This window comes from Benincasa hispida, chromosome 6, assembly GCF_027475165.1.
Source record: "Benincasa hispida cultivar pf3 chromosome 6, pf3_genome.v1.1, whole genome shotgun sequence".
Lineage (NCBI taxonomy): Eukaryota > Viridiplantae > Streptophyta > Magnoliopsida > Cucurbitales > Cucurbitaceae > Benincasa > Benincasa hispida.
This window is the reverse complement of record NC_143483.1, coordinates 38508159-38580247: the sequence shown is the minus strand read 5'-3', so window position 1 is coordinate 38580247 and position 72089 is coordinate 38508159. Positions and strand designations below refer to the sequence as shown.

The 72089-nt window shown below is 35.5% G+C and overlaps 1 pseudogene; it reads right to left on the bottom strand.

Annotated features, from left to right (window-relative positions):
- Positions 1-24750: 24750 nt before the first annotated feature.
- On the bottom strand, positions 24751-29316 carry LOC150035643 (uncharacterized; annotated as a pseudogene).
- Between the last annotated feature and the right edge of the window lie 42773 nt (positions 29317-72089).

The following is a 72089-nucleotide window of genomic DNA, read 5'->3' as shown; positions in this document are numbered from 1 at the left end:
TGGATTATACTAGACCACAATCACTACATAAAGTTCCAGAAGCACCGTCGTTCAGTTTTCCCTTAAAGGACGTTGGGTGTTTTGAATTGAATAAGCACATCCTTGATTTACAGTTGTGCTACCAACCAAAGTTGTTATTTCATCGATCTTTACTGACTCATAAAACTTGACTATCTACTTCACTTCTAAAAAATTTGCTAATAATAAACAACACACACTATTTATAATATCGTAACTCGTTTTATTGATCGATATCATGTTTGTTTGATATGAAAATCAAGTAATGTTGCAAAGATTATGTAAGTGAATTTTTAAGAAACAATTTTAGGATCAAATCAAAATTAGAATAAGATTTAAAAAATGATCGACGGTGCAATGGACTACTTCACGAACTGCTAGGGTTTCAAAAATGTCTGATATTTTATTTGAAAAATATTATTAGGCAGTTTTTTTTATTTTACTTGATACGACAAAAATGTTAAGTAAGAGTTTCGTATACTTGGCACGTGAAACGTGTTAAGTAAGACTTTATATTACTTGACATGAAAACCGTATCAAGTAAAGGTTCGCGTGAAAATATTCGAAATCTCCGCTTTTTTAACCCTTTTACTTGACATTTTCTTGTCCAAAATCACATTACTTGATGGTTTTTTTCAAAGAAATGTCAAGTAATTAAAATCTACAAGTATCAAGTAATGTCCATTTTCTAGTAGTGTATACTCTCATTTTAAATTTCAAAATTTTATTTTCCTATTTGTTAAACTTTTTATTTATCGATCTAACCTCTCTTTACCTAATTAACTTTATCTTTTCTTAATTTTAAGCATATAAATCCTTTCTTGGCAATATTTTTCAGCTGCTGCAGATTGTCATTTAACAATTGAGCTTCTATCAGGGTTTCCAAGTTCTCAAGAGAAGTTGGACCAGTTTGATTTCTTCTTATTCTCTTTAAAGGTTCAGTTAAAATTTTGTTTGGAATTGAAAAACGAAGACATTGAGGGAAAAAATTAGCGATTCACCTTTGGCATGGAACAAATGTGTGGGACTTGTTGGAGATTTAGTTTGGAGGAAGTTCGATTGTTTTATATTTATTTAAGTTGTAATTGTTTCATCTTTATCTTTGAATCAAAATTTCCAAAATTCACAATCAGAGAATGTTTGTAAATTTATTGTTATTTTTTTAGGGTTGTTTTCAAATATTGAAAAATGATGTGACAAAATGCCAATTGATGATAGATGTTGATCGACTTTGATAGGTATCTATTAGTGTCCATTACTGATGTTGATAGATATTTATCAATGTGTATCATTTTTTATCATTGATAGACAGTAATATTTTGTTATATTTATAAATATTTTTCAACAGATTTTTCATTTAAAATAATTAGACATTTTGTTAGGGTTGCAATTTTCTACCAACAAGGAAGCTTTTTTTTTGCCTAAAGTATGTTCTAAGTGAAAGAAGGGTTATACAATATGGATTGTCACAAGTCACATACAATGTTACAAATAAAAAAGAATGGAATAGATAGTAAAGATAGTAGAAAGTGACACAGTTGAGTGCAATATCAATTACACCTATGAACAGTGTGTCCTAAAGAAAGGTAATTTCGTTAATATTAACTTAAGCAATTACGATATTGTACTTATTTCTTAAAAAAAGATATCTATGGGGATAAACGAACATAAACTAACTTTAGGGAATAATAACTTATGCTTCCTCTAAGTGTGAGACATTGCTTCATTGCAAGATAGTTTTGAGAATATCTCTTAACTATTAGATACACAAACCTCTCAAAAGACTTAAAACACAAATGTGAACATAATAACTTCCTCAACACACCCTCATATGAGTAACAATCTCTCGCTTAGATCGAGCACGTTGAAAACAACAACCCTAAAGCATTGAGAACATTCCTCTATATACTTCCAATTTTAGGAAGGGGTAACAAATACAAACCAACACCAATGCACTAACATCTGTAATATCATCCTCTCTAATTTAATTTGGTTTAAGTAGATAAAGATTTTAATTATGTTTTAGTATAATTGAGAGTAGGAAGATTTGAACCACAAACGTGATTTCGATCTTGGCCGATTTTGTCTAGTTTTAATATAATGTATTTATAAGATTAATAGTCATTTTGAATACAAGATATTTATTTAGTCGTGTCACCTCTAAATTTTGAGATATTACAATTAAATATTTTTGGTGTTTTGTTGTGTTGTTGCACTTTTTTCGTAGAGAAGTTAAGGTGTGGAGCTCCACCACTTTGCTAATTTCATGTTCAAAACATATTTTTATAAAAATTCTTATTTTCAAAAGTACAAAGATGAGGAAATTTTGTTTTTAAATTTATATAGCAAATTAGATTGATTTTCAAATATATGATAAGACTTAAAAATATTCGATTTTTTAATAGTTAATAGAATCTTCGTCGTTATGATTTGAGTTGTAGATTTATTTTTTTAACTATTTCCTTAAGATTTAACAATATATTTCTTTTTTAATAGTTAACAAATTGGACTGATTTTAAATATAGAAAAATAAACAAAAATATTTACAAAATTTAGCAACTTTTATAATTATCCATGATAAACGTTGATAGACATCAAAAGAATTTATATTCATAGACATTGATAGAAGTTTATCAGCATCTATCATTGAGTTCTAAAATTTTGCTATGTAAATATTTTCAACAGTTTTATCATTTGAATTAATTTTCCTACCAAAATCTTGATTTTTATAATTTGAATTTTAGTTTTTTTTGTCAATTATTAAATATGGGAAATTTGAGGTGGATACTTTTGGTCAATTGTTAACTATTAGTTAATAATTTTTTTAAAAAATTATTTTGCCATTTATGCAATTTCAAACACTTTTTTGTATTTTTCAAAATAGAACTTCTTATTAGCTATTCTTCTTTTTGTTAAACTAAGGCTAACAAGAGAATATTTTTCAAACTTTCATTTTGGAAAACAGAAGGATGGATTTAGATTAGGAGAAATAACAAAATGAATTTGAATTTAATTAATTACTAATTATTAGATTACAAAAATACCCCAAATAATATCTACAATTAGTGTATTTTAAAAATACATATTTATAAAATCATAACAATCTAGATTTTATTGGTATTTAAAATATATTTACTTTAAAGAAAATAAGATTTGATTCAATATTTTAAAAACTAAGATACAATCCAACTTCCTTAAAACTAAAATGTGATCCAAACATTTAAAATGAATAGTTGGCCGATTCTTCAAAATTAAAACACAAAACCCCTATTCGAACTCCAAAACTAAAGAAACCCTCCATTGCAAATTAAGATTGATTGGCAAAAAAAAATTAATTATAGTGTAGACCTTAGGGATCTCTTAGGGATCTTCTTTTCCTCTATCATGCCTAAGATTGAGCTCTGCAACATAACGAAAGTTGGTGAGAAGGTGAGATCTGCTACTAGAGTAGGAGAATGGGATGGTTATGAGAGAAGAATGGGATGGTTATGAGAGAGAAGCGACAGGGGAAAAGAAACTCAGACAATCAATAGTAGTTCAACAATGGCGTGAAGGTTGAGCTAGAAACATAGATTGGAAGACATTTTAAAATCGAAGGTACTACTGCTCAGATACCTTCTCAAGTCCTTCAGTATCGAGCTTTAACTTATTCAAACATGTATGTTTGGAAACATAGTAACAAAAATATGGCTAAAATAATCATAATCATTAAAACATAACTTCTGACGCAAGCTTTATGTAATTAAGTACCTCAATACTTTAATCGTGTTTTAACAATTTCCTTTAAAAAGAACTAGCATGCGTTAATCGTTCTTCTAAACTTGATTTGCTTAGGCAACTTACATTCAAATAAGCTAGCATGAGAATAACTTCCAAGTAAAATATGAATTTAGTAAAGCATTTAAAAGTGATCATAGTCACTCACAGCTTTGGGCAATCCTCCTAAGGTTGATAAGCTTCTCCTGTTGGTGTTCAATGGTCTCCCTTTTGAGACTAACTTGCATAATTAAGATCACATTTTCCTTAACACATTGATCTTACCTCTCAACTCCTACGTCACTATGCATTGAACACTTAGAAATTTCTTTAGGTTTCAAACCTTGAGTATGCGACAATCATACACCACCATCGCCCATGACACATACGCTCATCGCATGTCTAGATAGTAACAACTCATCGCACAGCCTTGGCTTTCTGTGTCCAAGCCTTCCATGCTCGCATACTTAGCCACACGCTTAGCTCAATCACATTGGCGCTCACTTCTGCCCTTGCACGTGCGTCAACATTTAGCTGCCTACTTATTCAACATTTCAAGTTTCAACTTATAATTCAAATAACTTATTTTCCAAACCTTTTCTCAGAAGAGTTACTTCTACAAACTTGTTCAAAACATGCTTACCATAAAATTTGAGATTAGAATTCCTCGTGGTTTGGCCACAAACTTCAAATATTCATCACTGGCCTAGATTCACCTAATAACTCAACCTTCTTGCAATTTCATCCATTTTCAGCTCAAATTCCTTTGAAGTTTCCTTTCAGCAGCCCTACCACATCAACTAGACTCACCAAGCCTTCAGATGGTTTTGAAACCACATCAATAGCATGCAGACTTGAGTATAAAAGGAAGGTTGAATTCAGATGCACAGTTTGAGCATAGCAACTTGTAACACACCCTCCTAGATTATCCTCTTAATCTGAAAGGGAATGTGATGTGGCAGTTACCAATCTTCTTATTTGCACTTACTGCCGACTAACCTATTTAATTTGTCTTAGAAACCTTGAATTATACAAACATACATTTACTGATGTAACCAACATTCAACAGACTTAAATCAATAGGGTTTCATAACAACCATTCATATACATGACATATGTACATATAAGATCCTGTGGGCCCTAACTTACTAAACTAGTCCCTAGAACAAAACATGTGTACAAATATCTATAAAATAAACACCTAATCTCTTCCGAAGTTGAAGACTTTAAATGGCAGAGTGGTAACAGAGTTATCTTCTAGGGAGTTGACTACTATCTGGGAAGAGAAAATATTTTTAAAAAATGGGGTGAGCTACTAGTTTAGTGAGTGACTTAATAAAAATATAGTTCTCATGCTTAAAACTGAAAGTTAGAAAACCGAATACTAAAAACTTATCAAGCAAACATGTATATAAAACCTTTAATCATATCAAACATGAAACATAAGTAAGTTGATCCTGAGTTGAGAGAGAACCTTTTTGCTCAATCTCTCAACGTCAAACCTCAGTCAAGAGAGAGCCCTTTTGCTCAATCCCTTGATGTCAAATCTACCTACGTGCACGTGGTAATAGCTAAGTATCGTCATACCTTAGGTACTACCACTCAGATGCCTTCTCTAAGTCCTTCAGTATTGGGCTTAACATAACTTTCATTAAACAAGCTTACTATACATGGAATCATAAAACATAGCTTTTAGTGAAACATGACTTTCAAATACATGCTTATATACATTACTGAAACATGCTCATAAACTTTGTAAACTAACATGCATTCATAACTTAGAAAATTTGTTTGCTTGAAAACTTATTGTAAATTAACTAGAATGAGAATAGATTTCCATTAAAACATGGATTCCTAAACATTTAGAAAATGATCATTGTCACTCATGGCTCTGGGCAATCCTTCTAGGGTTGATAAGCTTCTCCTACTGATGTCAACCCTGTGAACATGACAACATACTTTATCTACTAGCAATCATCTCCCTTTTTAGGCTAACTTGTATAATTAACCTCACATTTTCCTTAACCAATTGGTCTTACCTCTCAACGCCTACCTTACTATGCGTTGAACACTTAGAAATTTCTTTAAGTTTTAAACTTTGGCTATGCAGCGGTCACACACCACCATCGCCCACCACACTTGTGTTCATCGCATGACTAGCTGCCCAATGGCCACAACTCAATGCATGCCCCTACTCTTATGCTTCTAAGCCTTCCACGCACGCGTACATAGCCTAACGCTCAGCTCAATGTATGCTGGGACTCACTTCTGCCTTTGCACGTGCGTCAACAATGAGCTGCCTGCTTGTTCAAAATTTCCATATTCAAGTTACAATTAAAATAACTCATTTTTCAGGCCTTTGCTTCGAAAATTTTCTTCAACAAATTTGTTCAAAATTATCTTAACATACTTACCTTAAAATGTGAGATCAGAATTCATTGTGGTTTGGCAAGAAACTTCAAATATTCATCACTGGATCAAATTCACCTAAGAACTCGACCTTCTTGGAATTTCTTTAGTTTCCAGATCAGTTGCTTTGAAGTTCCCTTCTAGAGAACTTATCTCATTAACTAGACTCACTAAGCTTTCGGATGGCTTTGAAATCAGCTCAATAGCATGAGTAGATTGCTCAAATCATGCATATGAATTCAGCCTTCCTTTTTATACTAGAGTCTGCATACTTTACTTTAACTATTAAGTTGTCACCTCATCCTTAAGTGGGATTAATTTATCTGATCACGATAGCTAGCCACTTAAAATGGCGTTTAAGCTGATTATTTTTTCATAATTCCAAACGCAGGACTACTGGAAGGAAACTCCAAATAAACTAAGCTTGAAACTAAGGAAATTGCAAGAAGGTCGAGTTCTTGGGTGAATTTGAGTGACAAATATTTGAAGTTTTTTAGGTAAGTATGTTAAGACAATTTTGAACAAGTATGTAGAAGAAACTTTTCTGATAAAAGGTTTAGAAAAAGAGTTATTTGAATTATAATTTGAATTTTGAAATTTTGAACCCTAGGAGGATTGTCCAAAGCTGTGAGTGACTATGAGTACTTTCTAAATGTTTTAGTAAATTCATGTTTTATTTGGAAGTTATTCTCCTTTTAGCTTATTTCAAAGTAAGTTTTCCAAACAAATCAAATTTAAAAGAATGATTAACGCTTGCTAGTTGTTTTAAAAGGAAATTGTTAACGCATGATTAAAGTATTGAGGTACTTAATTACATAAAGCATGTGTCAGAAGTTATGTTCTAATGGTTATGATTATCTTAGCCATATTTATGTTACCATGTTTCCAAACATACATGTTTGATTAATTTATGCTTGATACTGAAGGACATCAAAAGGTATCTGGACAATAGTATCTAAGGTATGACGATACTTAGTTATTACCACATGCACATAGGTAGAGTTTGAAGGAACTCGTATGATGAAAACCTTGAGAGAAGATCGACAAAATTTCAAAAATTATTGAATACAAAGTTTACAGTAAATATACAAATAGATATAGATTTAAATTAAATTACAGCATTCTTTTACAAGAAAAAAGTTCAAGAAATATTACCTTTGAAGAACATTTTCTTCATGAATTTCCCTCGAATAGTCATGAACCTTTTGAAGACCTTCTTCAATAATTAATCTCGAATAAAAACTAGGACACAACCACAATAAAAGCTCTGCATTCTCAGGGTTAGAACCAAGGAATGGTGGGTTCTGACTATTTTGGTTAGGAGGAAAACTTTAAGGTGGAGGAAGAAGAAGAAGACCCATAACTCTTTTGTCTTTTCTTTTTCTCTATCAACACAATGGCAAAACAGAGGAAGAAGAAAAACCATTTTTCTTTTATTCATCTTGCCATAAAAGATAACCACCACCCACTAATGTGGGTAGAGAGAAAAGATGGGCAACTCCCTTCCATATTATTCAAATAATAATAATAATAATATAAATATAAATATGATAACTAACTTATCATATTATATATATATATATATATATATATATATATATATATTAAACTATATGTTATATCAAATATAATATTTAACCTATAGTTTTAATATTGTATCACATACAATATAAATCATAGTTTCTTTTCTTTTTAATATGAAATTTAATATAAATCTTATTTATATTAGATTTAACAACTATGAATCTCATTCATAGAAATTATATTTGAATCTCATTCAAATATTTATTTCCTCCCATTAATCTCATTCAAATATCAAATACATTATGACAATTATATCACATATAATTGAAACAATTTAATTATATCATATATAATTAAATCTCTCTATTAATTTAAACAATTCAAATTAATCCAAAAAGTGATTCTCAACTAAATCCTATTGAGCTACCAAGGGGACCTCATAGATCTGTAGTTTGAAGGTCCAACGTTTTGTGAATAATTAATTAAACTCTTTAATTACATTAATCATCATCCATTAACTGTCGGGCACTCCACTAAAGATCGACAGTTGCACTCTCCGTACTACATATATATTTCTTGAAAGGATATACTAGCATGCAACGGAAGCAAACAGAATTAATAAGCACTCAATTTACATTTAATTTGAGTTCTAAAAGCATGCTTTTGCATTAAAATGTAAGTGGCTTTCACATAAACATACCTTTGACGAATTCTTCCGAATCCAAGCTGCTCTTCACTCGAATTCAGCTCTAAATCGATAGTGAACCACCAAGTGATCTTCTCTACTATTTTCAGTCTTGAATTTGAGATTTTGTTGAAGCTGAAAATACTCTCAATGTCAATTATTATCCTTCTTCAACATACAAGCACTTGTTTTGTGAGGAAGAAGATGAGTTGTAGAAAATCATATTTTCGGCTTCAACACACTCTTAATGTCAATTATTATCCATCTTCAACATGCAAGCACTTCAGATCAACCACCATGCCAGCACCTACTTGAAGAATTGATGGGATTTGTATGTTAACCAAAAACGAACACCTTCTACTAAGTTCAATTCTGGGAAAAACCCACTTAGAACCTTTTTTTTATGTTTCTAACTTAATAAATTCACTCAAATTCGAGTTCCACCACTCAAATTGATTGACATTGAGAGTATTCTTGCATCTGAAATGCTTGCATGTTGAAGAAGGATAATAATTGACATTGAGAGTATTCCTGCGAGGAAGAAGATGAGTTGCATAAAATCATATTTTCAGCTTCAACACACTCTCATCTTCTTCCTCACAAAACCCACAATTTTTCTTGTCAAGAATGCCCATATTCTTGACATTTAAAAAATGTCAAGTGTTTCTGTTTCTTGACATTTTTTAAATGTCAATTCACAAAATTTCTTGATGTTTTTTCCTTATCAAGAATGCATATATTCTTGACATTTCAAACATGTCAAGTGCCTATGTTTCTTGACTTTTTTAAATGTCAAGTATCACTTTTCATGATGTTTTTAAAACGTCAAGAAAATTGACATTCTGGGCACTGGCTTCCTTGATGTTTTTAAAAACATCAAGAAAAGTCATTCTTGACATTTAAATAACCTCAAGAAATACTCTTTTTGTAGTAGTGCATAAGATGCCCCCACTCACATGTCTCTACATGAATGAATTTTGGATCACATCATTTGTATCAATATACAAAATAGGCCGCATCCAATAGTGTCACCAGGATGAGATACCCAATCTCATCCGTATACTTATAGACCATTTATGCTACCCACTAAAACATGATCCATTTTTATGTCACCACATAAAGTTAAAGTATTCATATTGTAGCCACGGATTCGTTTATTGGATTTTCACAGAAGGATGCAATATCAATAGTAATATATTAAATAAAAACCCAACAACATTTTTACTGATAAATAGAATATGTTAACAACATTTACAAAGTGCGATTTTAGGCCATTCCCAACAATCTCCCACTTGGACTAACACTCCACTGAGATAAACAAATAAAAAGAGTAAACTAGAGCATCCAAAATACACTTTGATATTCTCCCACTTGCCCTAGGTTATGCTCGTAATCCTAGTCCAACAAGATGGCCCTCGAACACTTTAGCTGAGAGGGCGTTCGTAAACAGATTAGCAAAATTGTCTTTTGAGACTATCTGCGTGACTATCACGTCTCCTCAATGTACAATCTCTCTGATCAGATGGTACTTTCTTTCGATATGTTTTCAACGTTTGTGACTTCTAGGTTCCTTGGAATTAGCAACTGCACCACTATTGTCACAATATAGAGTAATAGGCATGTGCATATTTGGAACGACTTCCAAATCTGTCAGGAAATATTGGAGCCACACTGCTTCTTTAGCTTGCTTCGCATGTAGCTACATATTCCACATCCATCGGGAGTCGGCTATACAACTTTCTTTAATGCTTCTTCATACTATAGCTCCTCTATTAAGAGTGAAAACTGATCCTGAGGTAGATTTCCTAGAATCTATGGCAGTCTGAAAATCAGAATCAGTGTATCCTGTAAGGATCAAATCCTTAGGTCCAGACACAAGCATACAGTTCCTCGCTCTCCTAGTTGGGATTGGTGTCCTAATTCTCCCAGAGTCTTGCAGTTTGTAAACTATACACATTGTTATGAATAAAATAAGAGTTATTTTTGGTATTTACTCATATTCAATAAACAAAGCCCTATGGTTATTGTATGTAAAATTATGAGATATACAAGTGGATCATGCCTTAAGTGATAATCTAAAAAGGTCTGTAGTATAAGGATTAAGGAGGGATACATGATCCTCGTGATACTACGGATATGGCCCACTTTGTAGAGGTTTACAAGTGTTGTGAACTACTACAGATGGTTGATCCTGATCATTCATGTGGAGACATGCGAGCGGGGGTGTCCTACATAAAGAGTTTATATAAGACCGGGCCACGAGACGACTAGTCTCTTTATATAACGCCGTTGATACTTGAGACTTACATCCCACCTAAACGACCATAGGTGACATGACCTTAATGTTGAGTGTTTTGGGAACTTCTGCCTTTGAGGGCGGTCCTTTGATGAGTATGGGTGAGAGCGACCAGATTGCCAACTCAACATGCCTATCTTTTTAGGGATTTGTCTGATTTGGGAGCTGGAAACTCAGCTACATAAGATGGAATTCACTCCTTCCCCGAAGCAGAGGTAAGTAGATAGATTGCTCCCTTAAGGGCTGATTTTGGATCTTTAACATAGTGGCCACAGCTTCTCTTTGGAAGAGATGACTCAGTCATAGTAGGACTATGACTTATGTTCATTAGAAGCATCAGTGGTACTTAAGGAGTTCAATGTAACCACAGGGGCATAACGATTATTGGCCGAACTGTACTTATGAGCGATTTGTGACGGGTTATCGTACTGTTGATTAGTTGATATGGACACAAAATATATCTGTAGTAAGGAGGGTGCAGCTGTCGATCTTTAGTGGAGTGACTGGTAGTTAACGGATTAGTTGATTCTCAATGGATTCAAGTTAAGAATCAGTTCTTGGAGTTTATTTGAAAGGTTCAAGTTGACAAGAGGTAATTCGATTATTTATGATATGATCGGTGTGATGTATGAGATACATAAAGTGGAGGATTAATGTAAATGAGATATACATTAAGTACCATAAAATAGAAAAAGAGCTATGATTTATGTGTTTCATGAGATAAAATATTAAAACTATAGGTTATAAATATAGTATGGTAAATTGGTTATCATAGATATTTATAATAATATTAATTATTGGATAATTATTTCTTTTCTCTAATAACCAATTGAGTAGGAGGTTATTGGTGGTTTTCATGGTAACTGTGAGATAAAAAGAAAAAGGTTTTCCTAAATTTAGTAAGATTTTACAAGAGTTGCTATTCTCGGAAAAACTCACGGAATTGTTGTCAAGTGAATTGAATTCACTAAACGATAGATGAAAGAGAGACTAAACGATCGGGGAGTGACACTATACAATAGTTCACTCAACTAGTTATAGCTAAACGATCGTTGGCCTTTTGCTATACGATAGTTTGCCTTCTTCTAAACGATTGAGAATTCGTCTATACGATAGACTTATCTAATCTCCCACTTGCCCAATGGTCTATACGATTGTAACTCCTCTAGTCTCTTCCTCTAACCAAGTCCACCAGAGCCCACACTTTGGGATTCTCACATCGAGAATACCAAGGTAGCCATTGTGGTGGTGTCCTCACCCAACTCGACTGAGTTTGAGGTTTTGGAGGTCATTTGTTGGGTTCATGATGTTGGAGATCATTGAGTTCGTGCTCGTTATTGATCGTGTTATGTTACGATCGTAGTGTTCGAGCATCTGTGTGGTGTTGTCTTGCAGACTGATCGAGCATTCATGATCAAGGGAGTTTGAAGCATGAGTTTTCAAAGGTATGTATAATATTTCCTTTGTTCTATTCTGAAAGCATATTGTAATTTCGTATTGTGCATGATCTGTAAGTTTCCATTTCTTGACTATGATTATTTATGTTCAATTTCGAATGGAATTTAGAACGATCATTCCACTGCTCATGGAAATCCTCATGTTGATTTCCTTCACTCTTGAGATACTTGAGGATGTTTTTAACAGTCGTCTAGTAACTATGCTCCGGGTTAGATTGGAACCTATTGACGATTCCAATTGCAAAGCATATGTCAGGACATGTACACAATATAGCGTACATCAAGCTCCCAACTGCTGATGCATATCGAATTATTTTCATTTCCTCAACTTCTTGAGATGTCTTAGAAGTGAAAACTTAGTGTATTTTTTGCACCCTTCATATAATGGTTTTTCAACATCATTAAGCAACTACTCAAATCCATTCGGATCTCTTGAATATTCCTCATGAGCAACTTCAACCATTTCTTTAAACTTCCAACATCAATCTCCTCATACATATGGGTGTCAAACTTAGAAGATTCTCCATAAAATAATGAGTTAGGAAGTTTTTCTTTCATCAATCCCATTGACATATAAACGATCTCTAATATCCTTACTACTATGCTTTTCACAATTCCCACATTTCAAACAAGAACAACGAATATAGGAGCTATTTTTATTAGAAAATCCAAATTTTATGAAGTTTTCCACACCCAATTCATAATCTTTGGATAATCTAATCTTGTGCATCCATGATTGTAAATCTAGTAAGAAAAGATGATAAATAATTATCAACTTGTTGGAACGTATCATCAAGCAATGGAAGCGAAGAGGATCCATAAGCACTCTAATTCATTAATTTTGGCAGAAACAGAAGCATGCTTTAGCATAAATAATTGGGTTTCAAGTCATACCTTTGTAGAACTTCTTAAAAGCTTGAATCCAGCTACAAATCTCTCTGAATTTTGTTGTAGACCATTTCAAGATCTTCCCTACTATCCTTTTGGTGCTCTAGATTGAGTTGTGGGACTCAAAATGAGCTAGAATCAAGGGAACTTGGAGAGGTACTCACAACAGCAACCCACTTGTAGAACTCCTTCTTCAACCCGAATTTTCAGTAAAATGCTATTGGTTGCATTGCCTCAAATTTACTCCAATCTCTTCAATATATTGCATACCATCATGCAATGAGATTGGTTGCATGAGATGCAACTCATGCTTGGAGTAATTGAAGACTAAGATGGTGGGTTATGGGTGAGCTACTTGAAGATGATGATGGAAAATGCCAAATTCCCTTTTGTGTTTTTCTTTTTTCTTTTTCTTTTTTTTTAAATTTTTCAAAATCGATTTCGAAAATCAATTTTGTTATAAAATTGAAAATATCATTAATTTTACAAAATTAATTTAATAAATTAATTTTCTTAATAAAATTAATAAGTAATTATTTAAACAATTTAAATAATTTTAGTTAATTTAATATCAAATATTAAATTAATTTTACACAATTCCATCTTCATTTATTTAAATCATATTTAAGTTTTGATTTTCCAATTTCATTTAATTCTAATTTGAACATTTCAAATTAATTTATCCCGCTACTTTAAAGCTAATCCATTTACGAGCTAGTAGGGGGACCTTGCGGACCTACAGATCATGGGCTCTAACGATCCGAGATTAATTGGCTAAACTCATTAGACCGAATTAACTCCCATTCGTTAACTAATGAGTCACTCCACTAAAACCCATAGTTGAACTCCCCTCACTATAGATATATAATGTCCACTCGATATAACCAGGATTAGTAAGTTAATCCTTCACAGGTTGTTCGTAATAATGGCTGGGTTGAATCTCTGTTTTACCCCCGAAATTACCTCTTATTCTTTAAGTCTCACTGATCCTCTAATGAACTATTGATTTGTGATTCAATCAATAAATCAAATCCATCTCGGGCCAACGAGAGGGTGAGACCTTTTGTTCAAGATCCAGAATCAGAACTTAAAGGGAACAACCTCTCTACTAACCCTAATTAGGTAAGAGTGAATTCCATCTTGTAGAGCTATGTCCCTAGCTATTCATCCAGTCTTATCCCCAAAATGGAAGGCTTATTGAGCATTGTTCTTGGACTACTCTCATCATTTGCAGATCAAAGGGTAATCCCGAACAAACAGGAGTTCATAGTTAGCTCAGGATTAAGGTCAAGTTATCTAGGTCATCGCTTTGAAATAGTCAATCTTAAATAGTAAACAGCGTTATAAAGTTAGAGTGACTGATTTCGTGGTTTGATCTTATACAAAACTCATTTGCACAGGACGCCCCCACTCCTCATGTCATAACATGTACAAATTAGGATTGCTTCATTTGTAACACTTTACAACTCTTTGTAACAACTATAGAGTAGGCCACATCCAATAGTGTTACCGGGATAAGGCACCCAAACTTATTGATATAGTATAGATCATTTTTTTAGGTTTATTGCATTTCTAATAAGCAATCCACATGCTATTCTTTACAAACCATGAGTTTTAGGACATAAAACCCAACAAACTCTCACTTGGACTAAAACTCCAGTGGTAACTTATATATCCAATATATAAGACTAGGTTTCTAAAGTTTATAGAGAATACAATAAACTAGGGCATCTCATACCCATGGTTTACCATTCGGTATCCCATACCTTATATTTTTCCCACTTGCCCTAGGTTATTAACCTGGTATTCCTAGTATTACTAGGTGATTCTCAGACACTTTAGTCGTGAGAATCATTGTAAACATGTTAGTGTATAATAGGCTTTTTATTAAACTATATGGGAATACATCTTATTCTCAATAATGACCAGGAAGCACACTTTCCTCCTACTACATTGAGGTACTCTCAACTCTTTGAGTAAGACGCGTCTGACCTGTCTTAACAACTCTTGTTAACAATCAGATCTAGAAATCATTTAAACTTATTATACTTTGATCTTAGTCGTTTAAATATCTGAATATTTGCATATGGCTTTTAACAATTTGATTCTTAACAGAAGTTGCTATGAGATAGAACGAACATATTTTTTGATAATGAAGATTTCATTTACAACAAAAAAAATATATACATTATGTTCTTTACATGATAACACAAGCAAGTAATATTATCATCAAGTAGCAACATCTCCCACTGGTCAAGATGAGTAAGCTGTCCTCAGGAACTAAGTTGCCTATTTAGCTTTCTACTCTCTCTTCTCGGCAAGATACTGAGGGCAATTTCTCTTCCAGTGCCCTATTTCGTTGTAGTGGAAACGCTTCCCTTTGTCTGCAGCGTTTTTCTTGCTTTTCTTGCCAGCAGGTTTCTTCTTCCCTTTCCCGTTGTCCTTCTTCGTAGGAATACTCTTACTATGTTAAGTGGAAGAACCATGAGGCTTGGAGGACGTTCCACTATTTTCAGCAGTTGTAATATTTACTTCTGATTCCAGACCCTTAGTTCTCAACATAGTCTTGTAAGCTTGTAGCTCATTCAGCAAAGTAGTCAAGTTGTATTCAATTTTATTCATCAATGCATTTGTATAGAATTACATAAAACTCTTCAGAAGAGATTCTAGAATAAAACTAACTTGACTTCTCTCGTCTACAACGGCGTCATTTACTTTTGTCACATTAAAGTGGACCATCATGTCTAAGACATGTTCACGAACAAAGGTCCCCTCTTTCATGCGACTATTGTAAACATACCTGATGGCATCATGCCTCAGTATGAAGGATGGTTGTCCAAACATCCCTTGTAGAGATTCCCTAATCTCTTTGGCAGTACTTATATCCTCATGTTTTTTCACCGAAACATCAGATAAGCTGGTGATGATATAAGCACGGGTTCTATAATTCACCCTAATCCATCTATCAAACGCTTCCCGAACTGTTCGGGTTGTATTAGAGCTTGGAATGAGAGGACATTCCTCTGTTAAGACAAACCGTAAATCGTCTATCACAAGTATTGTGTTCAAATTTGATTTCCAGGTCACATAATTATCCCCGATCAATTTATCTGATGCCAACAATTGTATTATTGAACTCATCATTATGAAATTATAAACAAATTCTATAAGTGAATTGTTTTTATATCCAATCAAGTTTTAGCAAAGTAATAATAATGTACCCATAGCCATTATTTATTTGCAACAATAATTTAGTGATTTAGAACAATTGCTACCGAGGGGTCAAGAATTCCTTCAACAAAGTAAGACAATTCTTGACCAAATACTATCTCCATAATAACTCATATTTCGATAGTCATTTATTTATCATTTTAGGTCAAGATCTTTACTAACAATTAGTAATTCTTGTAAGTGTAGACCCGCCATTTTGAGATCTTGTAGAACAGTATGAATATGCCTCCGAAATAGAAGACAATACCTATGATGGAACTAAAAGACCCTATTCATTTTATTGAAGCCTGGGTTGTTTCGAATCTTATGTTATAACCTTTCGAGGTGATCGTCGTGGTTAATGACTAGTTAATGCCGCCTAGAAATGATAGCAGGCTCAACATAGGACTCTTAAGGTTCAAACTAATGAAGGAGACCATAGGACAATGTTGACATATTTCCTTCACCCACTTACATGAACTACTTCATTCATTCACCTTGTTATTGACCCATGCAAACACTTTCCGAATGGGGAAGTCACGGTAAAAGCGACACGAAGCCGAGCATGGATCTCACGGTGTGAACTCTTAAGGACATGAGAGCTAATAACCTTTAATCTCCCACTAAAGTGTTCTATATGTTTGGGTAAATTTATACTTAGGTTTTTTACAGCTAATTGAAACAACGCTAAGTCTAGGTGGTTTTTCCAAGTATAACAGTTATAAATCGATTTAAACCTACGATGTTTAGGTGATAAACCATTTTATTACCTCACACCACTCATATCTGCTCATAAAATCGGTTACCAACGCTCAATAATTCAGCCATAATCCCTAGGTAGGAGGTGTTCCATAGACTGTCAACTTAAGTACCCCCAGCCTTCGATACGATTATCTACCAGTTGAGTTTGTAACCCGAGTTTTACATGTTTAACAACTTATTTTAACTATTAAAATGAGTAGTTAACCTAAGTGAGTATGCAGCTGTTCTTCGTTATGGATTTTAAATATCTAACCCAATTTTATAACAGCTTACAAAATTTTAGACATGCTAAACATCCATAACAAACAACAAAGGCATTCAATATCTAATATAACTATTATATTAAATAAAGAAACCTAACACGCATACTATATATTATAACATTTTATAACATACTTTATACGCATGTAACATGCTTCCTACGGTGGGAAATCTACATGGCATACTGTATGCACAAACAAGATTTATTTAATTATTACATACATCACATGCATAGATGATTAAACACTAACTGATACGGTTTTAGTTTTGGCATAAACAAGCAAACAAAAACCTAATAATTATAAAATAGCTTTTGAACCACTTCTGGACCGCTTGTACCACTCCAAAAAAAACCCAAATAGCTTGAACCGGACCCAAACTGTTTGAACAGACCAGCCAAAAACCATTTGAGGTTGAATAAGACCGGACCTCAAGAGAACCAATTGAACCGACAGCTCTCACTCCATGCTCAATATTTTGCTAAGGCTCATCGTTTAGCATTGACGACCATCATCATACGTTTGCCTGATCGTTTCGTGTTTGCTTCATCATGTAGCAGCAATGCATGGTGCCTGACCAAGTTACACGACCGTGTAGTGTCTTCCTTCTATCGAATAGTGTCATCGTCTAGTGTTGGAGAACGTTATATTATCGCTTAGTGTCTAACACTATCGTGCATCTCCATCGTTTAGCCTCAAACAAATATTATACGATCGCTTAGTGCAATCGTCAAACGCCTGAAGTTAGTCGTTGAGCGCGCGTACAAAGGTAAGCAATCGTATAGTGCTTTTACATAGCACCTCGCCGCATCGCTTAGCGGCCGTACAAAGGTAAACGATTGTGTAGTGCTATCGCATAACTCTTCAATGCATCGTTTAGCTCCCACACGAAGCTACACAATTGTGTAGTGCCATCATATAGCAATACAACGCATTGTTAAGATCCTACAGGCACACGATCGTCTAGCGCACAACACTTCAACACTCAATGCCAGAAGCTACACGATCGTCTTGATTTTCTTCACATCGTTTAATGCCTGAAGCTAAACGATCGTCTATCTCTAAACCTCAACGACGATATGAAGAAAGGCTGATAAACTGGAATCTGCAACTCAGCCTTTTTCACCTGTTTCTTCAATTACAACTTAATTTCAACTCTAATGACTCCAAATAAATTACAGAATCTTGGGAACACATATAAGCTCATCAAGCAAGAGCCAATTACAAATTTAATTAAAAAATCAAAGAGAAGTTAAAAGCAAAAACTCAAAAAACCATATTAGTGCAACAGTTCCATATAACTCAAGTAAAACACCCACAACACCAAAATTAAACCGAATTGAATTCTTATATGATACTCTAATGCCAATTGTTGGACTGTATCATCATGCAGTAGAAGCGACGAGGATCCATAAGCACTCTAATTCATTAATTTTGGTAGAAACAAAAGCATGTTTTAACAGAAATAACTGGGATTCAAGTCATACCTTTGTAGAAATTCTTCAAAGCTTGAATCCACCTGCAAATCTCTTTGAATCTTGTTGTAGACCACCTCAAGATATTCCCTACTATCCTCTTGCTACTCTAGATTGAGTTTCGAAATCAAAATAAGCTAGAATCAAAGGAACTTAGAGATGTACTCACATTAGTAACCCACTTGAAGAACTTCTTCTTTAACCTGAATTTTTAGCAAAATTCTATAGGTTACATTGCCTCAAATTTACTCCAACCTCTTCAATATATTGTAGAAAACCATGCAATGAGAATGGTTGTACGAGATACAACTCACGCTTGGAGTAATTGAAGACTAAGATGGTGGGTTATGGGTGATCTACTTGAAGATGATGACGGAAAATGCCAAATTCCATTTTGTGTTTTTCTTCTTCTTATTTTTTTTTTAATTTTTCAAAATCGATTCAAAAATCAATTTGTTTTATAAAATTGAAAATATCATTAATTTTACAAAATTAATTTCATAAATTAATTTTCTTAATAAAATTAATAAGTAATTATTTAAATAATTTAAATAATTTTAATTAATTTAATATCAAATATTAAATTAATTTTACACAATTCCATTTTCATATATTTAAATCATATTTAAATATTAATTTTTCAATTCCATTTAATTGTAATTCGAACATTTCAATTTAACTTATCGCGCTACTCTAAAGCTAATTCATTTACGAGCAAGTAGGGGGACCTCGCGGATCTACAGATCATGAGCTCCAACGATCCGAAATTAATTGGCTAAACTCATTAGACCAAATTAACCTCGATTTGTAAACTGATGCGTCACTCCACTAAAGCCCATAGTTGAACTCCCCTCACTATAGATATATAATGTCCACTCGATATAACCAGGGTTAGTAAGTTAACCTTCACAGGTATTTTGTAATAATTGTTGGGTTGAATCTCTGTTTTACCCTCGAAATTACCTCTTGTAACTTAAGTCTCACTGATCCTAAAAAAAAAACAATTTATTTTTTATCCAATCAACAAATCAAATCCCTCTCACGCCAACGAGAGGGTGAGGCTTCTTGTTCAAGAACCAGAATCAACACTTAAAGGGAACAATCTCTCTACTAACCCTAATCGGGTAGGAACAAATTCCATTTTGTAGGGTTATGTCCCCAGCTATTCATCCGGTCTTAACCCCAAAATGGGAGGCTTATTGAGCAGTGCTATTGGACTATCACCGTTTGCAGATCAAAGGATAATCTTGAACAAATAGAGTTCATAGTTAGCTCAGGATTAAGGTCAAGTTACCAATGTCACCACTTTGAAATAGTCATTCTTAAAAGGTAAACAACATTATAAAGTAAGAGTGAATGATTTCGTGGTCCGATCTTGTACAAAACTCATTTGCACAGAACACCCCTACTTCTCATGTCATAACATGTACGAATTAGGATCACTTCATTTGTAGCACTTTACAACTTTTTCAAACAACTAAAGAGTAGGCCGCATCCAATAGTATTATCAGAATAAGACACCCAACCTTATTCATATACTATAGATCATTTTTTACTACTTACTTGAACCTGATCTACTTTTATGTCTCCAAATAAAGTTCAAGTACTTATGTAATAGTCAAGGGACTTATTGAATTTTCAAAATAAGTTCTACTTTTTATAAACCATGAGTTTTAGGACATAAAACCCAACACAACTTCATAAAACAAGTTGTGAAAAACAGAGAACAAAGACAGACACATAAAAAAAACTTGAACCCAAGGTGTATGCGAACCACAAAAAATTGAACCCAAGGTGTGCACGTGCTCTAATGTGCTAAACATATATTAATTCTAATAACTAAAAATTGAACCCAAGTTTGGCAAAGCATTACATAGTTCATAAAGCCCTAACAAATTAGACACATTGACATATCTAATTTTGGCAAGCATTTAATTAAAGAAAAGTGGCAAGTTCTTACAAGTTCTCTAAAATTAAATTCTTAACTTTGGCAAAGTGGCAATCCCAACATTTGCAAATTCTCTAAAATTCAATCTCATTCAAGAACAATATGAAACAAGTGTTTATTATGAGATTCAAGAATATACATGAGAGATTAAACCCTAACTTTGGAAGTTCAAGCTTCAAACCAAAAAAATCAAGCCTTAACTTTGAAAGTTCATGTCTCAAACCAAGAAGATCAAGCCCTAACTTTGAAAATTCATGCCTCAAACCAAGAAAATCAAGAATTAAACCTAATCTAAAACGAATTAAGCATAATCTAAACCAGAATATCAAGATTAAGCCTAATCAAACCAAGAAAATCAAGGCTTAAACCCAATCTAAACAAGAAAATAAAGATTAAGCCCTAACTTTGAAAGTTCATGCCTCAAATCTACTTACTTGCATGTAGAATCACTTAAAGATTGATGGAATAACAAAGATGCATCCAAGGGAAGAGAAAAACCAAGAAGATTTCGAGTGTATTGCGCAAAAAATCGACTAAAATCATTGAATTTCTTTTAAATATGTTTGATAGCATCGTGACGCTACTAAAAGAGTGTTGCAATGCTGTTAAAGAGGCATGCAATTTTTTCGTCAAAACTTGTAGCATTGCAATGCTAATGAGAGCATTGAAACGTTGCCTACGTGAGGCGCACGAGTTTTTCATTGTTCTGAAAAAATACGTAGCGTTACAAGGCTATTTTTTAGCATTGCAATTCTACCCTATATATTCTACCATTCTTGAAATTTTTTAAAACGTCAAGAATCTATTAATTCAACTTGACATTTTTAAAACGTCAAGTACTGTATTTTCTAGGAAAAATGCACAACCCCCACTTTTTAAAATCAATTCTTGATGTGTTTTCTTTAAAATCACCTATTTCTTGACACTTTTTTCATAAGGTTTTTTTTCTTGGAGTGAAAGGATGATTTTGTTTATTTATTGAAGGTGAGTTGCATTGGGAAAGCTTATTATCATGTGGTTATTATTTGCAACAACCACTTGTGTGGCATTTGGGCGAACTCAATAGCTAAGACACTCTAAGTAAGCCTTAAAGAGGTTTAAATTATGCTACAGCACAAGAAAAATTTAAAGCGACGAGGAAAGAGTAAGCACAAGAGTTTGGGAGGATGGATATTGTATTGCTTGAGCTTACAACCGATGATTGTATGAATGGGGCCTTTGGCTATTTATAATGGTGCCCCCATCAACCTAGGGCCTTAAATCAATCTAGGGAGGTTGGTTGTGGCTCTTTCTAGAGCCTTCGTAACATGTCTTAAGCCATATTAGGTCTTTCTACAAGTGTCTAAGTACATACTAAGCCCTTCAAGAAAGTTCCAGACATTTCTAGACTGTCTCAGTACCTTCCCATCCTTGTTGTCACCGTCTTGTCCAAGCTCATCTTGAAGGAATTCTTATCAAAGAGCACCTCTGAGCGGAAGCAAGATCATTCCAAATTCATTGTGATAGAAATACCACATTCACAATCCAACATACTAGTTATGCATTGAACAACAAATTACGGCATGCTTTGAACTTTTAAACAATAAAGGGACGAGAGACATACCAGTCAAAGAACTCTTATTCGCTTTAAATCTCGCTCTCGTCAATTCAGAAACTCTCGCTGTTCTTGCTGAGATCGTCAAGACTATCATCCACCAAATCTCGGTGTCGTTTACCCACGAACGGACTTCTCACAAACAAGGCAACAATGGAGGACAAAACTACTTGAAAACGTTGGTATTCTCAGAGTGAGAATGCAGGAGGTGTGGGCTCTGTTGGATTTAGTAGAGGGAAGGAGGAAGGAACAATCGTCTAACACGACCAAGCGAGTAGGAGATATCGGAAGTCTTATCGCATAGATGACTGCTTGATCGTTTAGTAAAAGGTGCATGATCGTGTAGTAAACTGGGGTTGATCGTATAGATGATCGTTTAGTAAAATGCTCGGGCACGCGATCTCTGAAAAAGCTAGACGATCGTTTAGATAATTCTATGCGATCGTTTAGGATATGCGCGTGTGTACACGATTGAGCTGTCATGTGTGCTCTCGATTTGCTAGGAGATGGGAAGTGTACTAAATCGGGGAGCGAATAGCTTATCACTTTGGAAAATGAAAACCATTTTCATTTTATACATCAGTTAAGAAAACTGATTGCAACCTCCCACTATCTCATTCAGTTACGGAGAAAAAACCACCAAAAATTATCTTATAATTGTTAAATAAAAAAAATATATAATCATATTATATTTATGGTTTAATATCACATCATATGCAACATAAGAACCATAGTCCTTTTCTCCTCCAATAGATATAAATCATATTTATATCCTTATCCTCCAATTAATGTATCTCATACATCATGTCAACCATATCAAATATAATTGACCAGTTCAATGATATCATATATAATCGAACTCCCCCTTGTCAATTTGAACACTTTAAACTGACTTAAAAACTGATTCTCAACTTGAATCCATTGAGCTACCAAAGGGACTTTTTGGACCCATGGCTCGAAGCTCCAACAGTACATGAATAGCTTACTAAACTCTTTAGCCACGAGATCCACATTCGTTAACTGCCAAACATTCCATAAAGACCGACAGCTGCACTCTTCTAACCACAGATATATTTCAATGTTCATCAAATATAATCAATAAACAGTACGATAACCCTTCACAGATGCTCGTAAGTACAGCTGTGCCTATTTACCATTTTGGCCAAATAGTTACATCTAACTCCTTAAGTGCCACTGATGCCTCTAATGAACAATACAACATAGTCCTACTATGTGTGGACACCTCTCAGGGCATGAGAAGGTGTGTAGCGCCATATCATTCAAGCCCCAGAATCAACCCTTAAGGGAGCAATCTATCTACTTACCCCTGCTTCGGGGAAGAAGTGAATTCCATCTTGTGTAGCTGAGTTCCCAGCTCCCAAATTAGACGAATCTCCAAAATGGTAGGTTTGAGTCGGAAATCTGGCCACTGGCACCGATGCAAATCAAAGGACCGCCCTCAAAGGCAAGAGTTTTCAACTCACTCAGGATTGAGGTCATGTTACCTATGGTCATCCTAGTGAAGTGAAGTCTCTGTCATGAACGGTGTTATATAATGAGACTATAACACTTTATGGTCCGGTCTTATACAAACTCCTTTGTATAGGACACCCCCTCTCGCATGTCTCCACATGCTTGACAAGGATCAGACCATCTGTAGTAAGTCACAACACTTGTAACTATTCTACAAAGTAGGTCGCATCCGTAGCGTTACTAGGATAAGATTTCCCTTCTATATCCATATACTACAGACCATTTTGGTTATCACTTAAGACATGATTCACCTATATGTCTTCAATACATGCTTAAGTTACAACGACAATCAGGGATCTTAGTCGGTTTGTTGTAAAGCAATTAAAACATCCAATGTTCCATAGACAATAGTGAAGAAAAATATCACATATTATTACATCACTAGCGTTTGTTCAATACAGTGTTTACAAACTATAGGACCCAACAAATGTTTAAGGCATCAACTCCAACACATCTAGCACGTTCTAGAGCATTTTGGAGGTTTCTGTGTCTATCTAGAGCTTTTTAGACACGTCAGGTCTGTTTAGTGATCCTCAACACTGTCTAGACACTTCTTGTGTGCACTAGCTCCATCTATGACCTTTCAGGCCTATCTCGGGGCATCTCGGCACTTGGGGTGAGCGCTGGTACTATCTAGCGTTCTTTAAAAGCTTCCAAGCTTGCTTAGGACAAGGGGGAGATGTCTAGAACATTCACTAAACATCGCTCAGACATGTGTGCATAAGTGCATGCCCACATTGACAAGGCCGCACAGATGGGATGCATGGATGGCATCCGGTAAGGACATGCGCGCGGGGACCCGCGTGTGAGGTGACTAAGGTGTGCATCTGACATGGCACACCTGTGTCAAAGCCTGTGTTCCTCTTGGACGTTATGGGGCTCCAAGACTCCCCTTGGCTGATGCTGGGGAGCTTTTTCGAAAATTTTAAGGACTTTTAGTGGGGCGTGACACCCTTCCCCACTTAATTTTGCAACATCCCCATTATGCTATTCTCCCAATATCTCTTGATGCCATCCTCGAATTTCTACAACAAGTCTTCTTGATCCCAGCTAGCTTCCCTCTCTGGCAAGCCTTGCTATTTCACTAAGTATTTTGTGTAGCTTCAGACTCCTCTTCTTCTTTACTTCTGATCTGCCAATATTTTATCAATCTTCTTTTTAAACTCTGTTATTACAACAGTTGGAGCTTGATCTAACTTACTTCGCTTAGGGTCTTCCTTATCTTCATGGAATGGCTTGAGCATGCTCACGTGGAAAACATTATGTATTCCGAGCCTTGGTGACAACTCCACTTGGTAGGTTGCCTACGCAATGTGTCTGGTAATCGTGAACGAGCTTTTGTATCTTCATACAGACCCATTATATACATTCCGTAGAGAATTAAATTGGTTAGATAGAAGCTTGATCATTACCTTGTCTTCTTTTTGGTACTCCTTGGGGCGCCTGCTGGAATCTGCCCATTTCTTCATTAATGAGGCAACCTTTTCCAGGCAGGCATAAGTGATGTCTTGCTTCTCCTTCCATTCTTTAGAAAACTTGTAAGGAAAAGAGTTTCTTCCCTCATAAGAAGAAATGAGGGTATTAGGTGTGTTGGGATGTCCACCAACCAATATCTCGAACGAGCAACCCCAACCAATATCTCAAAAAGAATTTTTTCGGTTGACTCACTCCTATAGAGTTTGTAGGAGAATTGAGCTATGTCGAGGAAATTGGCCCAATACTTTGGTGTGCACTAATATAATGCCTCAAGTATATCTCTAGTAGGGCATTGATCCTCCCAGTATGGTCATCGCTTTCAGGGTGAAAGCTTGTTGAGAAGTTCAAGTATGTCCCAATTATCTTGAATAACTCTCGCCAAAACTTCCCTATGAAGTGGTGGGTCTCAATCACTGATGATACTTTCAGGTATCCCCCATAACTTCACCACATTTTTAAGAACATGCAGGCTGCCTCTTTTACCTTCACATCAGTAAGTCAGGGGATGAAGATAGCATATTTGCTAAATTTTTCCACCACCACCATAATGCTTCCATAACCATTGGACTTGGACAGGGCTATGATAAATTCCATGGTAATACTATCCCAAGGCTCTTTGGCAATGGATATTGGTTCCAGTAGGCTTGTAGGGTGATGTTGCTCTACTTATCTTGTTGGCAGACCAGGCAAGTTTTCACATAAGCTTCAACATCACCTTGCATTCGGGGTCAATAGCATTTGTCTTGGACAAGGGCAAGAGTACGATCCATACCTGGGTGGCCTATCCAAAAAGAATTGTGGCATTCTTCCAAGATATCTCTCTGTAGGCTCCTCCATCTTGGTATCAGGATTCAATTTTCGAGGGTAGGAAGAATGCCATCTTGTTCCCAAAACCTTCGAGTCTTTAAGCCACAACATCTTGATCCATCCCTCCCTTGATTCTATCAAGAAGTTGGTTATGGGCATGCTGGTCAGAGGAGCAAGCTCAGCTTTATGGCTAAGAACCTTAACTACTACATTGGCCCGTCCTGATTTATACTCGAGCTAGTAGTCAAACTCTGCCAAGAAGTCCATCCATCGAGCTTGTTTTGGTGTCAGTTTCTTTTTTGTCTGAATATAGCTCGTGCCAACATTATCGGTCAGCATAGTGAACTAACTTCCAAATAGATAGTACCTCCAAGTTCGCAAGCAATGTATGATAGTCACCGTCTTCTTCTCTTACATAGCATAGTGTCGCTCTGTCTCATATAGCTTATGACTTTCATATGCGACAGGATGCATTTCTTGCATTAATATGCCACCAATGGCATAGTCAGATGCGTCAGTATGTACCTCAAAAGGTCTAGTGAAGTTTTGAAGTATCATGATTGGTTCTAGTGAAAAAGCTTCCTTAAGGTCTTCAAAGGTCTTTTGGCACTCTTCTGACTAATCCCAAGGTTGATTCTTTTTCAGCAAATTGGTAAAAAGGGCGACTCTATCAAATATCCCATGATGAACCATCTATAGTAATTCATGAAGCCTAAAAAGGAACGTAGCTCAGGTATCTTAGTAGGATGTTTCTTTTCTTTTATGGCACGTACCATGGTTGTGTTAATCATCAACTTCCCATCTTTTTATCCAATGTTCAAGAAATTCCACCTCAGGCTGAGCAAATGAACATTTTTTCTTTTTGATGTACAGCTCATTGTCGCAGAGTACATGGAAGACCTGTCTCAAGTGTTGCATATGTTCTTCAAAGGTCTGACTATACACCACAATTTCATCCAAATAAAGCACCACGAACCGATCTAGGAATGGGTGGAACTAATTGTTCATGAGCGTGCAGATGGTGTCTGGGGCATTTGTAAGACCAAACGACATGACTAGGAATTTAGAGGCACTGTATAGTGTCACACGCGTGGTCTTGGCTTCATCTCTTGCTTTGATCCTCACATGGTAGTACTCTGACCGTAGGTTTATCTTGCTAAAGTATCGGGCCTTGCCAAGCTGGTCAAAGAGATCTGCTATCAAGGGAATTGGGTATTTGTTCTTGATAGTGATTTTATTGAGCTATAATTGATACATAGTCTCAAGAAACCGTCTTTTTATTCTGGAAGAGCATCGGGGCACTATAGGGTGCTTCTGAAGGTTGAATATAACCTGCATCAAGTCAATATTTCAACTGTTTCTTCAACTCCTCAAGTTCTAAAAGGGCCATACGATAAAAGGCCATGGCTAGAGGCCTAACACGTGGCTCTAACTCTATGTCGTGGTCTACCTCACACTATGGAGGAAATTTCTTGGGCGACTCGATGGACATTACATCTTTGTATTCATTATGGACTTCTTGTATACATGTCGTCATAAGCGGTTGGCCTCGGCTTTCTTCTTCCTCATCTCAAAGGTCCCTTGCTAAGGCTATCGTGTAGTTTTGACTCTTTAGGATCCCTATTTTGAATTGTAAGGTAGAGATCATATTGGCGGATCTCTCCTTACTTCTCAAGGGAACCACTTGGAGCTTATGTTCATCTAATCATACCAGGGACTTCGAGAAAGGAATAAGGAAGGCCTACTTTAAAGTCATCCATAGGCACAATGATAAAGTCTAGCATACCTTCCATATTACCGAGCTTGATTGGGACATTCTTGGCTATGCCCCTTATAGGTTTGGCTCCCGAGTTGACAACCTTGATGGTGCCATGTTCTTTTGCAAGACTCAGGCCAAGTCTTTTGGCTTCTTGTTCATCCATGAAATTATGTGTGGCACTAGTATCGAGTATGATCAACACAAACATTTCATTTAGTGTGGCATCGGTGTAGAGGAGGCCACCCTCTTTGCCTTCTTTGGGGATAGTCTTTTTGTAAGAGCTCCCAAGAACCTTGCTTTGAAAGGCCCGTGATTCTCGACCGAATAGGGCAGTCTGTGTAGTGACCCTATCATGGCCTTTTTTGCTTCTTCATCTGCCTCGTTAAGCTTGACCACGAGGCATTTATAGCTTTTCGATTTGGACATTCTCTCATTCAATGAAGCCCATCACATATGAAGCATGGTTTAGGAGGTTTAGAGGACTGACCTTTATTATGGGGCCTTTCATGCTTGCCATAGAAGGACTTTGAGTTACCTCCATCCTTCTTGTGATGATCCTTCCTTTAGTGAGACTTATCTCCCCCACTTTTACTTGGACTAGGCTTCTTTTCCTCGTTCAGGGTAGAGTAATCGATGAGTGTCTCAACAACAGCAATAGCATCGTCAAGCGTCTAGATTTATCCTATCCAACTCTACCTTAGCTCAATCCTTCAATCCATCTTTAAAGTGGAAAAGGACATCCTTATCGAATAGGTCCTCTATCTCTAGGCTGAGAGTCGTGAACTCCTTGACATAGTCAAGGATGCTGCCAGTTTTTCTCAAACATCTAAGCTTACCTTGTACCTCCATATCTGCATTGTGAGGGACAAAGTGCCTTCAAAGCTCCATTTTTAATTATTCCCAAGTATTAATATTGCACAACCCTCGTTCATGTTCAGGATGTTTCATCACCATGATGATTGGGCAGCATCTTGTAGGAACGTGGATGCATTGCTTATTCAGGCACTATCAGCAAGCACCCTTCGAGCTTCAAAGTATTTCTAAAGACCACATAGGAAATTTTTTACCATCGTGGTATTGTGAGTGCCACTATAGGTGTCTAGCTAGGGCATTTTAAGATCGAATGCACCAGTCATAGCGGCGGCATTGGTAGTGGAAGTCGGGCCACTAGCATTTCGAGATACCCTATTTTTGCTCGAGCATTATTTATTTTAGTGTAAAGTTCATTGATCATACCTTCGATGAACTTTCTTAGGTCAACCACATTGGTTGTTAGGGTGCTAATCTCCCTAAATGTCTATCCAAGCTCCTCGATTATAACTCGGGCTGGCATGGTGATCTGAACATTCTCTTAGACTAACCCATCATAATTGTCGCTCAACCTACCAGCAATGAGCTTAACATCTTCCAAACCTTGCTCAAGGTTGGTAAGGCGAGCATCAACGTGCTTTCTTACCATCAGGCCTTTTGATTTTGAGTGCCTAGTTGGGGAGTGGTGTTCTTTTTTGGGTTATATGTCCCTAAACTCGTTGTTTGTAATATTAACATGTTCTATTTGAAATAAAGATGTTATTGAAGTTTATTCAATAAATATATTGTTGAATATGTTAATTTCACTTGTAAAAGCCTAAATCCAATAAACTAAGATCCATGGCTATTACATGAGTACTTGGACTTTATGTGCAGACACAAAGATGGATTAAGTTCGAGTAAATAGTCAAAATGGTCTATAGTATACGAATAAGGTTGGTACCTTATAAGATGTAACCCACTTTGTATTTAGTACAAATGTATGATCTTGAATCGTTCATGTAGGAGACATGCGAGCGGGGGCATCCTATTCAAAAGGTTCGTATAAGTTCGTACTAAGAAACAAGTCACTCTTACTTTATAATGTTGAATATTGTTTAAGACTGACTAGACCTTAATCTTGAGCTAACTATGAACTCATGTTTATTTAGAATTATCTTTAGATTTGAAGCGATGAGGGTTGGCTTAGTAGCGTCGGCTCAAAAAACCTCTCATTTAAAGGGTAAAACCTGATAGATAGATAGGGACATCGAGTGTAAGAAGAAATTCATTCCTACCCACTTTTACAGGTAGTATAGAGCTTGTTCTTTTAAGTACTAATTCCAGGTCTTGAACAAGGGGCCTCACCCTCTCATTGGCCTGAGAGGAACTTAGTTTGCTAATTGGATCATAAACTAATAGTTCATGAGAGGATCAGTGGGACTTAAGAAACAAGATGTAATCTCGGAGGTAAAACAGCTATTAACCCCGCTATTAATATGAACAAGATATGAAGGGTTAACTTACTATTTATAGTATTATCGAGTGTATACAATTATATCTACATTGAGGGGACTGTAACTACTGGGCTTTAATGGAGTGACCTGGTAGTTAACAAATGTTGATTAGTTCGGTTTAAAGAGTTTAGCTTATTAATCTCATATCGTTGGAGCCCGTGATCTGTAGGTTCATTAGGTTCCCCTACTAGCCCACAAACGAAATAAACTTTAGAATAGAGTGATGATTTTAATTTGAAACATTAAAATTCGAATTAAGGGAATTAGTAGTTATATACGATATAATTATACGTTTAATTATTAAATTAAATGAGATTGAAGAATCGGATAATATTTAAATATGATTTAAATATTAATTACATGAATGGAGATTCATGGTTGTGAAATTGGTGTTTAATTAATTTAATATTTGATATTAAATTAGTAGAATTAATTAAATTGTTTAATTAATTATTGAATTAATTTGATAAAATTAATGAAATTTCAATGTATTTACTGAAATTTGGTTTTAATTTTGAAAAAGATTTTCAAAATTAAAAGAAAATCTTTTTTTTAAAAAAAAACCCACTTAGTAGGATTTTCCCTCTTGCCTAAAAACATTCAAAATTCCACTCTAATTCTTGAAGTAGGAGGTGTCTATTTCATGTTGTCTTAAAATTTCATGTTGGTTTGATAAAAGCTGAACCATTCAGTTGGGTTCAGAAGTATTTTGTAGCCAGTTTTGATTATTATTATAATGATTTAGGTTGTTTGCTTGCTTAAAATGCCAAAACTTGTCCATATCAGTGTGTATTTAATTATTTATCCATTATGAATATATGTTTTGATTAAATAAATCTTGTATGTGCATAGTATGCCATGTAGATTTAAAATCCCACAATAGGAAATATGTTGCATGCATTGAAAGTATGTTATAAAGAGTTATAATATATAGTATGCATGTTTAGGGTTTTAAATTTTTAATATAAGGTGTTATATTAAATTTTGAAATGCTTGATGTTTGTTATCAATGAAAAGCATGTCTATATTATTATAAGTAGTTATAAAATTGGATTTAGACGTTGAAATACATAACAAAGATAAAATGCATGCCCACGTAGGTTAACAAATAACATTTTGTTTTAATAGTTAAAATAAGTCGTTATCTTGTAAAACTATAGTGACAAACTCAACCGGTATATAATCTTGAATAAGGCTTGAGGTTCTTAAGTTGGTGGTTTAGGAACACCCCCTACCTAGAGATTATAGCCGAATAATTGAGCATTGTTAACCCGGTTTTATGAGCATGTGTGAACGATATGAGGTTTTATAACTGGTTTGTAAACTTGACATCATAGGTTAAATCCAAATATAAAAGTTATGTTTGGAATGATCACCGAGACTTCAGTTGTTTAATTAGTCGGAATAAACCTAAGTAAATATTTGCCCTAAAAAAAGTAGAACACTTCAGTGAGAGATTAATAATATGTTCTTTTTAGCTCTCGCGTCCCTAAGAGTTCACATTATCTTCCAAATCAGGGACTTGTTGATACTATTCTATGAAATCTGAAAAATGGAAGGTCACACTTACAAGAGTTACTAAGTGTTAGTAAGTTTGTGACCGAAAATGGTAACTAAATAACTAATAGAATAAAGAGTTATTCTAGAATTAGTATTTAGTCAAGAATGTGTTGCTTCAGTAAAAGAGTATTTGACTCCCCCTCGGTAGCATCTATTCTGAATCACTAAAGTATGGTTGTGAATAAATAAAGAATTTTGGGTACTTTGTTAATTTTGCTAAATATTGGATTTAGATGCAATTTTTTGATAGAATTTGTATATGTTTCAGCATTTCGAATTAGATTATTCAACTCTTAGCTTTCAATAAGTTCAATGGCGAAGGCTATTTGAACTGGAAATTAACCATAAATACGATACTAGTTGTTGATGACTTGAGGTTCGTTTTAACGGTGGAATGTCCTCCGCTTTCCAGTTCAAATGCAAACCAAAAAGTTCGGGATGCCTATAACAGATGGGTTAGGCCTAATGACAAGGCCCGAGCCTACATTTTAGAAAGCATATCTAATCTCTTACAATTCCTGCATGAAGGAAGGGACCTTTGTTAGGGAACACATTTTGGACATGATGGTCCACTTCAATATTGTGGAAGCAAATGGTGTTGTCATAGGCGAGAAAGTCAAGTCAGTATGATCGTGGAATCTCTTCTGAAGAGCTTCCTAACTTTTCGCAAAAATTCTATGATGAATAACATTGATTATAGTTTGAAAACTCTCTTAAATGAACTCCATACTTATCAATCATTAATGAAAAATAAAAGTAAAGAAGGGAAAACAAATGATGTTACCCAAAAGAAGTTTCAGATAGGATTGGCATCTGATGCGAAACCTTCTAAAAAAGAAGTCTGGTTTTTCACAGGATACAAATATCCAAATGAAGAAAAGAGGGAAATGGAAAGAAGAAGGCTCCTGCTAAAAAGAGAAAGACTAAAGTTGCAAAAGGAAAATGTTCCCATTATAACGTTGATGGGCATTGAAAATGACCTAAAATATCTTGCAGAAAGGAAAGCTGAAACGGCAAACCAAGGTAAATCTAATTTACTTGTAATAGAAATATGCTAAGTGGAATGTTCTCTTTTGACCTGGATACTAGATTCAGGGGCCCCTAATCATATTTGCACTTTCTTTTAGAAAATTAGTTCGTGGAAGTAGTTAACAGAAAACGAGTTGACTTTCAAGATGAGAAAAGGTGAAGTCATTTCGGCTAAACCAGTGGGAGATCTCAAGTTATTTTTTGGAGAAGCATAAATTGTGTTAGAAAATGTATATTATGTACCTAAGATGAAAAGGAACTTGATCTTTGACTCCTATTTATTAGAACATATGTACAAACTTACTTTTGATATAACTGAAGTGTTCATTAGTTCAAGAGGTGTTCAAGTATGATCTGCGAAACTTGAAAATAACTTGTATGTATTAAAACCCATCGAGGAAAAAGCTATTTTAAATATCAAGATGTTTAAAACAGTCGATATTTAACATATGAAATGCAAGATTTCTCCTAACTCCTATCTTTGGCACTTAAGACTGTGTCACATTAATCTTAATAAGATTGGGAAATTAGAAGATAACTCTCTACCACCTTGTGAGTCTTGTCTTAACAGTAAGATGACCAAAAGATCTTTTATAAGAAAATGTCTTAGAGCTAAAGAACCCTTAGAGCTAGTATATTCAGACCTCTGTGATCCAATAAATATTAAAACCCGAAGATGGTATAAATATTTCATCAGCCCTATGGATGATTATTCAAGATGTGGCTATATTTACCTAATGCATCATACGTTCAAAACACTTGAAAAGTTCAAGGAATATAAGGCAAAGGTTAAGAACCAATTAGTTAAAAAGATTAAAACATTTCGATCAGATCAAGAAGGTGATATATGAATTTACAATTCCAGTACTATCTAGTAGAACATGGAATTCAATCCCAACTTACTACACTTGGTACACCACAACAAAACGGTGTAATAGAAAGGAGAAATAAAACACTATTAGACATGGTTCGTTAAATGATTTGTTACACCCAGTTACCTCAATCCTTTTGGGGATATACAGTACAGATTGCAGTGTATATTTTAAACATGGTTTCTTCAGAAAGTGTTTCAGAAACACTATTTGAGTTGTGGAAATGACGTTATGGTAGAGTACACATCTTCAGAATCTAGGGTTGCCCAGTACATGTGTTGGTGCAAAACCCTAAGAAATTCGAATAACGTTCAAAAGTATGCCTATTTATAGGTTACCCCAAAAACACAAAAGGTGGTCTATTTTATGATCTTCAAGAAGACAATGTACTAGTTACAAAAAATGCTACATTCTTATAGGAAGACCACGTAAGAAATCATCAACCTCGTAGTAAACTGGTATTAAATGAATTGTCTAGAGAATCTATAGATACACCAACAAAAGTTGTTGATCAGGCTAGTCCTTCAACAAAAGTTGTTATTCAAACTAGTCCATCACATCTTTCTAAGGAACTAAGAATGCCTCGACGTAGTGGGGGGGTTGTTCAACAGCCTGACCGATACATGGATTTAACAGAATCTCAAGTCATCATACCATATGATGGCTTAGAGGATCCATTGACCTTGAAACATGCAATGGAAAATGTAGATAGAGGCTAATGTATAATAGCCATGGACCATGAAATTGAGTCAATGTACTTTAATTCTTTCTGGGAACTTATAGATCAATCAGATGGGGTAAAACCTATTGGTTGTAAATAGATGTACAAGAGAAAACGAGACCAAACTGGTAAGCTACAAATCTAAAAAGTTAGAATTGTGGCAAAAGGTTTTACCGAAAAAGAGAAGGTAGACTATCAAGAAACATTCTCTTCTGTTGTCATGATTAAATCTATAAGAATACTTTTATACATTGCTTCTTTTTACGATTATGAAATATAGTAAATGGGTGTCAAGACAGCCTTTTTGAATGGCCATCTTGAAGAAAGTATTTGTATGTCTCAACCCGAAGGGTTAATTGAATATGGACAAGAGCAAAAAGTTTGCAAGCTTAAAAGATCCATTTATGGATTAAAACAAGTATCTAGGTCCTGGAATATAAGATTTGACACTGTGATTAAATCTTATGGTTTTGAACAGAACGTTGACAAACCTTGTGTTTACAAGAAAATAGTCAACAACAAAACTGTAGCTTTTCTAGTACTTTATGTTGATGATGTCCTGCTCATTGGGAATGAGATAGGATTCTTTGTTGGTGTAAAGAGATGGCTAGCATTGCAATTTCAAATGAAAGATTTAGAAGATGCACAGTATTTTCTTGGAATTTAAGTAGTTCGGAATTACAAGAACAGAACTCTAGCACTATCTCAAGCATCTGATATTGACAAAATGTTGTCAAAATATAACATGCAAGATTTCAAAAGAGGTTTGTTACCTTTTAGTCAAGGAATTCATTTTTCTAAGGAACAATGTCCTCAGACATCTCAAGAAATTGAGAATATGAAAAGAATTCCTTATGCATCAGCATTCGGGAGTTTAATGTACGCTATGTTGTGCACACGTTCGAATATATGCTTTGAAGTCATAATAGTTAGCAAGTTCTAGTAAAACCCTGGATATAATCATTGGACTACCATTAAGAACATCTTCAATTATCTTTGGAGAACGAGGAACTATATGTTCGTGTATAGCTCTAAAGATTTGATCCTTACTGGATATGGATTCTAGGAAATCTACTTCGGGATCAGTATTCACTCTAAACAGAGGAGTTTTAGTATCGACAAGCATTAAAAAAAGTTGTATTGCTGACTCTACTAAGGAAGTTGAATACGTAACTATGTGTGAAGCAGCTAAAGAAGCAGTGTGGCTCAAAAAATCTTGGTCGATTTGGAAGTGGTTCCAAATATGCATCTACCAATCACCCTGCATTATGATAACAGTAGAGCAATTTTCAACACAAAAGAACCATGAAGCCATAAAAGAGGAAAGCACATCAAACGTAAGTACCATCCCATTAGGGAGATACTACACAGAGGAGACGTCACTGTCACGAAGATAGCCTCAGAAACCAACCTAGTTGATCCATTTACCAAGGCCCGCACGGCTAAAGTGTTCGAGGATCACCTAATGAGACTAGGACTACGAGATAGATAAATTTTGGGCAAGTGGGAGAAATACTGGGTATCTAATGCCTAGTTTATTGTATTTATTATTCTCTCATACTCAATATTGTATATATTTGTATATATGTAAATCCACTAGAGTTTTAGTCCAAGTGGGAGTTTGTTGGGTTGTATGTTCTTAAACTCACAGTTTGTAATACTAAACATGTTCTATTTGAAATAAAGATATTATTGAAGTTTATTCAATAAATATGTTATTAAATATGTAAATTGTACTTGTAAAAGCCTAAATCTAATAAACTAAGATTCATGGATATTGTATGAGTACTTGGTGGACTTTATGTGGAGATATAAAGATGGATCAAGTTCGAGTAAATAGTGAAAATGGTATATAGTATGAATAAGGTTGGGTACCTTATTCTGGTAACACCATTAGATGTAGCAAACTTTGTATTTAGTACAAATGATGTGATCCTGAATAGTTCATGTAGGAGACATGCGAATATAAGCATCCTATGTATAGAGTTTGTATAAGATCGGACCAAGAAACAAGTCACTCTTACTTTATAGCATTGTTAATTATTTAAGACTAACTATTTCAATTGGTGAGCTAGGTAACTAGACCTTTATCTTGAGCTAACTATGAGCTCCAGTTTATTCAGGATTATCCTTAGATTTTCATGAACTCTTCTCGGCATCTTCTCCACATGCCACCTTTTCTCGGCAACTTTACCTAATTGATAGTACACATATTAGGGACTCATACCATAGGGACTAGGCACATGCATGAACTCTCCCTCATTCCCAAAACCTTATGCTCTGATACCAACTTGTCACACCCTCTCTCGGTTTACCCTCTAAAACTAAAAGAGGATATGACGGCAGCAGTTACCAACCTACTTGCTAACACTTACTGCCTAACTTAAGTGAACCTGCTTAAAACCTCAATATCCAAAACGACTTGGCAAATACACAAACATGAAGTTAAACAGTGCAAGACTTAATTATAGTTCCAAAAACAAGCGTATGTTCAAGGAAATAAAATGATAAGAATAAACATGGGTCCCAAAAGAAAATAAGTTTCACAAGTCCCCGACTCCTTTCCAAATATGTGTACATCAAAACAAGCTTAACCTAAACTTCTTCCTAAGGTCACCAAACTTTGGGTGGCAAGCTAAAGTGGATTCAACCGTGAGGGAACTAACCCATACTTCGGCCTCTCATGAAGAACTACCTACGTGCACGTGGAGTATACTAAGTATCGTCAACACCTTAGGTACTTTCTCGGATACTTTTCATACCTTCAGTACCCGATATATTAGAAATGTAACATTCATAGGAAATTTGAGCATCATAAGCTTTAGGCTTGGCACTTACTTAGCTTTCGCTCTAACAACATGATTACCATACAAGATACATACTTCACAATCATCAACATGTATTTGCAATACTTTTTCATACATTCTTAACATACGCTACGATTAGTAAAACTTATTTAAAACATAAGTATACACTTTAGTTGCATGGAAAATCCATGAACATTAGCATGAAATTCATTTGGAACACATATCCCTTTGGTAAACATATTTTAAAACATTTAGTCACTCACGGATCTTTGGGCTTGGTTCCTTCTAAGCTTTGTAGGCCTCCCAAATGGATGTAGCTCCTACATTTAAAAGAATAAGAGTTTAGTTGCTATTTTGGCCTCCCTTTTGAGACTACTCTTTTAACCAAGCCCATACTTAGCAAGGGGTTGCCTATTCGTTCAATATTTCCATATTCAATTTCTAATGTAAATCACTTGAAAACTAGAACTCATTTTAAAAACGTTCATTCTCTAAACATGTTCATAATTTTGTTAACAATGTTACCTCAAAGTTTCAGCATGAAACTTCTTGTGGTTTAACCTGGGCCTTCAAATCTTTCTTGAAAGCCCTAACCACCCTGCTTGAGATAAGATTCTAGGTTTAACTTCCAAAATATGTACCTCGAACCCTAGACCTTTTCCTTCCAAGGTTCCTTCTACAAACTTACTTGACATGGTGTTCACTATATACGTTAAAGTTTCGGCTTGAAAATCCAAATGGTTCAGTCTACATTTCTTCATCGAGTGCCTAGAAACGCCTAAAAATGAGCCCTCCACTCTTTCTTCCTTCTCCGGCCCTCTTTCTGGTGAAAACTCCCTTCCAAAGGCTCGGTTTCAGAAACTAAACTTGTAGAGCTTTCCAATGTACCAAGTTCGTTTGGTTTGCTCGAGCAAATCGTCCAAAACGAGCCCTTGAAGTTCTCTTCCCTTTTTATACTACTATCCAACCCATTGCAGGAAAACTCCTTAAGCCACCTCACTCACTAGTGGAGATTAAGGGCCGAGATTAAGCCATCTGTCCGGGTAACGAAAAGAGAAGTTTAAAAATTGAGCGTTTAAAACTGAGCGTTTCCAGCAACTCGATCCTCGCTAAGAAACTCAATGGAGAAAAGTCCCTACTCGATAGAAAATTCTGTGACTCTCTGTTAAATACTCGATGGAAGGACTCGATACTCGATGGGGAAATTCAACGTTGGGAGCTTGCTCGATGCACGCTCCCTTACTCGATCACTTGTACTCGACGTGCGACCCTTCCTTGCTTGCCCTCGACACTCGACCCCTTCCTCAATCACTTATACTCGACACTCGACAGCATTTACTCGGTGCTCGACCCTTCCTCGGTTACTTATACTTGACGCTCGGCAACATTTACTCGATGCTTGCCTTGCACTTACTTGATGTTCAAACACCCTTCAGCACGATCAACACTTAACAAGAAATTCTTTTATACAACCAGAGTAATAAATAACTGAGAACTAAGTTTCCATACTTAAACATTTTTCTTCTTCAAACTAATCCTTTACCTCACAAGCACAAATCCAATCTAACTTAAATATTTAACTCGTCATTTTGTTTAACTTAAATAATAATCATAATTAAAAAGCAGAAAGTAAGATGTGGGTTTTACATATATATTTCCATGTACATTAGAACTAAAATTATATGACTATTTTATTAAATTCAATCAAAGTAAGCATAGCTCAATTGGCATCCAAGTGCGCTAAAAATTGCAAGGTTCATGGTTTGAATCCCCCTAGCCCTTGTTATTGTTACTCATTGGTGCTAAATCGCTAGAAGCCAGTTTCTCCCTGAGGTTAACCTAACACCCTTCTCAGACGTGCACTCGCCAAAGAAAGATTGGAATCGAGTGAAAAACTTTGCTTATAATTAAATCATTTTTAATAGAAATAAATATCATTCCAAACTCAAATCTCACCCTTGAGGACTATAACAACCATTTTTTCTTTTTATATGTTTTAGTTTTGTCCGTCAAGTCCATAATAGGACCACCCAAATAAAGGGCTATGGACCACCAAGTCTATCGCAATAGACCACTCAGGTAAAGGGCTATGGACTACTATAATGGTTTGAGTCCCATACTTGTTGAAAATTCTAGAATTATTCTCCTTGTTAAGCCTTTAATGAGAGGATTTGCAAAATTCCTCCCAAACCTTATAATGAAATAATCCTCATTTCAGTAACTGTTTCACAGCTCCATACCTGAAACGTATATGCCTATTCTTGCCATCATACACACTATTCTTGACAATTCTGATGGAAACCTGTGAATCACAGTACAAAGTGGTTGGTACTAATGACCACCGACAATGGAACATCTCCCAATATGTTTATTAGGATTGATGTCCTAAATCTCATAGGGTCTTGTAGTTTATAATTGTATTATACAAATATTTTATTTATTAAATAAAATATGAGATGTTTTATTTGACATTTAGTAGCATTAAACCCACAAATTAAGAAACTAACATCCAAGGTTATCATCTGTAGCTTAAACATGTATGTAGAGACATACAGGTGAGTCATGTTTAAATGATAACCTAAATAGTCTGTAGTAGATGGATAAGGCTGGATACCTTATCCTGCTGACACTACAAGTTCGGCCTGCTTTATAGATGTTACGATTTTTGTAAAGTGCTACAATGATTTGATTCTAACCATGCATGTGGAGACATGTGACCAGGGATATTCTATACAAAGGAGTTTATATAAGACCAGACCACAAAATGACTAGTCTCATGATATAACACCATTCATAATAGAGACATACATTTCACCAAAATGACCATAGGTGACATGATCTAAATCCTGGGTGGGTTGTGAACTCCTGTCTATGAAGGCGGTCTTTTGATTTGTGTGGGTGAGAATGGCCAGATCGCCGACTCAACAAGTCTACCATTTTGGGAATTCATCTAATTGGGGAGCTAGGAACACAATTACATAAGACGAAATTTACTTCTTTCCCAATGTCGGGAAAAGTAGAAAAGTTACTCCCTTAAGAGCTGATTTCGAGGCTTAAACAATGTGGCGCCACACCCTCTCCTTGCCAAAGAGGGGTTTGGTCATTTTGGACTATGACTTATTATTCATTAGAAGGAACAATGGTACCTAAAGAGTTAGATGTAAGTATAGGGGCAAAACGATAATTTTGACCTGGTTGTATTTACGAGCAATTTGTGAATGGTCATTGCACTGTTGATTGATTATATCCAATGGACATAGAAATATATCTGTAGTGCGAAGAGTGCAACTGTCGGTCTTTAGTGGAGTGCCCGACAATTATTGGATGTTGAATAATTAATTAAACTGAATAACTTAATTAAAGAGTTTAATTAACTATTCAAGTACCATTGAAGCTTTTACAGGACCATGAGGTCCCTTCTCTAGCTCAACAGGGATTAAATGAGAATCAATTTTGGATTAATCTGAATTGTTCAAATTAATTGAGCGAATTAATTATATGCAATATAATTAATTTTAATTTAATTATATATGATATAACTACTATAATGTAGTTGATATAATATAATATAAACTTTATTTGAGAGAAAATAAATATTTGAATATGATTCAAATATTAATTATGGGAATTGGATTCATATAATTAAATTTAATATAAGTGAAATTTATATTAAATATCGTTAATGAGAGAATTAAACTATAGGTTATATTGTATTGGATACAATATTAAACTATACGTTATATGTTATATTTGATATAACATATAGTTTAATATATATATTATATGATAAAGTGGTTATCATATAAATATATATTAAAATTTTATTAAAATTATTTTTAATTAATCTATTTTATTTTTAAAATTAATTTTGGGATGGAGTTGTAAATCTCTCTCCCTTTTTCTCTCTACAACGTCCATGAGTGGGAGTGGTGCAAAGAGGTGTTACCATCTTCTTCTTCCCTTGAGTTTGATAGTATAGAAGACACAGAATTATTTCTGAGAAAAGTTCTCAAGTTCTCTGTTCTTCCCCTCTTCCTCTCTCAAACTTTTTCCCTCTCTTCCAAAGTTCTAAGAGTCCACTACTCCTTAGTGATTCTCATGCCATTAGCGAATATAGAAGGCGCTTTTCATGGTGGTGACCATTGGGATCAAGTTTGTTTGTGATAGATCCAACGAAGGGAAATTTGTGAAGAAAGTTTCTTCAAGAGTAAGTCTTCTCCCACCCTAATTCCTTTTTCATTTATGTTTGCATACTCTAAATTTATTATTATGCATAATGTTTGTATTTTTTAATTTTGGTCCTGTGAAAATAAATTTTGCATTGATCTCCACGCTTCCACTCAAGGACCTTCAAAGGTTCGTTCAATTAGTATTAGAGCATCGTTTTCATCCCCAATTTTTATTGTTCCAGATTTTAATTTTGCTGAATTGGTGGTTAGCATTCTGTATATGTTCATGTAATGAATATTTGTGAATATGAATGGTTTACGATTATTGGATGTTTTCGGGATTAGCTTGTTTAGATTTATCGCTTTCAATTTACAAATTGGTTTGTAAGGGCCCCTATCTTGGGAATTATTGTTTGCCATCGAATCTATAATTTAAAGTTTTTAGTCGTTCATTTTATTCCCAGTGTGTTTAAAACGAAAAGCAAAGCAACGTTACGATGAGGAAGTGACCGCTCAGTGTTTGTTAAGGCATTGCGTAGCATTTGCTAAGAGATCTCTCAGTGTTTGCTAATAGATCGCTGCTAAAAGATCATTGGTAAGAGGTTCGGTTTGAGCGGTTCAAGGCCTGGTTCACTTGTTTTGAGCCGATTGACTATTTTGTAATAGTTAGTTTCTTTAATTAATTAAATTAATATAAGTGTAATATTAATTTAATTAATTGTAAAGGTGTCCAATCCCGGTCCAAATTATTTTTTAAAAATTATGCATTTGATGTATGATTTATATTTATTATTATATGTTATAATGCACGTCATACAGTAAAAATCCCACCAAAGGTTATGCATTTAATTTCATGCATCATTTATATTATAAGTGCTATAATATATATAGTTGCATGATTTAATTAATATAGCATACTAATGCATCATATAATATAAGTGTTATACTATATGTTTGCATGCATTGATAACATTGGCATGCATCATTTATATTATAAATCTTATTGAACGAAATCGAAACATGAGGATTTCCATGAGCAGTGGAAGGATTGTTCCAAATTTCAATCGTATTTGAACAACAACAATTACAATCAAGAAATGGAAACATATGGTCATGCATAAATCAAAATTATAGCATGCTTTTCTAAAGATTAAGGGATAGAATTCTACATACCTTTGAAGACTCATCTTCAACACCTTTGGTCACAAACGCTCAAACAAACTCCAAGACTGCAACACACGAATGCTCGTCCACCACAACCGCAACACAGCACGATCAACAAAGAACTCAAACATTGCGATCTCCAAGATCACAAACACAGAAGACTGAACAAGAACACCATAAAGGTCTCCAAATAACCTCGACAAATGTCGAGTTAAGTATGACGTCACCACAATGGCTTCCTTGGTATTCTCGATGTGAGAATCCAAAAGTGTGGGCTCTGTGTGGAATTGGTTAGAGGATGAGACCGGAGGAGAACAATCGTGTAAACGATTGAGCAAATGGGAGATGACAGTGACTATCGTATAGACGATGCCAAATGGTTTAACAAACATTATGCAATTGACTATCGTATCCATTAACTTCCAGGCACTCCACTAAAGACCGACAACTAAACTCACCTTACTATAGATATATTATGTGTCCATCTTAACCAGTCAACAGTGCAGTAACCCTTCACAAATCGCTCGTAAGTACAGCTCGGCCAATAACCGTTCTGCCCTTGTAGTTACATCTAACTTCTTAAGTACCACTGATCGTTCTAATGAACATAAGTCATAGTCCTACTATGACTGAGTCCTCTCTTCCAAAGACAAGCTGTGGCCACTATGTTCAAGCCCCAGAATCAACTCTTAAGGGAGCAATCTATCTACTTACCCTTACATCGGGGAAAGAGTGAATTCCATCTTATGTAACTGAGTTCCCAGCTCCTAAATCAGACAAGCCCCTAAAAACATAGGCATGTTGAGTTGGCAATCTGGCCATTCTTACCCATACTAATCAAAGAATCGCTCTTAAAGGCAGGAGTTCCCAAAACACTCAGGATTGAGGTCATATCACCATGGTCAATTAAGTAAGATGTAAGTCTCCAGTATTAACGGCATTATTGTAGGGGTTGATACCATAAAGTCTCATGTTCTGTAGTTTCTAAACAGTATATACGAACACCTGTGATTGTTAATATATGATATTTACTTCACATCTTGTTGTTTTTCTCAATTACATGTTTTATTTGCTTTACCACAAACCAATAAACATAAAATCCCTGGTTATCTGTAAGTGACTCAAGCATGTATGTCGTGACATACAAGTGGATCATGTCTTGAGAGATAACCAAAATGGTTTGTAGTAAATGGATAAAGGAAGGAAACCTTATCCTGTTAACGCTATGGACGTGGCTCGTTTTGTGGAATGGTCACAAGTATTGTGACTTACCACAGATGATTTAGTCCTAATCATTCGTGTTGGGGACATACGAGCGGGGACGTCCTATACAAAGAATTTCTATAAGACCTATCCGTGAAGTGTTAACGTCTTGTTATATAACACCGTTCATGACAGAGACTTCACTTCACTAGGATGACCATAGGTAACATGACCTCAATCCTGAGTGAGTTGAGAATTCCTACCATTAAAGGCGGTCCTTTAATTTGTATGGGTGCGAAGGGCCAGTTCGCCGATTCAAACCTATCATTTTGGGGATTCGTCTTATTTGGGAGATGGGAACTCAGCTACACAAGATGAAATTCACTCCTTCCCCGAGGAAGGGGTAAGTAGATAGATGGCTCCCTTAAGGGCTGATTCTGAGGCTTGAACGATGTGGTGCCACACACCTTCTCTTGGCCCGTGAGGTGTTCACACATAGCTGGACTATGTTGTATTGTTCATTAGAGGAATCAGTGGTACTTAAGGAGTGAGATGTAACTACAGGGGCAAAGTGGTAAATTGGCCCAGCTGTACTTACGAGCATCTATGAAGGGTCATCGTACTCATGATTGGTTATATCCAATGAACGCGGAAATATATCTGTGGTAAGAAGAGTTCAGCTATTGGTCTTTAGTGAAATCACTGACAGTTAACGGATGGTGAATCTCGTGGCTAAAGAGTTTTGTCAACTATTCACGTACCGTTGGAGCTTCGAGCCACAGGTCCATTAGGTCACCTGGGTAGCTTGGATAAATTCGAGAACCAGTGTTTGGGTTAATTTGAAATGTTCAAATTGACAAGAGGAAGTTCAATTATATATGATATAATTTCACTGGTTAATTATATATGATAGAATTAGCTAAATGTATGAGATACATTAATTTGGAGGAAATTAAATATAAATGTGATTGATATCAAGTATAGGAAAAATACTATAGTAGATATATGATATCAGACTATAGGATATGATTATAATATGATTATATTTATTAAAAATTAATTGATTAATTATTTAATAATTAACCAATTTCATGTTTGAACATGGGAACGTGGGCACGAGCGTTAAAGTAACCGGTGGGATAAAAAGTTGAAAATCGTTTTACATTAATAAATAATTAATTCATGCAATAAAAATCTCGCGCCCTAAAGAAATCATGAAACATTGATTGCCGAGAGCCTATACGATAGATTCTCAATCGTCTAAACGATCATCTAGTTCACACGTTCCCTAAACGATCGTGTACAAGTTTCCTAAACGATCGTGTAGTTTTACTATACGATAAGTGTCCCCGCTATACGATAGCAATGTTCCTACCGTACGCGTTTGTCATCTACCTGATTTTCTCTCTTCCCTCTTCTACCAAACTCACCAGAGCCCACTCTCCGGGTTTTTTACACCGAGGATACTTGGGTCTCCCTGGTGGTGGTGTTGTCCCCGAATCCTTATTCCTGTACGTCTGGATCGTGCAGAAACAGACGAGAGACTCGTCAGGTGCTGGTAGATCGGTGGAGCTTTCTACTGCTGTGGGTTCATATATAATCGAAGATCGTCTTCCTCTGGTAATGAACCCCATCTCTATGTTTTATCGTATTCTGAGCTTGCTGTTGTTGAGTTTTATTATGCATAACTGTTAGTATAGAATGTATATCGTTTATATTCTGGTCACTGTGAAATCAGAGCGATCTAAACCCGCTTATGGAATTCTCATTTTGAGATTCTTCAATTGGTATTAGTGTCAGGTTTCTGATACTCCGATTTCATTTGTTGCAACGAAATAACGTTTACATTCTTGGTGGGTGCATTTCTACATTGTTTTAAATGCTAATACTGCTTTGGATGTGTCATATTAATGGATGTTTCGGGATGAATTTCCTCGGTCTGGTTAAATACCTTTTATATTTGTGATTGTATGTAAACGCCCCTACGTTTCTTGGCATATATAATCATAATCGAGTCTGTATTCAAAGTGTTTGAAGTCTTGAGTCCTTCATCGAAGTTATGGGCAAAGGTTGCGGCTCTTTGAGGAAAGAGATGATCTAGGGTTGATTGCATCGTGCAAAAACAGTTCTATGCAATCGCTGTCCATCACATCGTGAAGATGAAGAACTTTGCGATTTGGTTGAACGCATCGATTGAATGATGGAGTATACGATCAAGCATTGGTCGTATCGGAAAGCTGATCGGGCACGCGATCGCTGAGTATCGTTCAACGCGCGCGCGCTCTAGACGATCATTTAGGTCAGCAAGCTTCATTGTTTAGTAACTGACTAAACGATCATTTAGCATCGCAAGGTAAATCGTTTACCTGGTTGCGCGCATCCTGTAAACAATGAGATGCTCGCGGATCGCTTAACGCGCGGGCGCGCTAGACGATCGTTTAAGTCAGAAATCTTCATCGTTTAGTAAGTGACTAGACGATTGCTTAGCATCGCAAGGTAAATCGTTTACCTTGTTGCACACATCGTATAGACGATGAGACGCTCGCGTATCGTTTAAAGCGTGCTAGACGATCGTTTAGGTCGGCAAGCTTCATCGCTTAGTGTCGGACTAAACGATCACTTAGTAACTTAAGGTAAATCGTTTATCTATCGCCGCAATACACGATCGCATGGATGATCAAGCTTCGGAGCCTCATCATTGTCTACGCTCTTGTTTGCAAAAGTTCCTATCGTCTAGTGCACGCGGAACGATCGTCTACCTACTAAAGATTGCTACACGATGGAGACCTCCTGGTGGTTCAAGACCCGATTTGCCTGTGAACCGGTTTGCTCGATGAAAAATGTAAACCGGTTCAAGACCTCATCCCGGTCCATTAATCATTAGTTTAATACATGCGATGTATGTCTTATATGTCATATGGTATGCACATATAGTAAATCCCACCTTAGGTTATGCATTGATCATGCATCATCTCTTTATTGTAATTGTTATAATTTAGAGAAGCATGATTTTATTGTAAGAGCATGCTTATGCATCATTAATATAAGAGTTATATTTATACATGCATAAAAAGCATTGACATGCATCATCTTTATATTATAATTATTATAGTATATGGGTGAATGATCGTATGTTTGCTTGGTTATTACAAATTATATAAAATTTATATAGTAATGACCGAACATTGCATGAAGTATGACACATAGGTTATTTATAATTGTTATAAACGCCTCGTTATGCGCAATATTTTTTTTAGTTGTTTCTTTTTAAGAGTTAAAAGAGAAATTAGAACTAAAAGAAATAAGAAAGACATGCATGCTCACTTAGGTTTACTTCATGTTTTAAAATGTTTAAAATTTGAATCACATAGAGCTAAGATCACGGTTCTAATATGATTAGCAACCCTAAGGCTTTAATCTTTTAATCAGTTTAATAGGATTAAATTGACTAATAAAAGGTTCAAGTGTAGCAAATCTATCTATAAGGGACCTTTTGTCTAAGGCGGGTTCTGTCTAGGCTAGGGTATTTAAGTTGAAGGAAACGTAACACCCCTACCTGGGAACTTACCTGGAAAGGTGAATTAGATAGATTTGATGCATACATGCAGGTCAAGGACAGTCCGTTAAAGTGTTTAAATGTGACTACTTGAACATGTTAATATTTCATAAACAAACGTTATTTATGAGCAAACATTAAAAAGACCACTTAGACTAAAATCAGTAGTCGGATTGTCTAGGTTAATGAATCCCTAGGTAGAACATTCAATGGAGGTACTTGGGGCATAAGATGCTTCACTTAAACCTTTCACTTTTCTCCTTAAGTCCACACCGTGAGATCTATCCTCGGTCTCACGGCACCTTTGGCGTGTCCCCCCAACGGATTGTGTTTGAGTAGGTCAATATCAATGTGAATGGAGAGAATGTTCATAGTAAGTGGGAGCGGGAAGTGCGACAGCATATCCCTCGGTCTCCCTCGTTACGTTGAATAAAGTTACTACACATCGCCTCGAGGGACCCTAGGAGTATCATGCTAAAGGATGGCAGTTTTGCGTGTTTCTTTATTTGATCTCCTGTAAGAGGATAAGGTAACTTAGTCTCTTATCCTAATATGTCTTTTCCTTACGGTAAGCGCATTAGGGCGAGACTCTGGCATCGAAAACAAGGGGTTACACTTACACGGAATATTTAAATGTTAACAATTCTGGACCAAAAATGGTGGCTGTTAGATTCAATTCCAAGCGTTGGTTCTGCCTAATGGTTAAGAATATCTCATCCCAGTGAAGGGGCAATTGATCACCTCACCGATGGCGTTTGTCGTAACTCACTGATGCATCATTGAAAAATAAAAGTCTATAGCTTAAGGTACTTGAAACTGTTTTGCAGAACAAATTGGTTTAAAAGTAGTTTAGCAAAACTAATCAAGATTTTCTCGTATTTTCAGCAACTTTTTCAAATGGCTAAAGCCACATTATCTTTGTTAAAGGCCGAAAAATTGACAAGCGACAATTTTTTAACATGGAAATATATGATCACGACGATCCTAATCATCGAAGATCTCATGTGTTCTCTCACAGAGGCTTGTCCTCCTATTCTAGCTCCAAATGTCACTCGAAATGTTCGAGAGGCATACGAGCGATGGACAAGGGCGAATAAGAAGGTCGGAGCCTATATCTTGGAAAGTCTTTCTAACGTCTTGGCCAAGAAGCATGAGCCTATGGTCTCAGCTCGTGAGATCATGGAGTCTCTGCGGGGAATATATGGACAACCGTCTGAACAGCTTATGCATGACGCTCTAAAATATATATTCAACTCTAAAATGCAAGAAGGAACCCCTGTTCATAAACATGTGCTAAACATGATGGTCCACTTCAATGTGACGGAGTTGAATGGGTCTACCATCGATGAGGGCAGCCAGGTTAGCTTAATTCTACATTCTTTACCGGAGAGCTTCCTACACTTTGTTAGTAATGTGATTTTTAACAAAGTGAAATATAACCTTACACCTCTCCTCAACGAGTTACAGACATACCAATCTTTACTGAAAAGTAAGGAAAGGCAGAAGGGTGAGGTAAATCTTGCTTCATTCTCAAGGACATTCCATAGAGGTTCGACCTCAGGAACGAAGTCTGCACCTTCTACTTCTAACTCTGCAAAGAAGAAGGGTGAGAACGGAAAAGGGAAGGCACTTGCTAACCCACCGTCTGGTGCCCCAAGGAGGCGTCTATCAGGTGCTAAAGAAAAGTGTTTCCATTGCAATCAAGATGGACATTAGAAGAGGAACTGTCCTCGGTATCTGAAGGAGAAGAAAGTAGCCAAGGCTAAGACCAAGGTGGATAAAGGTAAATATGATTTACTTGTACTCGTAACTTGTTTAGTGGAGAATGATGATTCTGCATGGATAATTGATTCAAGTGCCACTAACCATGTTTGTTCTTCTTTTCAGGGGATCAGATCCCAGCTACAGCTGGAGGTTGGTGAGATGACGATGCGAGTAGGCACCGGGCACGTCATCTCAGCTATGGCAGTGGGAGGGATCCAGTTGAATTTATAGAATAGGTTTCTAAATTTAAATGATGTCTATATTATTCCTGAACTAAAAAGGAACCTTATTTCTGTAAAGTGCTTATTGCAATGTAAATACACTATTTCTTTCGAATTGAGTAAAGCGTTTATTCATAAAGATGGTGTCTTTATTTGCACAGCTAATCTGGAATCAAATTTATATGTGCTAAGGTCGTTAGCCATTAATTCCCTTCATAACACTGAAATGTTCAGAACTGTCATAACTCAATCAAAACGTCAACGAATTTCTCCAAAAGAAAATGCCCAACTTTGAGATTGACAGATTGGTAAATAATGGACTTCTAAGTGAGTTAGAAGAAAATTCTTTACCTGTGTGCGAATCTTGCCTTGAGGGTAAGATGACTAAACGACCTTTTACTGGAAAATATTTTAGAGCCAAAGAGCCTCTTGAGTTAGTACATTTTGACCTTTAAGGTCCTATGAATGTGTGAGTCTAGGGTGGCTATGAGTATTTTATCAGTTTTAATGATGATTACTCTAGATACGGGTATGTTTATCTTTTGCAACGAAAGTCTAAATCTTTTGAAAAGTTCTAAGAGTTCAAGGCTGAAGTTGAAAACACATTGGATAGATGGATTAAAACACTTTGATTAGATCGAGGTGGAGAGTTTTTGGACTCCGAATTCTAGGACTATTTGATAGAATATGGAATCGTTTCCAACACTCAGCGTTGGCTACACCTCAGTAGAATGGTGTAACGGAGAGGAGAAATAGGATCTTATTAGACATGATTCGTTCAATGATGAGTTATGCTTCCTTACCGGACTCGTTTTGGGGTTTCGTAGTGGAGACCGTGGTGCACATACTCAACTGTGTTCCCTCAAAGAGTGTTGCAAGAACACCTTTGGAGTTGTGGAATGGGCGTAAAGCTAGTTTACGTCATTTCCGCATTTGGGGTTGCCCTGCACATGTGCTTGAGGCTAACCCCAAGAAGTTGGATCCATGGTCGAGGTTATGCCTCTTTGTAAGCTACCCCAAAGGTACATGAGAGGGTTATTTTTATGATCCAACGGAAAATAGGGTGTTTGTTTCAATAAACGCTACTTTCCTAGAGGAGGATCATATAAGGGAGCACAGTCCATGAAGCAAAGTCGTGTTACGTGAGCTTTCCAATGAAACTACTAAAACTAATAAAACTTCAACAAGAGTTGTTGAGGAGCTTCCTACATCAACAAGAGTGTTTGATGGGAGTTCATCCAGTAGGTCGACTCCACCTCAAGAGTTGAGAGAACCTCAACGTAGTGGGAAGGTTGCGAACCCACCCGTTCAAGAGTTGTTTCAGGTAGAGGGAGTCGACTATGAGGAGACTTTCTCACCTGTTGCCATGTTAAAGTCGATCCACATCCTCCTATCTAGTGCCACTTATTATAATTATAAGATCTAGAAAATGGACATCAAGACAGCCTTTCTGAATGGCAATCTTGACAAGACCATTTATATGGTGCAACCCGAGGGATTCATAGCTCAAGGTCAAGAGAAAAAGGTTTGCAAACTGAATCGGTCCATATATGGACTGAAATAGGCGTCTTGATCTTAGAACATATGATTTGATGCTGTGATCAAGTCGTATGGCTTTGACCAAAACGTTGATCAACCTTGTGTCTACAAGAAGATCATCAACGCTTCAGTAGTCTTCTTAGTTTTGTATGTAGACGATATCCTACTCATTGGGAATGATGTAGGTCTACTGACTGCAGTTAAGAACTGGTTAGCGACCCAATTCCAAATGAAAGATTTAGGAGAGGCTCAGTTTATTCTAGGGATGTAGATTTTTCGGGATCATAAGAACAAAGTACTAGCACTGTCTCAGGCATCGTACATTAATAAGATGTTACTCAAGTACTCGATATAGGACTCCAAGAGGGGCCTACTGTCATTTAGGCATAGAGTCACTTTGTCTAAGGAAATGTGTCCTAAGACGCCTCAAGAGGTTGAGAAGATGAGACAAGTCCCATATGCGTCTATCGTTGGCAGTTTAATGTACGCGATGCTTTGTACTCGTTCAGACATCTGCTACATTGTGGGTATAGTCAGTAGATATCAGTCTAACCCAAGCCAGGGTCACTGGACCGCAGTGAAGAACATCCTCAAGTATCTTTGGAGAACGAGGGACTGCATGCTCGTCTATAGTTCTAAGGATTTGATCCTTTCAGGATACACTGATTCTGACTTTCAGACTGATAAAGACTCTCGCAAGTCCATATCAGGGTCAGTCTTCACTCTTAACGGAGGAGCTGTAGTGTGGCGAAGCACTAAGCAAGGGTGCATCACTGACTCCACTATGGAGGCAAAGTACGTAGCGACTTGCAAAGCTACAAAGGAGGTTGTCTGGCTCAAAAAGTTCTTAAGAGACGTGGAAGTTGTTTCAGATATGTCTAGACTCATTACCTCTATTTTGATAATAGTGGGGTAGTAGCGAACTCCAAGGAGCCAAGGAGTCTTCGGCGCGGTAAACGCATAGAGTAGAAGTATCATCTGATCCATGAGATAGTACATCGAGGGAATGTGATTGTCACGCAGATCACTTCAGAGCACAATGTTGCTGACCATTTACGAAGGCTCTCACGGCTACAGTGTTTGAAGGTCACCTACAGAGCATGAGTCTACAGGATCGGACGCGGCTGGACTAGGGCAAGTGTGAGATTTTATTATACTGGGCTTTAATGTGCCCTAGTTTATGGTTTTGTACTAAGTTTTTTGTACACCTCACTTCGTTTTAGGACAAGTGGGAGATTGTTGAGGTTGATGCCTTAACGCCTCGTATCTTGTAGTTTGTAAATAGTATATACGAACACTTATGATTGTTAATATATGATATTTACTTCACATCACTGTTTTGCTCATTTACATGTTTTATTTGCTTTACTACAAACCAATAAACATAAAATCCTTGGTGACATACATGCATGTATGTGGTGACATACAAGTGGATCATGTCTTGAGAGATAACCAAAATGGTCTGTAGCAAATGGAATGGTCACAAGTGTTGTAACCCGCTTTGTGGAATGGTAATGCTACAGATGCAACCCGCTTTGTGGAATGGTCACAAGATGATCTGATTCTGATCATTCGTGTTGGGGACATGCGAGCGGGGGCATCTTATACAAAGAGTTTGTATAAGACCTGACCACGAAGTATTAACGTCTCGTTATATAACACCGTTCATGACAGAGACTTCACTTCACTAGGATGACCATAGGTAACATGACCTCAATCCTGAGTGAGTTGAGAACTCCTGCATTGAGGGCGGTCCTTTGATTTTTATGGGTATGAGTGGCCAATTCATCGATTCAAACCTACCATTTTTGGGATTCGTCTCATTTGGGAGCTGGAAACTCAACTACATAAGATGGAATTCACTATTTCCCCGAGGCAAGGGTACGTAGATAGATGGCTCCCTTAAGGGTTGATTCCGGGGTTTGAACGATGTGGCACCACACACTTTCTCTTGGCCCGAGAGGTGTTCACACATAGTTAGACTATGTTGTATTGTTCATTGGAGGAATTAGCGGTACTTAAGAAGTGAGATGTAACTACAGGGGCAAAACAGTAAATTGGCCCAGTTGTACTTACGAGCATCTATGAAGGGTCATCGTACTCATGATTGGTTATATCCAATGGACACAGAAATATATCTGTAGTGAGAAAAGTTCAGCAATTGGTCTTTAGTGGAATCACTGATAGTTAAGGATGGTGAATATCGTGGCTAAAAAGTTTAGTTAGCTATTCACGTACCGTTGGAGCTTCAAGCCACAAGTCTATTAAGTCACCTAGGTAGCTTGGATAAAGTTGAGAACCAGTATTTGGGTTAATTTGAAATGTTCAAATTGACAAGAGGAAGTTCAATTATATATGATATAATTGGACTGGTTAATTATATATGATATAATTGACAAAATTTATGAGATACATTAATTTGGAGAAAATTAGATATAAATGTGATTTATATCAAATATAGGAAAAACACTATATTAGATAGATGATATCAAACTATAGGATATAAATATAATATGATTATATTTATTAAATAAATTAATTGATTAATTATTTAATAATTAACCAATTTCACGTTTGAACGTGGGACCATGGGCAGTGAGCGTTAAGGTAGCCGGCGGGATAAAAAGTTGAAAATCGTTTTCAATTAAGAAATAATTAATTCGTGCAATCAAAATCCCGCGCCCTAAAGAAACCGTGAAAGATTGATCGCCGAGAGGCTATACAATAGATTCTCAGTCATCTTAACGATCGTCTAGTTCACACGTTCTATAAACGATCGTGCACCAGTTTCCTAAATGATCATCCAATTTTTCCTAAACAATCGTGTAGTTGTACCATACGATAAACGTCCCCACTATACGATAGTAAAGTTCCTTCCGTGTGCGCTTTTTGTCTACATGATTTTCTCTCCTCCGTCTTCTACCAAACTCACCAGAGCACACTCTTTGGGATTTTAATGTCGAGGATACTTGGGTCTCCCTGGTTGTGGTATTGTCCCCGAATCCTTGTTCGTGTACGTTCAGATCGTGCAGTAACAGACGAGAGACTCACCGGGTGCAGGTAGATCGGTGGAGTTTTCCGCTGCTGTGGGTTCATAATATAATCGAAGATCGTCTTCCTCTAGTAATGAACCCCTTCTCTATGTTTTATCGTATTCTGAGCATGCTGTTGTTGAGTTTTATTATGCATAACTATTAATATAGAATGTATATTGTTTATATTTCAGTCACTATGAAATCGGAGTGATCTAAACCCCCTCATAGAATTCTCGTTTTGAGATTCTTCAGTTATATGCAGAGATGAATCATCTCCTGGTCCGATCTTATACAAACTCTTTGTATAGGATACCCCCGGTCACATGTCTCCACATGAATGGTCAGGATCTACCATCTGTAGTTGTTCACAACACTTACAAGCCTCTACAAAGCGGGTCATATCCGTAGTGTCGCCAGGATCAGGAATTTTTCTTTAATCTTTATACTAAAGACCTATTCAGGTTATCATTTAAGGCATAATCCAGTTCTATATCTTATATACATGCTTAAGTTTACATACAATAACCACGGAGCTTTGTTTATTGGATATCAGTAAATCCCATAATGAAATCTCTTATTTTATTCATAAACAATGTGCATAAATTACAAACAACAAGACTCCGAGAGAATTAGCACACTAATCCCAATAGTTATAATATATAGTTTTGAGTATGTATGGATGAAACTTAATATTTATTTCATTACTTTAGTAAATAAATGTTGTGTATGTTAATTATGAAATGAAATTGCATGAAGCATGTCACCTCTATAGGGTAATTTTTAATTGTTCTAATTGTTGGGTTTTATGTCCTAAAACTCGTGGTTTGTAAATAATAGAACTTATTATGGATATTCAATAAGTTGTTATTGAATATATTGTTTTTAGAAATCCAGTAAACCTAAGTCCCTCGACTATTACATGAGTACTTGAAGTTTATATGGAGGCATACAAGTGGATCAGGTTCGAGTAAATAGTCAAAATGATCTATAGTATATGAATAAGGTTGGCTGCCTTATTCTGGTAACACTATTGGATGCGGCCTACTCTATAGTTGTTACAAATAGTTGTAAAGTGCTGCATATGAAGTGATTCTAATTCGTGCATGTTATGACATCAGGAGTGGGTATGTCCTATGCAAATGAGTTTTGGGCAAGATCGGACCATGAAATCAGTCACTCTTACTTTATAACGTTGTTTGTTATTTAAGACTGACTATTTCAAAGCGATGACCTAGGTAGCTTGACCTTAATCCTGAGCTAACTATGAACTCTTGTTTGTTCAGGATTATCCTTTGATCTGCAAATGGTGAAAGTAGACCAAATGTCTCTGCTCAATAAGCCTCCAATTTTGGGGATAAAATCGGATGAATAGCTGGGGACATAGGTTGCAGGACGGGATTAACTCCTACTCGGTTAGGGTTAGTAGAGAAGTTATTCCCTTTAAGTACTGATTCTGGGTCTTGAAAAAGAGGCCTCACGCTCTCATTGGCCCGAGAGGTATTCGATTTGTTGATTGGATCACAAATCAATTGTTCATTAGATGATCAATGGGACTTAAGAAACCAGACGTAATTTTCGGGGTAAAATAGAGATTCGATCCAGCCATTATTACGAACAACCTGTGAAGGGTTAACTTACTAATCATGGTTATATCAAGTGAATATAATATATCTATAGTGAGGGAAGTTTAGCTATGGGCTTTAGTGGAATCACCCATTAATTAAAGATGGGGGTTAGTTCGGTCTAATGAGTTTAGCCGATTAATCTCGGATCGTTGGAGCCTATGATGTGTAGGTCTGCGAGGTCCCCCTACTAGCTCGTAAATGGATTAACTCTAGAGTAGCGTGAGAAGTTAATTTTAAGTGTTCAAATTAGAATTAAACGGAATTGAAAAAATATGATTTAAATATGATTTAAATATTTGAAGATGAAATTGTGTAAAAATTAATTTAATATTTTATATTAGAATTATTTACATTGTTTAAATATTATTTATTAATTTTATTAAGAAAATTAATTTATGAAATTAATTTTGTAAAATTAATGATATTTTTGATTTTATTAAAAGAATTGATTTATGAAATTATGATTTGATAAATTGAAAAAGAAAAAAAATACATAATGGAAAATCATTTTTCCATTGTCCTCTTCAAGTAGCTTACTAATAACTCATTGCCTTAAAGCTTCATTAACTCCAACCATGAGCTGCATCTCATGCAGTTAATCGCTTTGCATGAATATCTACAATATATTGAACAGATTGGAGTGATTTTGAAGTAAGACAATCGAAATAATTTATCTGAAAATTTTGAGAGAAGAAAGGTGTTCTTCATTTGGGTTGCAGCTGTGAGCTTATCTCTAAATTCCCCTAATTCTGGCTTTTGAGTCCCACAACTCAATCTAGCGCACCAAGAAGATAGTAGAAAGATATTGGGGTGGTGTACAACAAGATTCAGAGGAGATTTGCAGCTGCATTCAGGCTTTGAGGAAGTTCTACAAAGGTATGTCTTGAAACCCATTTATTTCTGTCGAAGCATGCTTTCATTTCTGCCAAAATTAATGATTTAGAGTGTTTATGGATCCTGGTCACTTCGGCTGTACGATGGTATGTTCCAACAACTAGTATTAAAGCATCTTATAAGCATTCAATTCAATTTAATTTTGGTTTGGTGGGTGATTTATATGAGTTATATGAAACTGATGTACTAATATGGTTTTTTGAGTTGTGGCTTTTGGCTCTTTCTTGATGAGCTTTTATGTGTTCCCAATAGTCTGTAATTTATTTGGAGTCATTAGAGTTAAAATTAAGCTGTAATTTGAAGAAACAAACGAAGAGGCCGAATTGCATATTCCAGAAAATACGCCTCTGTTCATATCGTCGTTGAGCTTCAATAGTTAGAAGATCATTTAGCTTCATGCATTAGATGATGTGAGCAAAAGCTAAACGATCGTTAGCTTTGGACATTGATCGTTGAGGTGTTGAGCGTTAAACAATCGTGTAGCTTCGGGTGGGAGCTAAGCAATGCGGTGAAGAGCTATACGATAAAGTTACACGATCGCTTACCACGATTTTTTACCTCTATGTGGTAGCTAAGCGATGTGTTGAGAAGCTAAGCGATAGCATTACACCATCGTTTACCTATGAGCGGCAGCTAAGTGATGCATCGAGAGCTATACGATAGCACTAAGTGATCGCTTACCTCGTGCGCGCACTAAACGATCAACTTCATGCGTTAGATGATGGCGCTAAGTGATCCTGTAGTAATTATTCGTGCTAAACGATGGAGTTGTGCGATAGTGTTGGACACTAAGCGATCATGTAGCGTCCACTGGCACTAGACGATGACACTATATGATAGAAGAAAAACACTACACGATCACGTAGTTTGATCAAGAGCTATGCAATAGTTGCTAAATGATCACGCAAACACTAAACGATCAGGCAAATGCATGATGGTGGTCGTCATTGCTTAACGATGAGACTTAGCGAGATTTTGAGCATGGAGCGAGAGTTTCCGGTTCGACCGGTTCTCTTAGGCTCCGATCCGGTTCAGCCTCAAATGGTTTTTGGCTGGTCTGATTTAGATGGTTTGGATCCGGTTCAAGCTATTTGAATTCGTTTTGGAGCGGTCCGAAAGTGGTTCAGAAGCTGTATTATAATAATTAGGTTCTTATTTGCTTGTTTTTGCCAAAACTAAAACCATATTAGTTAGTGTTTAATTATTTATGCATGTGATGTATGTTATAATTAAATAAATCTTGTATGTGCATACAGTATGCCATGTAGATTTAAAATCCCACCATAGGAAGCATGTTACATGCATTGAAAGTATGTTATAAAATGTTATCATATATAGTATGCATATATATAATAGTTATATATAATAGTATGCAAATGAGTTTAGGGTTTCTTTTATTTAATATAATAGTTATATTAGATATTGAATGCCTTTGTTGTATGTTGTAGTTGTTTAGAACGTCTTACATTTTGTAAGCTGTTATAAAATCGTGTTAGACATTTAAAATTCATTACAAAGAACAGTTGTATACTCACTTAGGTTAACCACTTGTTTTAATAGTTAAAATAGGTCGTTAAACTTGTAAAACTAGGGTTGAAAACTTCATCAGTATATAATCCTGTTGAAGGCTGGGGGTACTTAACTTGATGGTCTACAGAACACCTCCTACCTAAGGAATATGGTTGAATAATTGAGCATTGGTAACTGGTTTTATGAGCTTTCGAGAGTGGTGTGAGGTAATAAAAACAGTTTATCACCTAGACATCGTAGGTTTAAATCCATTTATAAGTGTTATACTTGGATAAACCACCTAGACTTAGGGTTGTTTTTATTAGCCGAAAAGAACCTAAGTATAAATTTATCCAAACATTTAGAACACTTTAGTGGGAGATTAAAAGTTATTAGCTCTCACGTCCTCAAGAGTACACATCATGAGATCTATGCTCGGCTTCGTGTGGATTTTACCTCGACTGTTTCATTCGAAAAGTGTTTGCATGGATCAATAACAAGGTGAATGAGGGAAGTCGTTCATAGTAAGTGGGTGAAGGAAATGTGTCCACATTGTCCTACGGTCTCCTTCATTAGTCTGAACCGTGAGATTTCTAAGTTGCGCCTGCTGTCGTTTTTAGGTAGCATTAGCTAGTCGTTAACTGCAGTGATCCCCACAGAAGGTTGTAACATAGGATTCGGAACAACTCAGGCTTCAGTAAAATGAATAGAGTCTTATAGTTTCGTCTTGGGTATTTGTCTTCTATTTCAGAGGCATACTCATACCATTTTGTAATATCTGAAAATGGCGAGTCTATACTTATAAGACTTACTAAGTGTTAGTAATGATCTTGACCGAAAATGATAACTAAATTACTATTGGAATATGAGTTATTCTGGAGATAGTATTTAGTCAAGAATTGTCTTGTTTTTGTGAAGGAATTCTTGACTGCCCTTCGGTAGCAATTTTCTAAATCAGTTAAGTATCGTTGCAAAAATAATTATTATGGGTACATTATCACTTTGTTAAATCTTGATTGGATTTAAAATCAATTCATTTATAGAATTTTTTTATACTTTCAGAATGAGAGTTCAATTATACAATTGTTGGCATTGGACAAACTAATCGCAGATAATTATGTGACATGGAATTCAAATTTGAACACAATACTTACGATAGACGATTTGCGATTTTTATTAACAGAGGAATGTCCTCCCATTTCTAGCTCTAATTCCAACCAAACTGTTCGGGAAGCATTTGATAGATGGATCAAGGCAAATGATAAAGCCCGTGCTTATATTCTCACAAGATTATTTGATGTTTTGGTGAAAAAACATGAGAATATGAGTATTGCCAAAGAGATTAGGGAATCTCTGAGAGGGATATTTAGACAACCGTCCTTCACCCTGATGCATGATGCTATCAAATACATTTATAATAGCTGCATGAAAAAGGGGACCTTAGTTCATGAACATGTCCTAGACATGGTGGTCCACTTTAATGTAGCAGAAGTAAACGTCGCTGTTATGGATGAGAGAAGCCAGGTTGGTTTTATTCTGGAATCTCTTCCGAAGAATTTTCTACAACTCTGTACGAATGCTTTGATGAATAAAATTGAATACAACTTGACTACTCTACTGAATGTGCTGTAGGCTTTCCAGACTATGTTGAGAACTAATGGTCTGGATTCGGAAGTAAATGTTGCTTTTACTGAGAAGAGAGGAACGTCCTCCAAGCCTGATGTTGCCTCCTCTTCATGGAGTAAGACTATTCCAGCGAAGAAAGACAAAAGGAAAGGGAAGAAGCCTGTTGGCAAGAAAAGCAAGAAAACCGCTGCAGAGAAACGAAAATGTTTCCACTGCAATGAAGAAAAGCACTGGAAGAGAAATTGCCCTAAATATCATGCTGAGAAGTAAGCAGAGAAAGCTAAATAGGCAATTTAGTTCCTGAAGACTACTTACTCAACTTGACCAGTGGCAGAAGTTGCTGCTGATGATAATATTACCTGCTTTTGTGATCACGTCATGAACATATAATACATATTTTTGTTCTGAATGAAATATTCATTTTCAGAGAAATATGTTTGTTCAATCTCATAGCTACTTCTGTTAAGAATCATAATTGTTAAAAGCCATTTGCAAATATCCAGATATATAAACAGCTAAGATCAAAGTATAATAAGTTTACAGATTTCTAGATCTGACTGTTAACAAAAGTTTTAAGGTAGGTCAGACACATCTTAATCAAAGAGTTTAGAGTACCTCAATTTAGTGGGAGGAAAGTGTGCTTCCTGGTCATTATTGAGAATTAGATGCAATTCCTCATATAGTTTAATGAGAAGCCTATTGTATACTAATATATTTACATTGATTCTCTCGACTAAAGTGTTTGAGAATCACCTAGTAAGACTAGGAATACCAAGTTAATAACCTAGAGCAAGTGGGAGAAATATCAGGTATGGGATACCGAATGGCAAACCATGGGTATGGGATGCCCTAGTTTATTGTATTTCTCTATAAAACTCGAAAACTCAGCCTTATATATCGAATATATAAGTTACCACTGGAGTTTTAGTCCAAGTGAGAGTTTGTTGGGTTTTATGTCCTAAAACTCGTGGTTTGAAACAATAGAACTTATTCTAGATATTAAATAAGTTGTTATTGAATATATTGCTTTTAGAAATCCAATAAACCTAAGTCCCTTGACAATTACATGAGTACTTGAAGTTTATGGGGAGATATACCAGTGGATCAGGTTCAAGTAAACAGTCAAAATAATCTATAGTATATGAATAAGGTTGGGTGCCTTATTCAAGTAACACTATTAGATGCGACCTACTCTATAGTTATTACAAAGAGTTGTAAAGTGCTACATACAAAGTGATCTTAATTTGTGTATGTTATGACGTGAGGAGTGGGAGTGTCCTATGCAAATGAGTTTAGTGCAAGATCAGACCACGAAACCAGTCACTCTTACTTTATAACGTTGTTTGTTACTTTATACCTTAATCTTGAGCTAACTATGAACTCCTGTTTGTTCGAGATTATCCTTTAATCTGCAAATAGTGAGAATAGACCAAATGTCTCTGCTCAATAGGCCGCCTATTTTAGGGATAAGATCAGATGAATAGCTAGGGACATAGGGTGCAAGACAGAATTCACTCCTACCCGATTAGGGTTAGTAGAAACGTTGTTCCCTTTAAGTGTTGATTCTGGGTCTTGAAAAAGAGGCCTCACCCTCTCATTGGCCCGAGAGGTATTCAATTTGTTGATTGGATCACAAATCAATTGTTCATTAGATGATCAGTGGAACATAAGGAACAAGAATTAATTTCTGGGGTAAAACAGAGATTTGACCCAGTCGTTATTACGAACAACCTGTGAAGGATTACCTTATTAATCATGGTTATATTGAGTGGACATAATAAATCTACAGTGAAGGGAGTTTAGCTATGGGCTTTAGTTGAATCACCCTTAGTTAACAAATGTGGGTTAGTTCGGTCAAAAAAGTTTAGTTGATTAATCTCAGATCGTTGGAGCCCATGATCTGTAGGTTCACGAGGTCCCTCTACTAGCTCGTAAATAGATTAGCTCTAAAGTAGCGTGATAAGTTAATTTGAAGCGTTCAAATTAGAATTAAACGGAATTGAAAAAAATATGATTTAAATATTTGAAGATGGAATTGTGTAAAAATTAATTTAATATTTGATATTAAATTAATTAGAATTATTTAAATTGATTAAATAATTATTTATTAATTTTATTAAGAAAATTAATTTATGAAATTAATTTTGTAAAATTAATAATATTTTCAATTTTATCAAAAGAATTTATTTATGAAATCAATATTTGATAAATTGAAAAAGAAAGAAAAAACACATCATGGAAAATCATTTGTTCATTGTTTTATTCAAGTAGCTCACTAATAACCCATTACCTTAAAGCTTCATTAACTCCAAGCATGAGCTGCATCTCATGCAGCTAATCTCGTTGTATAAATGTCCGCATTATATTAAGAGATTGGCCTGATTTTGAAGTAAGAAAACCGAAAGAATTTATCAGAAAAATTCGAGAGAAGAAAGATATTCTTCATTTGGGTTGTAGTTATGAGCTTGTCTCTAAGTTCCCTTAATTCAGGCTTATTATGAGTCCCACAACTCAATCTAGAGTACCAAGAGGATAGTAGGGAAGGTCTTGGGGTGGTCTAAAAAGATTCAGAGGAGATTTGCAGCTGGATTCAGGCTTTGAGGAAGTTCTACAAAGGTATGTCTTGAAACCCATTTATTTTTGCTGAAGCATGCTTTCATTTCTACCAAAATCAATGAATTAGAGTGTTTATGGATCCTTGTCACTTCCGCAGCACGATTGTATGTTCCAACAATAATATTGCCTAAATATACTTTCACATGTAATTGATTTGTTTTAATTTGTTTCTTTTTTTTTATAATCGTTATAATTAAATGAATTTATAAATTAAAATCAATAATTCATAATTGCATGCAAATCTTATGTTAAAATCATCTTTTAAAATAGTTTTAAAATATAATTCACATGGACCTAAGATCACTTTTCTCATAAGATGAGTAATTAAGTTTAATCTTTTAATCATTTTAATAAGATTAAATTGATTCTTCATTATAAGCTTAAATTTGTAACTTATATATCTATAAGGGACCTTTTTTATAAGGTTTTCCTGAGAACTTACCTGGAAAAGTGAATTAGATAGATTTGTTACAAGCATGTAAAGTTTGATTAAATTTTATTAAAAACGTTTAATAAGCATTAATCATGTTTTTTAACTATCCAAAGTAAGTGTTACTTTTGGGAAAATTAAACAAACACTTAGTTAAAATCAGTAGCCGGATTTTCTTAAGTTAATTATCCCTAGATAAAATGCTCAATGGGAGGAAAATAGGGTATATGATACTTCATTTTTCCTCTTCATATTTCTCCCAAAATGTTCACACCATGAGATATATGCTCACCCGCGAGGCACCTTGAGTGTCCCCCTATGAATGGTGTTTGTATAAATGAATACCAAAGTGAATGGAGAGAGTATTTATAATAAGTGGGAGCGAGAAAAGTGTAAACTGATTTCTTGGTCTCTCTCATCAGTTTGAAGTAAACTTTCATGCTAGGCCTCGAGTCACCTTAATTTTCCCCCTATGGATGGCATTTTTCTTGACGCTTTATTCAAACTCCATAAATGGATAAGGGTTACTTTAGTTTTTACCCCAATTGGTTTTTCCCTCCAGTTGACTCATTGGGGCGGAACTCTTGAATCTAAAATGAGGGGTTACACTTACGAGAAATGTTAAGCGAGTTTAACCATTTATACACCGAAAAATGGTGACTGATAGTTATAGTAACAAGGAGTTATTCTTTTTATTGGTTGAGATAGTCTCATTTTAGTGAAGGGGCACCTGATCACCCTACGATGGTTTTTGTCCTATCTCACTGAAGCGTCATTGCAAAATAGATGTCACTTATAGTGCATTAGATTATTTTGCTAAAATTGATTAGTTTTTCTAAATGGGTTAATGTAAGATATACTAATATAAATAATTTGTATGATTTTAAAATTTTAATTATGACTTATGTGACTTTAAATCTTCTCGTCACTAACAAATTAACAGGCGATAATTATACATCCTGGAAAAACACAATCAACACTATACTGATCATTGATGACCTCTATTTTGTCCTAATGGAGAAGTGTCCTCTTATTCCTGCTCCAAATGCGACTCGAAATATTCGGGAAGCATACGACAGCTCGATATAGGCAAACGAGAAAGTCCGAGCATATATCTTGGTAAGCCTTTTAGAAGTCTTGTCCAAGAAGCTTGAGTTCATGATCACTGCCAATGAGATCATATAATTCCTACAAGGGATGTCAACCATCCGCATAACTTAGGCACGATGCTCTTAAACACATTTTCAATGCCATATGCAAGAAGGGGCATCTGTAGAGAACATTTTTCTCAACATGATGGTCCACTTCAATGTGGCGGAGATAAATGGGTCTATCATTGATGAAGTCAGTCAAGTTAGCTTCATTTTAGAATCTTTACCTAAAAGTTTTCTTCAGTTCCATAGTGATGTTGTTATGATCAGGATTTTTATTCCTTGATGAAAAGCAATGAAAAAAAGGGAGAAGCAAATGTTGCCTCATCCTCGAAGAAGTTCTACGGAGGATCGTTTTCTGGAACTAAGTCTGTGTCTTCTTCTTCCGGCACCAAAAAGTGGAAGAAGAAAAAAGGTGGAAGAAGAATAAAGGTGGAAGGGGAAAGCTAACACACCAGCTGCTACCCAGAAGGGTAAGAAGGTCAAGGCTGCAAAGGGGATTTCCATCGCAACCACAAGGGACATTGGAAAAGAAACTAAACCAAATACTTGGCGGAAAAGAAGAAGGTCAAGCAAGGTAAATATGATTTACTTGTATTGGAGACTTGTTTAGTGGAGAATGATTATTCTACCTGGATAATTGATTCAGGCGCCACTAACCATGTTTGTTCTTCATTTCAGGGTATTATGTTCCTAGCGGCAACTGGAAGTTAGGATAATGATGATGCATATTGGAACTGGGTACATCGTCTCAGCTGTGGGAGTGGAAGGACTCCAGCTGACTTTACAGAATAAATATGCTTTCTTTGAAAATGTATATGTTGTTCCTTGTCTGAAAAGGAACTTAACTTCTGTAAAGTGTTTGTTAGAATAAAATTATTATATTCAATTCTCTATAAATAAAGTGTTTATATCAAAGAATGATATTAATATTTGTTCTGTTAATCTGGAAAACCATCTTTATGTGCTAAGGCCATTAGTAACTAAAACCCTCCTTAACACTGAAATGTTTAAAACTGCAGTAACTCAAAATAAAAGATTTAAAATTTCTCCTAAAGAAAATGCCCAACTTTGACACCTAAGATTAGGACACATCAATCTCAATAGGATTGAGAGATTGGTAAAGAATGGACTTCTATATGAGTTAAAAGAAAACTCTTTACCTATGTATGAGTCATGCCTTGAAGGCAAAATGACTAAAAGATCTTTTACTGGAAAACGTCATAGGGCCAAAGAACCCTTAGAGCTTGTACATTCAGACTTCTATGGTCCGATGAATGTAAAAGCAAAAGAAGGGTTTGAATGATTCACCACCTTTACAGATGACTATTCATGGTATGTATAGTTTATTTGATGCAACATAAGTCTTAATCCTTCGAAAAATTTAAAGAGTTTAAGGCCAAAGTTAAAAATGCATTGAATAGAACAATTAAGACATTTCGATCTGATCAAGGTAGAGTTTTTGAATCTTACATGCTAGAACTATTTGATAGAGCATGGAATTGTATCCCAACTTTCAGCACCTAGTACATCTTAGCAAAATAGTGTATCAGAAAGGAGAAATCAAACCCAATTGGACATGATTCGGTCTATGATGAGTTACGCTTCCTTACCTGATTCGTTTTGAGGTTTTATACCACAGACTGCAACGTATATTTTGAACTGTGTTCCATCCAAGAGTGTTAGGAGAACATCTTTGGAGTTATGGAATGGTCGTAAAGCTAGTTTACGTCATTTCAAAATCTGGGGTTGCCCAGCCCATGTGCTTGAGACAAATCCTAAGAAACTGAAACCTCATTCAAAATTGTGCCTATTTGTAGGCTACCTCAAAGGAACAAGAGGTGTTACTTCTTTGACGCTAAGGAAAATAAAGTGTTTGTATCAACAAATGATATATTTCTAAAGACCACCATATAAGGGAGCACAAACCCTAAAGTAAGATTGTGTTGAATGAAACTTGCAAGGAAACTACTGAAAATTAAACAATAGTTGTTTAATTACCCAACATCTCAATAAGGGTTGTTGAAGTTGGATCATATATAGCTCAAATCCACCTCAAATGGTGTGGGAACTTCGACGTTGTGGGAGGATTAAAAACCCACATGTCCGTTATAGGGTTTAAAAGATATCCTAGCTATAATAGCTGACGAAGATGTTGAAGATCCATTATCTTACAAGAAGGCAATGAAGGACGTTGACAAAAATTAGTGGATCCGAGCTATGGATCTCACAATGGGGGCTATGTACTTCAATTTAGTTTGGGATCTTGTAGATCAACCTGATTGGATAAAACCTATAAGTTGCAAATAGACCTACAAGAGGAAACGGGGTGCTGATGGGAAGATGCAAACCTTCAAGGCTAGACTTGTGGCAAAGGGTTATTCCCAAGTTGAAGGAGTTGACTATGAGGAGACTTTCTTGTCTGTTGTCATGTTAAATTCTATCTAAATTCTCCTATCCATTGCCTCATATTATGACTATGAGTTCTGGAAAATGGACATCAAGACTACTTTCTAAATGACAATCTTGAGAAGACCATTTATATGCAGCAACCTAAGGGATTCATAATCTAATGTCAAGGGCAAAAGGTTTGCACGCTTAATCGGTCCATTAATGGACTGAAACAAGCTTCTCGATCTTGGAATATAAGATTTGATACTACAATTAAATCTTATGCCTTTGATCAGAATGTTGATGAGCCTTATGTATACAAGAGGATCAACACCAGTTCAGTAGCTTTTCTAGTGTTGTATGTAGATGATACCCGACTCATTGAGAATGATGTAGGTCTACTGGCTGAAGTTAAGAACTGACTAGCGACCCAATTTCAAATGAAATATTTGGGAGAGACTCAATTTGTTCTGGGAATTCATATCTTCAAAGATCGTAATAAAAAATGTTAGCTCTGTCTCAAGCATCGTACATTGATTAGATGCTTGTCAAGTATTTGATGCAGAACTCTAAGAGAAGTTTACTACCTTTTAGGCATGAAGTTATATTTTCTAAGGAACAATGTCCTAAGATACCTGAAGAAGTTGAGGAAATGAGACGGATCCCCGATGCATCAGTTGTTGGCAGCCTGATGTATGCGATGTTATGTACTAGACCTAACATCTGTGAAGGATCCACATTGAAGGGACCCTTGAGCGGATGTGAATCTCTCAAATCCCATTCTTTCATAATTGAAAATATTACAGTGAAGAAGAAAACAATTATACATTTAAATAACAAATATACAGCATGCTGTAAAAATAAATAAAAAGTTTAGGGTTTCATAAACCTTACCTTTGAAAATGATCTTCAATGTAATCCTATAACACAACCACGAACGACGACCTCAGTATCCTCAGGTAGAGAACCAAAGAGGAATGAGTGCTCTAGCTACTTTGGAGGTTTGAGGGAAGTAGAGAAAGATTGAGAGAGAGAGAGAGATTTAGGATTTTCTTTTAAAAAAAATTATAGAAGTTTTCTATATATTTTTATATCTCTTATCTATTTTGCACGATAACGAATAAGACAAATTAGAAAAAACTAATTCCACTTATGTGAAAGTGGAGAGAAAATAGAGGGGAGGGAACCCAATAATTTATTTAAAATAATTAATTAATATTAATTAAAATAATTAATTAAATAAATAATTTAATATATAATAATATGATAACTACCTTATTATATAATATATATTAAATTATATGTTATATCAAATATAGTATATAACCTATAGCTTTAATATTGTATCATATACAATATAACCTATAATTTCTTTTCTCCTATTAATGACATTTAATAAAAATCATATTTATATTAAATTTAATAATATGAATCCAATTCACATGATTAATATTTGAATCATATTCAAATATTTATTTTCTCTCAAATAATGTATACTATATATTATAACAATTATATCATATATAATTAATTCCCTCTATTAATTTGCACAATTCAAATTATTCCAAAACCTTATTCTCATTTAGCCCTATTGAGCTACCGAGGGAACCTCATGGACCTATAACTTGAGGCTCCAACGGTACATGAATAATTAATTAAACTCTTTAATTAAATTGTTTACCATTCGTTAACTATCGGCTACTCTACTAAAGACTGACAGTTGCACTCTTCACACTACAAATATAATTCTATGTCTATTGGATATAACTAATCAACAGTACGATGATCTTTCACAAATTGCGCGTAATTACAGTTGAACCAAAATTACCGTTTTGCTGTTGTAGTTACATCTAACTTCTTAAGTACCATTGATCCTTCTAATGAACAATAAATCATAGTCCAACCATAATCAAATCCCTTTCGGGCAAGAAGAGGGTGTGGTGCCACATTGTTCAAGCCTTAAAATCAGCTCTTAAAGGAGTAACTTTTATACTTGTCTCAACATTAAGGAATGAGAAAATTTCTTATTGTGTAACTATGTTCCCAACTCCCTAATCAGACAAATCCTCATAATGGTAGGCTTGTTGAGTTAGCAATCTCGCCACTCTCAACCATACAAATCAAATGACCGTCCTTATAGGCAAGAGTTCACAACTTACTCAGGATTCAGGTCATGTTACCTATGGTCATCCTGGTGAAATCTATGTCTCGATTATGAATGGCATGACTAAACATTTTGTGGTCCGGTCTTATAAACACTCCTTTGTATAGAATATCCCTGCTCACATATCCCTACATGAATGATCAAGATCAGATTATCTATAGCACTTTATAACAATTGTAACACCAACAAAGCAGGTCATACTCGTAGTGTCACAAGGATATGGTATTCAACCTTATCCATCTATTACATACCATTTAGGTTATCAATTAAAACATGTTCCACTCGTATATTTCTACATACATATTTAAGCCACAAGATAACCTTGGATGTTAATTTATTGGTTTGTGGTTAATGCAACTAATTTTGAAATAAAACATCAAATATTTTATTACATAAATAAAATTTGTACATTACAAATAAAAACTATAGGCCCCTACGAGATTTAGGGCATCAACCCCAACAATCTGCTATGCAGTGGGGATAGTCAGTAGATATCAGTCTAATCCAAGATTTGATCACTTGACCATTGTTAAGAACATCTTCAAGTATCTACGGAGAACGAGGGACTACATGCTCGTATATGGTTCTAAGGATTTGATCCTTACAGGATACACGAACTCTGATTTTCAAACTGATAAGGATTCTAGGAAATCCACGTCAAGATCAGTATTCACTCTTAACAGAGGAGTAGTAGTCTAAAGGAGCACCAAGTAGGGGTGCATTGCTAACTTTACCATGGAGGTGAAGTACGTAGCTGCTTGTGAAACTGCTAAGAAAGCTGTATGGCTCTGGAAGTTTTTTACTAATCTAGAAGTTGTTCCAGACATGTCAAAGCCCATCACACTTTATTGTGATAATATTGGTGTTGTGGCTCATTCCCAAGAGCCTATGAGTCACAAGTGCGAGAAGCACATAAAGCGGAAGTATCATCTCATCCGAGATATTGTGCGTCGAGGAGATGTGATCATTACGCAGATAGCTTTAGAGCACACCGTTGCTGATCCATTTACAAAGGCCCTCAAGGCTGAGGTGTTTGAGTCTACGGGACATGCCACATTTAGTCTAGGACAAGTGGGAGATTTTGTACTGGGCGTGTTATGCCCTCATTTATTGATTTGTATAATTGTATATTAGTATGACTTGTATATTGTACACCCCACTAGTTTTAAGACAAGTGGGAGATTGTTGGGGTTGATGTCTTAAATCTCGTAGAGTCCTGTAGTCTATAATTGTATTGTACAAAAATTTATTTACATAATAAAATATGAGATGTTTTATTTGACATTTAGTAGCATTAAACCCACAAACCATTAAACTAACATCCAAGGTTATCATCTGTGGCTTAATCATGTATGTACAGATATACAGGTGGATCATGTTTAAGTGATAACCTAAATGGTCTGTAATAGATGGATAAGGCTGGATACCTTATCCTGGTGACACTACGAATATGACCCGCTTTGTAGATGTTACGATTGTTGTAAAGTGCTACAAATGATCTGATTTTGCTCATTCATATGGAGACATGTGAGCGAGAGTATTCTATAAAAAGAATTTTGTATAAGACCAGACCACGAAATGACTAGTCTCATTATATAACACCGTTCATAATAAAGACTTAAATTTCACCAGTGACTTGAATCTTGATTGAGTTGTGAACTCCTACCTATGAAGGCAGTCCTTTGATTTGGATGGGTGAGATTGGCCTGATTGTCGACTTAACAAGTCTACCATTTTAGGAATTCGTCTAATTAGGGAGTTAGGAACACAGCTACACAAATCGGAATTCACTCCTTCCCCAACGTCGGGAAAAGTTAAAAAATTGCTCCCTTAAAGATTGATTTCTGGACTTGAACAATGTGGCGCCACACCCTCTCCTGGATCGAGAGGGGTTTCGTCATTGTTGGACTATGACTTATTGTTCATTAGTGGGATTAGTGGTACTTAAGGAATTAGATGTAAATATAGGGGCAAAACGGTAATTTTGGCCTTACTGTACTTACGAATAATTTGTGAATGGTCATCGCACTGGTGACTGGTTATATCCAATAGACACAAAAATATATCTGTAGTGAGAAGAGTGTAGTTGTTAGTCTTTAGTGGAGTGTCCGATAGTTAATGGATGTTGAATAATTTAATTAAAGAGTTTAATTAATTATTCGATTACCATTTGAGCTTCAATCTTCAGGTCTATGAGGTCCTCTCTATAGCTCAACAGGGATTAAATGAGAATCAATTTTGGATTAATTTGAATTGTTCAAATTAATTGAGAGAATTAATTATATATGATATAATTAATTTAAATTTAATTATATATGATATAATTAATTTAAATTTAATTATATATGATATAATTACTATAATATATTTGATACATTATAATATATAATTTATTTGAGAAGAAATAAATAGTCGAATATGATTCAAATATTAATTATGTGAATTGGATTCATATAATTAAATTTATATTAAATGGAATTTATATTAAATATCGTTAATGAGAGAATTAAACTATAGGTTATATTGTATTGGAAATAATATTAAACTATAGGTTATATGTTATATTTGATATAACATATAGTTTAATATATATATATTATATCGTAAACTGGTTATCATGTAAATATATATTAATGTTTTATTAAAATTATTTTTTAATTAATCTATTTTATTTTTTAACTTAATTTTGGGAGGGAGTTGTAACTCCCTTCCCCCTATTTCTCTCTATAACATACTTGAGTGGGAGTGGTGCAAAGAGTTGTTACCATCTTCTTCTTCCCTTGAGTTTGACAGTACAGAAGACACATAATTATTTCTGAGAAAAGTTCTCAAGTTCTCTGTTCTTCCCCTCTTTCTCTCTCAAACTTTGTTCTAAGAGCCCACAACTCCTTAGTGATTTTCATTCCATTAGAGAATACAGAAGGCTCTTTTCGTGGTGGTGACCATTTGGATCGAGTTTGTTTGTGACAGATCCGGAGAAGGGAAATTCGTGAAGAAAATTTCTTCAAGGGTAAGTCCTTTCTCACCCTAATTCCTTTTTCATTTATGTTTGCATGTTGTAAATTTATTATTATGCATAATATTTGTATTGTGTAATTTTGATTTTGTGAAAATAAATTTTGGATCGATCTCCACGCTTCCGCTCAAGGACCTTCAAAGGTTCCTTCACAATAAATTTCTAAGCCACTCATACTTATGCCCCCACAATAGTGCTTCTCCTAGTAGGCTTCTAAGTCACTCGACCTCCTATCCTGCTAATTTTAGAGCAATAAATTCAGACTCCATAGTGGATCTTGCTATAAAAATTTGTTTTGTAAACTTCCATAAAGTAGCTCCTTTACTCGATAAGAATGCATCCATTAGTAAAGCTTACTTCGTCATTCTAAGTTACCCAGTTCGCATACCTACCCTTCTAGTATGGTAGAAAAATATTAAAATGCAAACCATAATTTATTGTACCATTAAGATACCTTAATAAACGATGAAGGGCAATCAAATGATCTTTTATCATAGGTCTATTATAATTCATAAAAACATAACACTTCCTATAATCTTTGCATATTCAGATCGAGAAATACTATCTTCCTTATTTTTCTTAAGATTCATACTAGCATCATAAGATGTTCTTATAAGAGAATCATCAAAGCAATCAAATCTCATTTTTCAACGTGTAATTGATATAAAGAAAATCCATCTTTAGTTTTCCTTATCTTAACACCAAGTGTCACATCATCCTCACCTAAATCTTTCATTTCAAATTGTGAGGATAAAAATAACTTAGTATTATTACTTACATCTATATTTGTATCAAAGATTAGCATACCATCAATATACAAACTGATAATCACACAATCAGCTCAAATAAATTTGAGTAAACATG